This window comes from Triticum urartu, chromosome 2A, assembly GCF_056163025.1.
Source record: "Triticum urartu cultivar PI428250 chromosome 2A, HENAU_Tu73, whole genome shotgun sequence".
In the NCBI taxonomy this organism is placed as follows: domain Eukaryota; kingdom Viridiplantae; phylum Streptophyta; class Magnoliopsida; order Poales; family Poaceae; genus Triticum; species Triticum urartu.
In genome coordinates this window covers 440,196,905-440,268,993 of record NC_141874.1, presented here as the reverse complement: position 1 = coordinate 440,268,993, position 72,089 = coordinate 440,196,905, and the positions used below count along the sequence as shown (strand labels likewise).

General features: G+C 48.0%; 1 protein-coding gene across 1 annotated transcript; it reads right to left on the bottom strand.

Annotated features, from left to right (window-relative positions):
• Nucleotides 1–30,303: 30,303 nt before the first annotated feature.
• On the bottom strand, nt 30,304–34,024 carry LOC125537819 (uncharacterized). Its single transcript, XM_048701126.2, has 5 exons — nt 33,472–34,024; nt 33,296–33,375; nt 32,087–32,231; nt 31,125–31,901; nt 30,304–30,676 (listed from the first exon to the last, which is right to left on the bottom strand). Exons 1-5 carry the CDS (start codon nt 33,745–33,747, stop codon nt 30,590–30,592), a joined length of 1,365 nt encoding a protein of 454 aa, XP_048557083.2. The 5' UTR covers nt 33,748–34,024; the 3' UTR covers nt 30,304–30,589.
• Between the last annotated feature and the right edge of the window lie 38,065 nt (nt 34,025–72,089).

Sequence of the window (72,089 nt, the reverse complement as noted above, 5' to 3'; positions counted from 1 at the left end):
GTCCAGAGACCGGTATATTACCTGAGCGAAGTACTGTTGTCCTCCAAGCAGAACTACCCCCACTACCAGAAGATGTGCTATGGCATACACTTTACCGCCAAGAAATTGAAGCCCTACTTTCAAGAGCATCCAATCACTGTGGTATGCACAGCCCCACTTTCCGAGATCATCGGAAGCCGAGATGCTTCTGGCCGAGTGGCCAAGTGGGACATAGAGCTGGCTCCCTACACCATCCACTACCAGCCCCGCACTGCCATCAAGTCACAAGCACTGGCCGACTTTCTCGTCGACTGGGCCGAGACCCAGTACCTACCTCCAGCGCCCGACTCCACCCATTGGCGAATGCATTTCGACGGCTCCAAGATGCGCACCGGCTTGGGAGTCGGCGTCGTCCTCACTTCCCCTAAAGGCGACAAGCTCAAATACGCACTGCAAATTCATTTTGCCGCCTCCAACAACGTCGCCGAGTACGAGGCGCTCATTCACGGGCTCCGGCTTGCCAAAGAACTTGGCATTCGCTGGATCCTGTGTTATGGCGAGTCGGACTTAGTGGTCCAACAGTCATTTGGCGACTGGGACACCAAAGATGCAAACATGGCGAGTTACCGTTTCCTCGTGCAGCAACTCAGTGGATATTTCGAGGGGTGCGAGTTCCTCCATGTGCCAAGAAACGACAATGACCAAGTAGACGCCTTGGCATGAATCGGCTCTACCCGCCAAGCAATACCATCCAGCGTCGCCCTTCAGCGCCTCCTCAAGCCGTCTGTCAAGCCTTCACTAGAATCAGACTCCATCTTTGTGCCGGCTCCCCCCGAAGAAGTCGGATCCGACTCCAGAGCTCCAGCGGACGGTACGAGGATTTTGGCAGATGGCCCCAAAGGCGCCATAGTCGAAGCCGGCCCAGGGACTGCGGTACCCGGCCCGGGGACTACGGCGGCGGGCTCGAACACTCCAGAACTCGGCCCAAGAGCCGCGCCAGTCGGCCTGGGGACTTCATTAACCCAGCAAACGGTTGTTGACTCCAACCCGCCGCCTCCCAGCCTAGCCGCCCTCGTCCAAGTCGCAGTTCTGGCAGTCAAAGAAATAGAAGCACCCTCATGGGCCCAGCCCATCCTCAAATTCCTGGTGAGCAAAGAGCTGCCGACTGATGAGACCTCAGCTCGGCAAGTACAACACCGAGCGGCAGCCTACACCATAGTCAACAGAGAGCTGGTCAGACGCAGCGTCACTGGTGTCTACCAGCGCTGCGTAGAGCCAGAGCAAGGCCAAGCAATTCTCAAAGACATCCATCAAGGCGAGTGCGGCCACCATGCGGCTTCAAGAGCACTCGTCGCAAAAGCCTTTCGACATGGTTTCTTCTATCCGACTTCCTTAGAAGAGGCCAAGGAATTGGTCCAAAAATGCAAAGGGTGCCAGAAGTTCAGCTCCAAGCCGCACCAGCCGGCTTCTGCACTCAAGACCATCCCCATTGCCTGGGCTTTCGCAGTTTGGGGTCTAGACATGGTGGGACCATTCAAGACGGCACGAGGTGGCTTAACTCACTTACTTGTCGCAGTGGACAAGTTCACCAAGTGGATAGAAGCGAAGCCAATCAAGAAACTGAACGGTCCGACTGCCGTGACTTTCATCTCCGATATCACAACTCGGTACGGAATACCACACAGCATCATCACCGACAACGGCACAAATTTTGCCAAAGGCGCCTTGGCCCGTTTTTGCGCAACACAGGGCATCCGACTAGACCTAGCGTCCGTCGCCCATCCACAGTCAAACGGCCAGGTGGAGTGAGCAAACGGCCTCATCCTATCCGGCATCAAGCCCCGGCTGGTCGAGCCTCTGGAGCGCTTGGTTGGCTGCTGGCTCGATGAGTTGCCAGCCGTCCTCTGGAGTCTGCGCACGACTCCAAACAAGTCAACCGGCTTCACGCCTTTCTTCCTCGTCTACGGTGCCGAAGCTGTCATCCCAATGGACCTAGAGTTCGACTCCTCGCGAGTCACCATGTACACCGAGGAGGAAGCAGAAGAAGCACGTCAAGACGGCGTCGATCTGCTGGAAGAGGGCCGGCTGTTGGCACTCAGCCGGTCCAGCATCTACCAACAGAGCCTGCGCCGATACTACAACAAAAAGGTCAAGCCAAGATCTTTCCAAGAAGGCGACCTTGTGCTCCAGCTGATCCAGCGAACAGCCAGCAAGCACAAGCTGTCGGCACCTTGGGAAGGCCCTTTCATCATCAGCAAAGTGCTGGGCAACGACTCCTACTACCTGATTGACGCTCATAAGCCCCGAGCGCGCAAGAGGGACGACTTCGGCAAAGAGACAGAGCCATCATGGAATGCAAATCTCCTTCGAAGATTTTACAGTTGATGCAGTATGTACCACGCTACCTTTTGTTTTAAAGTACCAAGACTTCGGGCCCCCCGAGACGAACTCGGGGACTGCCCTCTTTTGTCTATATGATAAAAGTTATGCCTACGAGTATGTTACTCTTTGTTATGCCGCTTGGCACCGGGCTCGACAGGTCAGCCCGTGGACTTGCCGCCTTGCACTATGAAATGCTTCCTGCAGCCGGACAAGTAGTGTGTGGCGCCTAAGCCGTCTCCTGTCAGAAGCCGTAGCTCGCAGAGCGACTATACGGTGGGCAGGAGCAAGGTAGAATGGGCGTTCGCATGAAAAATGGCTAAGGACTCAAAGCATAAAACATAGCTTAAAGCCGGCTTCCAGCCTTCCTTTTTTTCTTTTCGCAAACCGACTATTAAGCAGTTGGCTCAGTGCCTTCTATTCAACTTGCTAAAAAACTCTAAAATGGCTAAGTACTTGCCTTCCCAAAGTAGCCAAGCATTTGATCCAACGGCAGTCCGCAGAGCGGCTGTCCGACTGGCAAGACAGGCAACTAAGGGAAAGCAGCAAAGGAAAAAAGCCAAAAGAGCAATGAGCAAGAAAGGATAGAATTCGGATAAATATTTACATAGCATAGGCCCTTGGCTGAATCTTCGAGCAGAAGTTCACAATACACCCTGCGGGTGGAATTGTGCAAATTAACAAGTTCTTCAAAGACTACTAAAGCAGATGAAATAAAGATAAGGCGGCAGCCTAAGATGCGGCAGATGGATTCGAAGGGTCGGAGGAGACGGCAGCATCAGGCGTTGGGGCGGCCGGCTGGGCAGCCTCGGCTCGATCGCCTCCGGCGGCAGTCGGCTCGGTCACACGCGGCTGGTTGCTGGAGGCACGGTCGAGCTGAGGCTGGCCGTCCGCTCCGTCTTCTGGTTCTTCCGTCTCGCCTCTGTCCTCCGCCTCGCCTTCCTCCTCGGTGCTGGAACCGATCACCTCCACCGAGTCCTCGCCGTAGTCTGGGTTCATCCCAAACCACTCCGGCGGTACCTCCTCGCCGTCTTCAGACCGCTCGGGGACGAAGATGCTGGTGTCGGTGTACTCGGCGATCGCCGCAGCACGCTTGACGAGGGCGTCTTCCGCAGCTGCCAGCTCCGGCTGGGCCTCTGACCGGAGTGTGGCCAGCCGGTCTAGGTCCAGCCCCGGATACCACACCTTGACAAACTCCAAGGCCCAGCGCACTCCAGCTCAGGCCGAGGAACCTTTCCAGGCTTCAAGACGACCAGCCGCGACCTCCAGCCAGTCGGCAGTCCGACCGGGGGTGCGCGGAGCCTGCATGTCCGGCCACAGGGCAGCAATCGCCTGGGCGCCGACACGTTGAAGCCGGCGCAGCATCCGGTGAGTCGGCCGAAGGCAAGCCTCGATGCTCAGGATATGCTCATCAAGGGTTCGGGGGCGTCGGTGGCGATCTCTGCACCTTCCGCCCTCCGACCTTCACGGTCAGCCTCGATGGATTGGATGGCGGCCTGCGAGTGCCCAGGGAAGAAGTCTGCCAAGACGGAAGAAACGAAGAAACAATTCAAAAACCGGGAGTCGGCATGATTTATAATCGGCAGCCCGAAGAAAGAAAGTAAAGAAACTCACCATTAACAATGTCTTCTATCTCATGGAAGCCGGAGGCCAGCATTGCCTCGCTGTCAGTCCAGGAGGAGCGCTCGCTCGCGAACTCGGCTAGGAGGGCGGTTTCCGCCTCTTCTGCCTCCTTCTGCGTCTTCGCAAGCAGCTCCCTCTGCTCTGCCAATTGAGTGGCCAGCAGATCGCGCTCTGCGGTGAGCTTGCTGCACTCCTCCCCCTTGGCGCGCAACGCGGAGTTGGCTTCGCTCAGCTGCTGTTGAAGAACAGCGTTGGCTTCTGAAGAGAAGGAAGAAAGAAGGCGTTGAGTCATCAGTAAAGAAGGTCGCCGGGGAGATCCGGCCCGACTGCTCAGCAGTTGGCCCGAATCTCGGGGACTACAGCCCGCGGGTGCGCCAGCGTGCCCCCGCAAAGAAGAAAAAGGACTCACTCCGGCTCTCTGACAAGTCGGCGGTCCGCTTGCCCAGCTCTTCAACATTGCGGTTGAAGGCAGTAACACAGAGGTTGTGGTAGTCCTGCGACAAAATATTTCAGACAAAAGTAAGTACCCAGAACTCACCAATTGGAGTTCCGGGCCACCTGCTCAGCAGCCGGCCCAAAACTTGGGGACTACACCCAGTGGGTGCGCTGGCGCGCCCCCACAGAGAGGATCAAAACAAGAAAAAAAAGAGGACCAAAAAGAAAGTATACCCGGACGGCTGCTCGCGACGCCAGGTAGGCCTTGGTGCAATTCTGGATCGCATCGCCCTCAGCTCGCAGCTTCGTCTGGACGTCCAGAAGCGCCTGGTTCAGCGGCCCCGTACCGCCTCCTCGCACCCACCCAATGGGTGCGGCGCTCGTCGCTTCGGCGTCTGGGATCGCCGAGCTGGCGGTGCCGGCCTCCAGGGGGCGTCGCGCCGAAGTCGCCTTCTCAAGACGGCGGCGCGTTGGCGAGCCGACTTGAAGGAGTAGCCTCGCCACAGCCTCGTCCTCAGTCGGCGGCACCGGCGGGTCCGCCGGCTGTTCGCCTTGAGCGCTCCCAGACGGAGGCGGAGGTGGTGGCGGAACAATCACATCCGGCGTGGAGGAGTCGCCGCCTTCCCTCTCAAGGATGGGGTTCTCGCCGCCGGCTTCCCCAGTCTACCCCGTGAACACCGGAGGCGGTGGCGCAGAGTTCAGCGGGGTGATGAACACTGCCGATTGGCGGTGCGCGGCCTCCTCAGCCTGCCGTTTCGTCGTGGCGACGGCTTCGGCCTCGGCCAGTTTCTTCTTGGCGGAGGCCCCCGCCTTATCGGCCTCCACCTTCTCCAGGCGGGCGGCCTCCTCCTCGTTGCGCTTCTCCTGCGCATTCCGCTCCATCGCCTCCCGGAGGTCGGCTGCGGGATCAATCCGCTGAGTGGTGGAGGACGTCTCCGCTGACCCCATGACGGAGGCGGCGACGACCCTCTCAAGAGTGAGGGGAGCCCTGAAGCAAGGGAAGCAAGTAAAAGACTCAGACAAAGCCACAAAGAAAGAATAAAGCGTTGAGACGGAATACTCACGCGGAGACCAGTGGCGGCTTCTTCACTTCCTTACGGAAGCGGATGGCCTTCGCAGCCGCCTCGTCCCGCCGGGTCGCCGCCACCGAACTCTTGGGCTTCTTCGGCCGACTGCCGAACAAGGTCAGCACGGCCCTATGCTTCTTCCCGCCGCTTGGAGCACCCGGCGTGGCAGAAGAGCCCGCGCCGGGGTGGCTGGCTCCTGGCCGATGGCGGGGGGCGACCTCCTCATCATCATCAGGCCAGTCCTCTAGGCTGGCCCCGAGCCGTGGGCCGCCTCCTCCCTCCGCGTCGTCTTCCAAAGCCGCCGCCCCCAGATCAGGGTCGCCGACGTCGCTCTCTGCCCGATCGGCAAGGAACTCGCGGGCCGGCCCCGTGGTGCCGGCTGGTGGATGGAGGAGGGGATTCTGACTAAAGCCGACTGGTTAGGCCGCACAAAACAAACTCGGCAAGAAAGAAGACAATCCAAAGAAAGAAAGAAAAGGCAACTCACTGTGGGTGGGGGGTTGGCGCGGGAGTATGACTCCTTGCCAAACTGCCAGTCCTCCAAGAGCTTGCTGTCCGAGAGGTAGTTCACCATGTAGGCCACCTCCTCGTGAGGCATGTCCTTGGTGCACATCCGACTCGGGTCACGGCGCCCGCTCATTTGGCATATCATGTGGGGGCGACCTTGGAGCGGGAGAACTCGGCGCGCCATGAAGGCGGCCAGCAGGTCTGGACCAGTCAAGCCCTCCGACTGCGTCAGCACTCGGAGTCGCGCGACGGCGCCGGCTCCCGTAGGCGTCAGCGACCTGGCCCGGTACGACCAGTTGGGCAGCCTCCCAGCCGGCGGGCCGGCTTCGAAAGCCGGTAGGTTGACCCAATCACCCCTCGCAAAGACGCTCTTGACGTAGAAGTATGATCGCTGCCACATCTTCACTGAATTTATCAGCTTGATGGTGGGGAAGGGGTTGTCGGCCCCAATCTCCGCACGGCGATGAAAGCGCCACATTGAGCCGGCACGCTTGCAGCCTGGGTGCCGAGCTTGGAGAAGAAGAACTCCCCCCAGAGCTCGAGGGTGGGGAGGACTCCGAGGAAGCCTTCACACAAGGCCACGAAGGCGGACAGCAGCACCACCATGTTGGGCATGAGATGGTGCGGCTGGAGGCCATAAAACTCCAGAAAAGAGCGGAAGAAGCTGCTCGCCGGAAGCCCCAATCCACGCAGGCAGTGCGAGCGGAAGATGACCCGCTCGCCCTCCTCTGGCACTGGGGAAATCTCCCCCTCGGCGCAAGACGCACCCGCACGTAATCTTCGTTGGGGAGCCGGCGAGTCTTGCGGAGGAACTCGATGTGGTCGTCATGAACTTCTGAGCCGTCCCAGGTGCCAGAATGCACCGAGGGAGGCGCGGTGGCAGAAGAAGAACTCATCGCGAGCTGATCGCCGCGGCGTTCGGCAAAGCTTGGGCGCGCGGCGGAGCGAGGAAGAAGAAGAAGGAGAAGAGCAAGGAGTAGTGGGAAGGAGGGGCACGCGTGCTCTGCCGCGCCCCCCACCTCCCCCTACTTATAGCCTCATGGGCTGCGAAGCCGAGGGGGCGGTCGTGGGATTTACTGCGCCCACGACCCCACGACCCCCACGTTTCCACGACAAAGTTACTGTGCGCAGTAATTTCACAAGAATCCCAACCGTCCGCTCGAGCCACAGCGGATCCGCTCGGGCGCCGAGGCACGGTAATGGCGGGCCCCTCCTACGGGCCCGTCCCGTCACGCACGTAGGCTGGCAGACTGGCCCGGCCGCGCCTTGCCACGTGACAGGCCCAGAACGGGCAGAGGCCTAGAAGCTTAGCCAGCACGCTACTTGGATCCTGCCATGACGTTCGAAATACTGTGCAAGTCAGAGTTGGGCGGGTCCGACTCCTTCTAGTCGGCTCGGCGGAAATCAAGCAAGAACCATTGGACGAGCACCCGGAAAGAGAAGCTGCTGAGGCTTCTCGGCCGATCGTCCGCGGCGCCTCACCAGCTTCAGGGACTACTATCGGAGTAATGGGCCACGGGTAGGCTAACCCAAGCCCCAGAACCTTTCAAGACATCGGGGCAGGCTGCGCCCCTCAAGACCCCAGGGCGAAGAGCCGCCTTCTGAGAAGTCGACGGCAAGGCGACCGACTGCCCACACGCGGCCGAGTCCCGGGGACGACTTCAGGATAAGCCGACTCCTGACTGGCGACTTCCAGAGAAGCTGGCTTTGGGGAGTCGGCCCGCGACTCCAACAAACCCCATGCCCTCATCAAGAGGGACGGGACGGGGAGTGGCTACAGTCAAGCCCGCTCCCGCCGCTTACCAGGGGCAGGCATGGCCACAGCACGCCGTACCCGGGGAGATCTCCGTGCGGCGTGGCACTGTTGCCATGCCAGCCCTGACATCAGCACCAAAGGACTGAATCCTGCGCCACGACGGCTTGTTTGTACGACCCTGGGGCGGCGGGTCCCACTAGCCAGTGGGACCCCAGGAGACGGCAAGTGCGCCCCCAGTCGAACCCGTTGGGAGTCGGCCCCCGAGAGTCGGCCAGATCCTCCCCCGGGGCCCACGCGCCATTAATCAGATGTGACGGAGAGTGGCAATAGTGATCGCCCGCTAGGCGGCGGGGCTGTTGCCATGACTCCATGACCAAGCCGCGTCATCAGAAGCACGGCTACAGTAATCAGCAGCCGGCAAGACCCGCCCGCGGCGGACGCGGCCTGTCGGCTCCGTACCTAGCCAGTCGGCGGGGCCCACCAGTCGGCGGGCCCCAACAGTCGGCGGAGAAGACGGAGGCCGGAGGCACTGACGGCTGGGCCCGTGTCCAGCCAGATTACCATTGTACCCCTGGGGGTAGGCCTATATAAATCCCCCAGGGCACCCATGCAAAGGGTTGGAATCCATTAGCTCTAGACCAGATCATATAAGAGGGAGAGAGCTAGCCTTGCCCTCTCCTACCTCCAGAAAAACAGCTCAAGGAGCAATCGTGTAAACACTTTGCCATAGTGATCATGCGGAGACCCCGTAGAGCAGCAGTAGGGGTATTATCTCCCCGAAGAGCCCTGAAGCTGGGTAAGATTCGCCGGCGTGCATGTCTACGCCTCATCCCGTTTCCAGGCACCGGCGACGTTCTACTCGCCCCCACCATGATAAGCCATCCTTTGGCATATGTCGCTCCCAACCCCCGACAGTTGGGTACACCTTCTATCACAGATCCGAAGGCAAGATATTCGTTGCTAAGAATGTATCCTTTCGAGAGAAGCAGTTTCTCTCGAAAGAAGTGAGTGGGAGGAAAGTAGAACTTGATGAGGTAACTGTACCTTCTCCCTTATTGGAAAGTAGTTCATCACTGAAATCAGTTCCAGTGATTCCTACACTAGTAAGTGAGGAAGCTAATGATGATGATCACGAAACTTTTGCCGAACCTCGTAGGTCAACCAGAGTAAGATCCGCACCAGAGTGGTACAGTAATCCTGTTCTGGAAGTCATGTTACTTGACCATGATGAACCAATGAACTACGAGGAAGCGATGATGAGCCCGGATTCCACAAAATGGATTGAGGCCATGAAATCTGAGATGGGATCCATGTATGAGAACAAAGTATGGACTTTGGTTGACTTGCCCGATGATCGGCAGGCCATAGAGAATAAATGGATCTTCAAGAAAAAGACAGACGCTGACGATAATATTACTGTCTACAAAGCTCGACTTGTTGCAAAAGGTTTTCGACAAGTTCAAGGAGTTGACTACGATGAGACCTTCTCACCCGTGGCGATGCTTAAGTCTGTCCGAATCATGTTAGAAATTGCCGCATTTTATGATTATGAAATTTGACAATTGGATGTCAAAACTGCATTCCTTAATGAATATCTTAAAGAAGAGTTGTATATGATGCAACCAAAAGGTTTTGTTGATCCGAAAGGTGCTAACAAAGTGTGCAAGCTCCAGCGATCCATTTATGGACTGGTGCAAGCCTCTCGAAGTTGGAATATATGCTTGGATAGTATGATCAAAGCATATGGTTTTTATACAGACTTTTGGAGAAGCCTGTATTTACAAGAAAGTGAGTGAGAGCTCCGTAGCTGTAACATCCCAAAATTCTAAATTTTGGAATATTATATTAAATAGATAGATTTGATTGATTGTTTGATTGATTGACTGAAAGTGAGTGAATTCGAACTTTTTGAAAGTTAAATGAGAGGAAATAAAAGGACTTTCCCAAACTTTCATTTTTTCATTTATGATCTTTGTGAATTCAAATTCTTTTCAAATACAAAACCCTAGAGAGAAGAAGACATGACTTCTTCCATTTAAATAAATGAAAAGGGTGTTTGAAAAATATTTGTATTCCATTGGGAAATATTTTCCAATTCAGAAACTTTATGCAACTCAATGATTTTCACGAGAGAAGATAAAATGACTTGTTCAAATTATGAAATATGAGTTGAGAGTTTCAAAGATCACATTTAAAGTCTCTTTTGAAATTATTTTTCAATTTGGAGTTATTTGGATTTTATTCAAATAATTTTTCTCCAAAAAGAAAATACATGGAAAATAGGGTAACATGATTCCCTACAACAGTAAATTGGAGAGAAATAAATTTGATTTCATTTTGGTATTTTAAAATGATTTTTGTTGGATCTTATTAGAGCAGGAGCACTGTTAGAATTATTAGAATTTGTGTGTATTTTATTTAATTCCAGAAAAAAATGTTCATGCCGTAGAAAATCTTTTTCTGAAAATTTTGATATATAATATGCCTATATAAAAAAATTATTTTATTTTGTTATTCGGTTTTCCTTCTATTTCTATTTAAAAAAAACTGTACGTGCGGCCCATATTTATTTATCGCCTACATGCGCAGTATAGTAGCTTCTAGCGCCCCATTGTTTTTTTTCTCACTTAAATAGGCCAGGCCCAGCCAGCCTTTTCTTTTTTTTTCTTTTTTTCTCTTAGGCCGAATTTTGTAAAAAAAACTGCACAGCAGCGTGCGCGCGGCCGGCCGAAGGCCTTTAGGCCCATCCGCCTCTTTTCTTCTCTGTTTCGTATATTTTCGTCTACGTTTAGTCCCACATTGCCTAGCCTTTGACCCCTAAGCCTCTTTTCCACCAATAAATATAGACCCATAGAGCCTCCAAAAAAATCATCCGATTCGGGTTAAATCAATATTTGGGTTTGACTAGATTCATTTAAGAAAAATATATTTCTCCTCTCCGGCGCGACTTTTGGAAATTGTCTCCTTTCTCCAAAGTTGTCTTTTCTCTTCCTTATAAAGGTATATTTCTTTGTTTTTTTTCTTCTTATACCTCCGTAGTTTATTATTTTTAGACTAGTATGATAAAATAATTAGATTATCAATTAGTCTATGTATTTATACATTAGACCCTAGCCCGTAGCTATTTTTCCTTCCGTAAAACAGCTTGGCCCTGATTTTTCAAATAGCCATAACTTTTTACTCTTTGTCCAAATCCAACGAAACCAACGCCCACTTCTTCGTTATGATCTCCTCTATCCAGTAATCCAACTCAAAAACGTTTTTGAAAAGTTTAAAATTTAAATTAGATCAGATTTGAATTCAAACTTCGTTTGATCATAACTTGAGTATCGTAGCTCTGTTTGAGTTGATTCTTTTTGCAAATCGAAGCTCTTGACCTAAACATTCCGATAAGGCCAAATTCATATAATTTTGGTACTGTTAGAAATTTTTTTATGTTGCAAGAGTTATTTGCTTGATGTTTTCCGAATTGTCTTCTTCGATCTTTCTGATACTTTGAGTGATTGCTTATGTGTGGTTACTATTGCTTGCTTACGGTAGATTGACCGGAGTGTGACGAGTAGAACTATCAAGAGTTTTGAGTGCGAATCATCTTCATCAACATTGCAGGTAAGTTCACACTTTGATCATACATCTTTCATACCCAGTTTTTATTGCATTAGACCAAACCTCCAACATTGCATGATTAGGATCTAATTAAATTATGGGATGGGAAGTAGTTGAGGTAGTACCTATTACCTGTTTATTATCAAACCCTTGGGAGTTACTATTACGTTATGCTTACATTGCCATGCTATGCTCGTAGGCGTGGATTGGGTTTTGAGAGTATTCATGACAGATGTGAGAGTGTTAATTAATGGTTTACTTAAGGTGGCAACTTAAACACACATCTGGGTGGATTGAGGCACCTGGGTATTCCAGGATTGCCTGTCTAGGCACCTGGGTAGACCAGGATTGCCTGTTTTTTTTGGACCGCCACCCAAGCTCAAAGGGATCATGAGATTATTCATACTAGAAACTTCCGTGTGCAGCCACAAGCTATTATGGGCTCTAGCATAGTTAATTAAGTCGTGCGAACTCTTACAGGGTAGACTAGCAGATGTAGGGGAAAGTAGGTGTAACGGTCTATCCATCGTAAGGTGCTAGCGCTTCTGAAAGACTATGTCTCGGTCATCCGTCTTCTCAAACACCATGTAGTGCGAGAAACCCAAATGGAGTCGATCGAGTCTTGTGGGGAAAAGTGCGCAAACCTCTGCAGAGTGTATAAACTAATCATGATTATCCGTGTCCCCGGTTATGGACATCTTGAGTATCTACTACATGGATTATCATGTGAATCTCAACATGTTACTCTAAAATTTAATTTTGTTGGGTTTTGTTTAATGATGATGCTTAATTGGGATTGAGAATGCTGTCAACCATTCTCAATGTTTAACAACTACCATGATAGTTAAATAAAATGTATTCCTTTGCAGTAGGGAAAAATTGGCTTTACGCAAAACTATAACCGTAGAGCTTTTCCACCAGCCAAATGTGCATGTAGTGATAGCCTTTATTCATCATTCTCTATGGTGTGAATTTGCCAGTACATTCAATGTACTGACCCTTTATGGCTGCAATGTATCATGTTGCAGGATTATCTTACGACGAGTAAGTGATACGTTAGGGTTACGATTTCTACACTCAACTTTGCCGTTGATGTTGATGGGAATCCACAACCTTGTTACTTCCGCTATTTGGATTGAGGTAATAGTATTTACGTTACTTTATACATGTGATTTTCCTCTATTATAAATCCTCGAGTACTGTGTGTGTCAGCATACCGATCCAGGGATGACACGTAAGCACAGAGACTTGATCCATTCGGATCGGGTCGCTACAGTAGCATTTCTGATATTATATGTAGATGATATATTGTTGATCGGAAATGATACTGAATTTCTGAATAGCATAAAAGGATACTTGAATAAGAGTTTTTCAATGGAAGACCTCGGTGAAGCTGCTTATATCTTGGGCATCAAGATCTATAGAGATAGATCAAGACGCTTAATTGGACTTTCACAAAGCACATACCTTGATAAAGTTTTGAAGAAGTTCAAAACGGATCAGGAAAAGAAAGGGTTCTTGCTTGTATTACAAGGTGTGAAGTTGAGTCAGACTCAATGCCCGACCACTGTAGAAGATAGAGAGAAAATGAAAGGTGTTCCCTATGCTTCAGCCATAGGCTCTATCATGTATGCAATGTTGTGTACCAGACCTGATGTGCGTCTTGCTATCAGTTTAGCAGGGAGGTACCAAAGTAATCCAGGAGTGGATCACTGGACAGCGGTCAAGAATATCCTGAAATACCTGAAAAGGACTAAGGATATGTTTCTTGTATATGGAGGTGAAAAAGAGCTCATCATAAACGGTTACGTCGATGCAAGCTTTGACACTGATCCGGATGACTCTAAGTCACAAACCGGATACGTGTTTTTATTAAATGGTGGATCTGTCAGTTGGTGCAGTTCCAAGGAGAGCGTCGTGGCGGGATAGCGGAATACATAGCTGCTTCGGAAGCAGCAAATGAAGGAGTCTGGATGAAGGAGTTCATATCCGATCTAGGTGTCATACCTAGTGCATCGGGTCCAATGAAAATATTTTGTGACAATACTGGTGCAATTGCCTTGGCAAAAGAATCCAGATTTCACAAGAGAACCAAGCACATCAAGAGACGCTTCAATTCCATCTGCGATCAAGTCAAGGAGGGAGACATAGATATTTGCAAGATACATACAGATCTGAATGTTGCAGACCCGTTGAGTAAGCCTCTCTCACGAGCAAAACATGATCAGCACGAAGACTCCATGGGTGTTAGAATCATTACAATGTAATCTAGATTATTGGCTCTAGTGCAAGTGGGAGACTGAAGGAGATATGCCCTAGAGGCAATAATAAAGTTGTTATTTATATTTCCTTATATCATGATAACTGTTTATTATTCATGCTAGAATTGTATTAACCGGAAACTTAGTACATGTGTGAATACATAGACGAACAGAGTGTCACTAGTTTGCCTCTACTTGACTAGCTCGTTCAATCAATGATGGTTATGTTTCCTAACCATAGACATGAGTTGTCATTTGATTAACGGGATCACATCATTAGAGAATGATGTGATTGATTTGACCCATCCGTTAGCTTAGCACGATGATCGTTTAGTTTGTTGCTATTGCTTTCTCCATAACTTATACATGTTCCTATGACTATGAGATCATGCAACTCCTGAATACCGGAGGAACACTTTGTGTGCTACCAAACGTCACAACGTAACTGGGTGATTATAAAGGTGCTCTACATGTGTCTCCGGTGGTGTTTGTTGAGTTGGCATAGATCGAGATTAGGATTTGTCACTCCGATTGTCGGAGAGGTATCTCTCGACCCTCTCGATAATGTACATTACTATAAGCCTTGCAAGCAATGTAGCTAATGAGTTAGTTACGGGATGTAGCATTATGGAACGGGTAAAGAGACTTTCAGGTAACGAGATTGAACTAGGTATTGAGATACCGACGATCAAATCTCGGGCAAGTAACATACCGATGACAAAGGGAACAACATATATGGTTATGCGGTTTGACTGATAAAGATCTTCGTAGAATATGTCGGAACCAATATGAGCATCCAGGTTCCACTATTGGTTATTGACCGGAGACGTGTCTCGGTCATGTCTACATAGTTCTCGAACCCGTAGGGTCCGCACGCTTAACGTTCAGTGACAATCGTATTATGAGTTTATATGTTTTAATGTACCGAAGGTAGTTCGGAGTCCCGGATATGATCACAGACATGACAAGGAGTCTCGAAATGGTTGATACATAAAGATTGATATATTGGACGACTATATTTGGACATCGGAATGGTTCCGGGTGAGATCAGGCATTTACCGATGTACCAGGAGGTTACCGGAACCCCCCGGGAGGTATATGGGCCTTATTGGGCCATAGTGGGAGAGAGGAGAAGGGAGCAAAGGAGCCCCCCCCCCCAAGCCCAATCCAAATTGGGAGGGGGTCCGGCCCCCCTTTCCTTCCTCCTTCCTCCCCCTTCCTTCTCTCCTAATCCAACTAGGGAAGGGGGGAATCCTACTCCCAGTGGGAGTAGGACTCCCCTTGGGGCGCGCCTAGGAGGCCGGCCCCCTCCCCCTCCTCCACTCCTTTATATACGGGGAAGGGGGCACCCCATAAACACACAAGTTGATCATTGATCTCTTAGCCGTGGGCGGTGCCCCCCTCCACCATAATCCACCTCGGTCATATCGTAGCGGTGCTTAGGCAAAGCCTTGTTTCGGTAGCATCATCATCACCGTCATCACGCTGTCGTGCTGACAAAGCTCTCCCTCGACACTCTATTGGATCGTGAGTTCGTGGGACGTCACCGAGCCGAACGTGTGCAGATCGCAGAGGTGCCGTACGTTCGGTGCTAGGATCGGTCGATCGTGAAGACGTACGACTACATCAACCGCGTTGTCATAACGCTTCCGCTTACGGTCTATGAGGGTACGTGGACAACACTCTTCCCTCTCGTTGCTATGCATCACCATGATCTTGCGTGTGCGTAGGAATATTTTTGAAATTATTGTGTTCCCCTACAGTTATGGTTTGCGGGGCGTGGGGAGGGATAGATGTAGGCAGGGCGGGCCGGTTGTGTGGGCTGGCCTGGCCGACCGGCTGAATGGCTAGCTGGGCCACGAGGCTCACTGGGAAAGGGGGGTTTACTTTTATTTATTATATTTCTTTTCTGCTTTTATTTATTTTAGAGCATCTAACCATTCCCTAAAATTTTGGTTTCTCCGCCAATATTACCAAAAGATTATTTGTAACAACTTGAATATTTTAGTTTGCATGTTTAATAAATTTGAATCTTGATATTAATTTGGATTGATATTTGAAAGATGTTTGAAATCTAGTGAGGATTAGCAACAGTAAGAGCGATGACATGGCATCATTAGCATGGGCTTACTGTAGCATAATTATCCGAGCGTTACACCAAGCGAAACGGTTTAGTACTCCGTCCTGAAGTAAATTTGGGTTCAGTAGTCGAGCAATTGCTCCACTGAAGAACGTACCAATGTTTGGTGACACTGGCAATCTATCATCATTTGTCCCATGAACTCGCGTCGCCGCCGCCAAGTGCGGCTACGGCGGCAGATCCCAGTCGATTCAAGAGGCCGGCCGCAGCACCCAGCACACCCTAGTGATTCCCTTGCTCCCCTCCTCCATTTCCTCCTATCAGATCTCACTCCTCTTTCGTCCTCCAGGGCGACACCGGGGCGGAAACCCTAGCGCCGCCAAGGACACATCCTAGTGGCTCCCCTGCTGTAACGCCTGGATAATTGTGCTACAGTAATCCAACGCTAATCATGCCATGTCACCACGGTTACTGTTGATAATCTACCGTTAGTTCAAAACCGAGTCAAATTCAAATTTAAAATAAAGTTAAATAATAAAAGTTTTCAAAAGTTAAATCAAAAATGTTCGGGCAGTGCCATAAATTGCATATTTAATTATGGTGTAATAAACACATTTTTATAAAGTGCCTAAGAATTTTAAAATGGATTAAAACAGAAAAGAAAAATAAATAAAAAGAAAAGGAAAACACAAAAACAAAACTAACAAAAGAAAAAAAGAGAAACCCCCTGCCCCCGGGCTTCGGCCTGGCAGGCCGCAAGCCCCCCCCCCTCCTTGGGCCTCAGCCCGCCAGGCCCAACCGGCCACCCCCTCCCCTTATCCCCCCAGTACCGTAACCTAACTCCCACCGACACCCACTCTTTCCCCCCACTCCCTCGACTGGATCTGGATCGGGGCAAACCCCCGATCCCATCGCCCGTCGCCGCGACGACCTCGCCGCCCGGAGCACGCGCCACCTCGTCGGCCTGCCTCCTCTTCCTCGCCGGCCTGCATCCCGTCTCTGCCACGCTTGGCGTCACCATCGTCCTCCCCAACAACCGTTGCCCCGTGCCCTACCTTCCCCTTGTGAGCCCCGACCTCTCCTCTCTCCCCCGCCGCGCTCACCGTGTCGCGTCGCGCCCCTTTGCTTGCTATGCCGCTCGGAACCGTGCCCCGTGCACTCGCCCGCCGTCTCGCGCGTGGCCTCGCCCCGGTTCGCCAGCCCCGCTCCGCGCCCTCCCCTGCATGTCCCCGCGCGCGCTCACGCTCGTCGCGCGGCAACCGCGCCCCGCCTTTACTTGCGGCCACCACGGCCACGGCCGCGCCCGCTCGGCCGCGCGTGTGCCTGCGCCTCCCCTCGTCCGCCCGCTTGCCGCTGCCCTACTCTGCACTGCCGCGACCTATGCCGCGCGCCCCCACCGCCGTCCGCTAGCTGGCATGCTTCCCTGCTGCGCTGCTAGCTCCACCAGTGGTTGTTGCCGCTCCTACTTCTGCCTATGCCCATCGCTGGCCACCGCCCCGCATGCCTCCGTTTGCCGACCGCGCCGCGTGTCCACTCCCCCTCCCCGTCCGGCGCTGCTCACCGGAGATCCCCGCCGCTTGCCCCCGCGGCCTTCTCCTCGCACCCGCGTCGCCACCCGACGCCGCGGCCAACAGGCGTCGTGGCCGTCGTCCCCGCCACTGGCCTTCCACTCCCGGTGCTGGCGCCCACCACCGTTGGCCTGGGCAAGCGCCCAATTGGGCTGGCGCCCGCGCGCCCGAGACCCGTGCCCATTTGCCCGCTATGGCCCTTGGCCAATGACGAATGGGCCCACGCCCAGAACGAAAATTTTAAAAAAAGAGGTTTATAAAAAAATAAAAATAATAATAAATAGATAATAAATAAAATTAATAATTAATTAATTAACTTAATTAATTAACTTAATTAATTAACTTAATTAATTAAATAAATAATTATTTAACTTAATTAATCCTGCTATGATTAACCTAATCACTAATTAAACTAATTAAACATTAATTAATTTGTTTAATTAAAATGCGTCACTCACCAGTGGGACCCACTGGTCAGGTTGACCAGTCAACCCCTGTTGACTGCTGATGTCAGCATGACATCATGCTGATGTCATAAATCTAAATTTCGAATTAAATTAAATAATTAATTAAATTCCAGAAATTAATAAAATCTTTAGAAAATCATATATTTTAATCCGTAACTCGGATTAAATTATTTTCAACATGAAAGTTGCTCAGAACGACGAGACGAATCCGGATACGCATCCCGTTCGTCCGCCACGCATCCCTAGCATAGCGAACACGCAACTTTCCCCCCTCCGGTTCGTATGTCCGAAAACGCGAAACATCGGGGATACTTTCCTGGATGTTTTCCCCCTTCGCCGGTACCCCCTCGTACCGCGTTAGGGCACACCTAGCATCAGCTTTGTCATGTCATGCATCATCATGCATTTGTTTGCATTATATTTATTGTTTCTTCCCCCTCTTCTCTCGCTAGACATCGAGACCGACGCCGCTGCTACCCAGTACGACTACGGTGTTGACGACCCCTCTCTCTTGCCAGAGCAACCAGGCAAGCCCCCCCCCCCCCTTGATCACCAGATATCGCCTACTCTTCTCTATACTGCTTGCATTAGAGTAGTGTAACATGTTACTGCTTTCCGTTAATCCTATCCTGATGCATAGCATGTCCTTGCTACTACTGTTGTTACCTTTACCTGCAATCCTAATGCTTAGTATAGGATGCTAGTTTATCATCCGTGGCCCTACATTCTTGTCCGTCTGCCATGCTATACTATCGGGCCGTGATCACTCGGGAAGTGATCACGGGTATATACTTATACATATATACATGCTATACATGTGGTGATTAAAGTCGGGTCGGCTCGTAGGAGTACCCGTGAGTGATTCCGATGTTGGGGGCTGAAGGGGCAGGTGGCTCCATCCCGGTAGAGGTGGGCCTGAGTTCCCAAAGGCCCCCGACTGTTACTTTGTGGCAGAGCGACAGGGCAGGTTGAGACCACCTAGGAGAGAGGTGGGCCTGGCCCTGGTCGGCGTCCGTGGTTATTTCAAAATAACACGCTTAACGAGATCTTGGTATTTGATCTGAGTCTGGCTACTGGCCTATACACACTAACCATCTACGCGGGGACAGTTATGGGCACTCGACGTCGTGGTATCAGCCGAAGCCTTCATGACGTCAGCGACTGAGCGGCGCGCGTCGGGTTGGACCGCGTAACGCAACTTCCTTTGTAATGGAGGTTGCTAGGTCTGCTCTCCGGCCGCGTACGCAACGTGCAGGTGTGTAATGGGCGATGGGCCTAGACCCCTGCGCCATAGGATTTAGACCGGCGTGCTGACCTCTCTGTTGTGCCTAGGTAGGGCTGTGATGTGTTGATCTTCTTTGGCCGGGCATGACCCAGAAAAGTGTGTCCGGACAAAGGGGATCGAGCGTGTTGGGAAATGTGGTGCACCCCTGCAGGGAAGTTGATCTATTCGAATAGCCATGTCCCTCGGTAAAAGGACGACCCGGAGTTGTACCTTGACCTTATGACAACTAGAACCGGATACTTAATAAAATACACCCTTCCAAGTGCCAGATACAATCGGTGATCGCTCTCTCACAGGGCGACGAGGGGAGGATCATCGGTTAGGATTATGCTATGCGATGATACTGGGTGAACTTTCCATCTACTCTCTTCTTCTGCTTCAAGATGGAGGTTACCAGAAGCGTAGTCTTCGAAAGGACTAGCTATCCCCCTCTTATTCCGGCATTCTGCAGTTCAGTCCACATATGATACCCTTATTCCATTTGATACCAATGCATACATATGTAGTGTAGCTCCTTGCTTGCGAGTACTTTGGACGAGTACTCACGGTTGCTTTGCTCCCTCTTTCCCCCCTCTCTATACCCGATTGCTGCGACCAGACGTTTGAGCCCAGGAGCCAGACGCCACCGTCGACGACTACTACTACTCGGGAGGTGCCTACTACTACGTGCAGCCTGCTGACGACGACCAGGAGTAGTTTAGGAGGATCCCAGGCAGGAGGCCTGCGCCTCTTTCAATCTGTATCCCAGTTTGTGCTAGCCTTCTTAAGGCAACTTGTTTAACTTATGTCTGTACTCAGATATTGTTGCTTCCGCTGACTCGTCTATGGTCGAGCTCTTGTATTTGAGCCTACGAGGCCCCTGGCTTGTAATATGATGCTTGTATGACTTATTTTATTTGTAGAGTTGTGTTGTGATATCTTCCCGTGAGTCCCTGATCTTGATCGTACAAGTTTGCATGTATGATTAGTGTACGGTCAAATCGGGGGCGTCACACCTGCCGCCGCTGCCATTGGCGTGGCCACAGTGGTACGGGCCCCGGTGCCGAAGGTGCTGGGATCGAAAGGTTGCGACCGTGACTCCCCGGGGCAGCTGGGGTGGCGTCAGTGGAGTTGGCCGGGCGCGGTGGCCGAGGCGGCATCCCTGGTCATGGGACGCATGTGGCCTCCACCCTGTCCATCTTCCCGTGAGGGGGCTGATTGTGGCGGGTGGAGAAGGCGGGCTGGCGGATTCCGGGGCAGTGGCCCAAGGTAGCAGATTTAGCGACGGCCTGCTTATCCGCACGACGGCAGGTCGGGCATGGCTGCCTTGGGGCGGCGTGCGAGGGATTCGGGACCTAGTGCCCGGATCTGACAGCCGCAACGGCGGTTGCCATTGTATGGGCAACGACATCAGCTAGCGCGGCGCTGGGTGCTCCATGTAGCACCCGGAATTGGGGCGGCGACCCTTCTTCTTCGATGGAGGCGGACTCCGGGGTCGTGAGAGCGACTCGAAGGATGGATCTCGAGGTGGAGGCGGCCTTTCTGAGGCTTGTCGCGGTATGTGTGACGCCCCGAGACCGATGTGCCAGCTGTCCCCCAGTTATTCGCCGTCGTTGCCATGTCATTTGCTTGCGTGTTGCATCTTGTCATGTCATCATGTGCATTGCATCATCATGTTTTCGAAACTTGCATCCGTCCCGGTCTCCTCGTTCTCTCTGCTGTCCGTTCTGAGCCCAGACACACTTGCACGCGCCCGCGGCATGTCCGAAATAGTATTTTATAAGTGGCCGAAAAATGTTCTCGGAATGGGATGAGAGTTGGCATGCGGTGTTGTTATAGTGTTAGTAGGTCGCTTGCCAAGTTTCATCGCATTCGGAGTTCGTTTGATAGCCCAACCGTTAAACTATAGCGGCAATATAGCCGGTCTAACGTCGGACGTTTTCGGTCTCCGGAAACAGACACCGGGCCTCCCTCTCTCTTCTCTCGTCTCAGTCCGAGGCCTTCTGCATAGCCCAACACCTCTCCAAAGTGGCCCAAAACCCACCTAAACCTCCTCCATCCTCTTGGTCGTTCGATCACGATCGTGTGGCCGAAAACCGTGCTCAATTTGGAGCCTCCTACCTCCCTCTACCTATAAATATGTGCTCTCCTCCAAAAATTCCGCGCAGATCAAACCCTAACTTTTCCCCTCGTGCCGCCGGACACTTCTTCCACCGACGGACATGTCCAGCCGCCACCTCACTTCATCCAATCAGAAGCTGCCACGTCACCGCCTCCGCCGCCTCAGGCAACCGTGAATCGCCACCTGTCCACCGCCGACGTCCCCGCGCCGCCGGGCCCGCGGAGCCCATCTCCGGCCCGCCCCGGGCCGCGCCGGGCCCGAGGAGACCCGCAGCCTCGCCGCTCGCCGGATCTTCGCCGGACTTCGCCGCGCCTCGCCGGAGTGCCCCGCCTCCACCTCGCCGTACCGCACCTTCGCCCGCTGCGAGCTTGCACGCAGCCCGAGCGCCCCGCTCCTCCCTGGTCGCGCCGCTGGACCTCCTCCTTGCTCCGCCGCCGCCATGGAAGCACCTCGCCGGAGCTCCTTCACCGCCTGCCATCACGCGACGCCGCCGGATCCGGCCGGAACGGGTCCGGAGTGACCGGATCGGGTCGTTCCCGAGCGCCCAACGCCTCCCCGCCTTGCTTCTAACCTCACCGGAGGTCTCTGCCGTCAGCGCCGCCGCCATGACCTCCTGCCTCGAGCGGTCGTAGGAGGGAGACGGCCGGCCAGCCTCCCGGGCCGGCCTCATCCACTCATGGGCCGCGCCAAGCCGTCGGCCCAGCCACGCCGGCCTCACCCCTCCACGTCCTAGGCCGAAGCCCATGGTGAGCCTGCCTTATCCAGCGCCCTGTGCATCATTTAGCTATCCAACGCTCACCTCTCAGTCCTGTTTTTTCTTTAAGTCCCAGATCTTGTTAATTATTTTGCCATTTTCATCATGTCGTAACTCTGCATCCGTAGCTTCGATTTGAGCGTGTAGCATATCAAAATGTTTGTCTCAACGAGTACATCATTTCATCTCATTGAATCATTTTCATTTGAGCTCATATTGATGCCTGAAATGTTGTTGGAAGAGGGCTATGTGAGTATTTTGTCAGATCTCTTTCAGCAAATGGCATTTTGTCATTTTTGCCATGATTAATGCGTGCATGCTATGACCCTGAGCTCTACATGTGTTTTGTTATATGCCATGCCATCTTTACAGTGGTACTTGCCATGTATTTTTGGGATATTTGTGGTGACTAGCACAAGCTTGCAAAGTAGCGTAATCGGTAATGCTGATTTCAGGGACTTAGAATTTCACCAAGTCCTTGTCCTGTTGTTGTCGTTATGCCATATGTTCATGTTGTTTCCTAGTGATCCGTGTCTCTTTTGAGGATAATCAGTAAGGATGTTTTGTTAATATTGTGGTGCTCTATCCATCCATGTCTTTGTTTGCATTTACCGAGGATTTACAACTGATCGACTTATCACGTGCGGCGGCTTACAAGAGGTATATGTAATACAAGTGATCTAAGTCAATACTGATCCGTACCGCGGGGGGGCTTCGCCCTCCCACCTCCCGCACCCCACAGGCGTCCCTGTCGATGGGCGGCGGCCCACATGGGCTAACTTCAGACTCGCTACGCTCCGCTTCGGCCCAAGCCCACCGACGACGGGCCTCAGTACGCACGCTCGTCAGAAGTTAACCTTCCTCTTTATATTTGAATTTGGAGCATAATATAACAGACTCCACCTTTGAGACAAATTCCATCTTGTAGCATGAATGAGAATCTCCTCCCTGAACAACAAAGAAAACACTTTCAACGCCAAACAACCACTAGGGCTAATAAGTTATACCAACTAAGACTGAGCAAAGCTCAAACTTAGCAACATGTAGCTTTGTCAACATATCAGCGGGATTATCATGAGAATAATCTTGCATACCTTCAGTTTACCATTTTCGACTGACCAAACTCATTGCAAATGACAAATCAGGCCTAGAACACACCATTAAAGAATCAACGGCACTGGAATATGAAACTCTTGACATATACTCAAATTCTTCATTATTACTAGGGGCCCAAGCCTACCGGCGACGGGCCTCGCTCCGCTCGCTCGTCAGAAGTTAGCCTTCCTCTTTATACTTGAATTTGGAGCATAACATAACACAGAGAATGCGTGGGGCCAAACATTCTAGAATTCACGCGTGGGGTCAAACATTATAGGATTCGCGCCTAGAGCCCAACATGACTGAGGGTGTTCGCCCAAAAATGCTAAAATCTTAGGTCAGTTTTTAACATTCACGTTATCAATAGGAATTTTCTTAGGGGAGAAAGCACTATGTATATTTACTTGGCATAAGTTAAATAAGTTTTAATACTTACTAAAAGGAGATTCAAACGCCTGCCTTTGCATCATTGTGATGGACACAATTATCTTTAGTAGTTGATGCAAAGCAGTGAGGTCAAAGACAATTTTGTATGCAGTCAAACCTCATGGTACACCGTTTTTCCCGTGGCGTGCCAAAAGGGCTTGATGATACAGCCTCTAGTTTCTGAATACTATAGGATTCAGGAGTGCATGACATTCGAACCTTGCATCTTTCACATTCCCGTGTTTCTGAAATGCCGTGAACAAATGAGCCCATAATATTTCTTTGATCCAAATAATTTTCATACAAGCCATGAAAAAGCTCGAGTCTTGAAAGTTGAAACTAGTAGCGCAACCTCCAACATGACGCTGCCTCTGTGAATACTGTTATTATTGTGTTGAATTTTGTGATTTGTTTTAACTGAGTCCCGAAGAACACAAGCTAATATGCAGAGAGCCAAAGACAAATGTATCCAAGTAACCGACTAAACCAAAAAATCATATATACTGCTAAATGGTATCATAATTTACACCTTCACTGTTATCCCAAAGAAAGAGGGAAAAAGGACAATATAATCAAAGAAGCAATGAATAGATCAGCATGAATCAAACACTGGTGGTCTGTATCATGCTCTCCAAAATGATGAATGAACGAACGAAGTCGTCAGAGTTGCTAGCTTAGCCGCTATGGAATGAATGCATGGTGAAACTAGCAGCAGTGCGTCGGGGGGCTAGACCCTGACTGCTTGATGCCGCCGAGCATCCGTGTCACCGTCCCGATCCCGCCCTCCCTCCATCCTTCACCCTCCAACAGCCTCGCAGCCGAAGCGAGGTGGACGCTGAAGATCAGCATCAAGAACATGAGCAGCAACATCACCTCCGCAATCCTCGCCATCGTCATCGCTGTGTATCCCAGAGAGAGACGGAGAGAGACTTGTCTCGTAGTATTTCAAATGTCAGCAGTTCTGGCGCTAAACCAGATGGGCTTCGGTTGATTTGGAGAAATCATGCCATGGGTGAGCTTGCTTATATAGGCATCGCTGGGGTTCAGAGTCGCACGCACTGTTTCGGCAGTGTTCATGCCGTTTGCAAGGTTTCAAGGCCTGTGTTCTCGCTTGGAGGAGCATGCATGACCTTTGGCGCCAAGTTTCTGACCTGTTCTGCAGGATTCAAACGCGAGGAAGGAAGAATTTCCTGGTGGTAATATTTGTTTTTTCTCCCCTACGCGGGGGATTTTGGTCTGAATCGGTGGCCTGCTCAATACGTGCACTTCAGTTACTTGAATCGTTCTTCCTAGCTTGTTGGACCTTGGAACTTTCAGTTAAGGTAATAGAATGCGCGTTTGAATTCCATTCTCTATTCTTTCAGAGGTCAAAATAATAAATGTCAACTCATCATTCGTCCAAAGTCAAGTGGTCAGCACTGAGCAGTACACATGTAAGCTCTCTTCGCAAATGCATGACGGTTACCTCATCAACCATCTCATGCAAGATGTAACCACGATGGGGGACCGAGTCGCATATCATGGGACTTATTTTTTGAGGTGTCATATCATGGGACTATACCTAGCCATCCGTCGGGCCGGGCCGGGCTTCAGGCCAGGCCTAACAAAGCCCAAGGCAGAAAACCTAGACTCGGTTTCGGCCCGACAATGAAAAAGCCCGCCGAGCCTCGGGCCTCTTCCCTAAAACGCAAAAAAGCCAAGCCCAGGCCTGGCCCGTGTGCTTCACGCTCAAAACTCAGGTCCAGCCCTGGCCCGCATGCAAGACCGGGCCGGCTAGGCCAGGTATACATGGGACATGAGCAAAATATCCATCTATGAGAAACTATTAAGAAAAATTGTTTAAAAATCTTTGTAAAGTTTGAGATTTTTTTAAATAATATGATCATTTAAAATACTAGATAAATATAACATAAAAAATATAATTCATGATAGATCTAGTGATACTTAGTATTGTAAATATGGCGTTGTATCTAGTGCATCCGGGATGGTTTGTGAATCCCTGTATCTATCGACTCCTCGACCGCATGCTGCAAGAGACTTGTGTGGGAAACGAGCACAGCCCGTTGCAAAGTAAACAAGGACCACGTCTATGGATTTTATTGTTCCTGTTTAACGTTTCTAGTACTTGCAAATTGTCGCTTGTGAGCTTATCCATTGCAGATTGTAGCTTGTGAGTTCAGAGACTAGTGAATGTAGCTTGTTGTGAATGAACAATTCAGAAATAAACAAATTTCTTTGATTTGTGGTGTTCCGTGATACATGATGCAATATAACTCAACCAGGGCATACTATAACTTGTGCTTATGCATTCCTTGTGATTCTGAATTCCTACTTTTTTTTACATATATTCACAAACAAGAAAATGCTGTTGAAAATTCCACCCCCCCCCCCCCCCCTTGAACTGAGCAGGTGTTATCTTTGCCTCTACTTGTTGTTGCTGCTGCTATGACACCTAACTTCTCTACCAACTATTAGTTTTCTCTTAGGAAAGGCTACAGCTTTATAACCATTGAACTTGCTCTATCTACATTAATGAAAACAGCCAGTGTCGGAGCTAGCCGAAATCACGGGAGGCGAAACATAAATCATCAATGTTTGGGGGGCCAAATGCTAAAAAAATATCTACTCTAAGCCCTCCTTAAAAAATCTCCAGGAATTGATCTAAGGTTGGGGGGGGGGGGGGCACTGGCCCCCTGGCCTCAACATAGCTCCGCCACTGAAAACAGCCCAATGTTGCTCTTTTGTCAAAACAAGAAAAAAGAAAAGATGATGTTGTTGTTGCAACCTTCCAAACCACTGCTAAAATGTTGAACACCCACCACTGTTTAATATCTTTTGACGGATGCTATTGTGGAGGTTGACGTGGATTTGGCAATTGATTTGTTCATTGCTTGATTCATATGCTACTGTCAAACTTTCACATCTGATGCATACTACTGCCGGTACATACACCTTGTAATAATTGACGACTCGATGAACTCGGTGCTTTTACTGTTATACAATTGAATAAGGGGATGAATGCTCATAGGCCGACAAAGTTTCTTGTACATGTATTTCTCCTGGGTGATAGTTGCTGATTGTTTGCATAAAAACAGAGCATGTTTCAGGTTTAAACATAATGTAAGATGGTGCTCTTGCTACTTGCTACACTCAATTCAATACGCATCAAGTCAGGAAAAATAAAAGGACGACAGTTTGACAAAACACATAATTCCATCAATTACAAGAATTCAGTGCATCAAGAATCAACAATAACTCATATAAATTCATGTTTTCTAACAGACTAGGGCCATTTACCTTACTATTCTTAGCTTCATTGTGCCAAGTTCGATACTCCCTCAGTTAGGCCTTCTTTGTTCGTAGGATTTTTGTAGGAATTCTATAGGATAGAATTTTCAAAGAAAAAAAATCTTTCGGAGCCCTCCAGTTTGTAGGAATGGGTTCATATTCCTATGTAGGATAGAAATCAATCCTTCATATTTCAAAGAAAATATAAAATAACTTAGACTCAATGAAAAAATTCCTATCCTATACATTACCGGTATGCTATTATTGTTGTTTAATATTGTGTGCATCGCTTGATGCAGAGGCCAGGGATGATAGTTTTGATTTATGCAACAACATAAGCGTAGTTTACATCATAGGGAATCCAGTTTGCAACGTCAACACAAACCATACTGAGATCGACATTTGTTTTGTATTAGATTGAATGTCCTTGGGACCTAAAAAAATGTGCGTGTAATTATTCAAATTGTTGTATAAGTAAGTAATATTTAGGAATCACATTTTAAAATATGTGTATTATTCTAAGTAATTAAAAAAACTTTATATTCTAGAAACACTATTTTAATTATATGAACATTTTAAAAAAATTACTTGAATATTTTCTATATAAGTTATTTTATCTGTATGTATTATATATATTTATAACACGCAAACATATGAACTTTCTTTTTATTACTATCATTATAATTTGGGTACTTAGTATAGTTTCTCAAAAATAAAAATAAAAACAATCATGTGCAAACGGGGTAGACCGTAGACCATTTAAACCCCACTTCGTCTACAACAAATTAAGCCTTTTATGGTCAAAAAAAATCTAAGCCTTGTAATCTTACTAGACATCAAAATGCTATCTTGAGGTTGCCTGTTCGAGGTGAGACCCATCGGTCATAGAGACGTATACTACACAAGCTATCATGTTTTATTGTTGCATGTGGGTCCTATGCCATGCTGGCACGTCAATCGAAATATGATGTCATGTCATTGCATTTTGCGTGTACGGACCAGATTAACACCATATTTAGACGTGTGTGCTAAGTTATAAAACCAGTTATCTGTATTTCGCGATAGCGGGCACCAAAGTGAATATTTGTGTCAAGTTCAAGCATCAAGTGATGTAATTAGCTCTATCAAGTGCTATATTCACACTTCTGGTTTTAATATTACAAAAGGGATAACTTAACTATACATTCCACAAATCACGATAGAAATACAAGAAGAGCAGAAGCTCGATCATGTTTCCATTTTCAAGGTTTGATCCATCCTTTTCTTTTGACCTGTGATCCACCTATATATATTGAACCAAAGAACAGTTTTACAGGAGTAACTTGTGCATGCACGTCAGCAGCAGTGCGTGCGGGTGCTGGACCGTGACTTAGCGGCGCTGAGCATCTCCGTCACCATTTCGATCCCGTTCCCGGTCCACCCGTGATCTCCCTCCAATGGCCTCGCTGCGCCGACGACGACGCCGAGGACATGGATGACCAACAGGAGCAGCACTGCCACGTTCGCCGTCGCGGCCGCCATTGTCGTCCCGACGTGGTATCTCGCGCACGGCAGAGGCGGACAGCTTCAGCTGAGAAGAGAAAGAGCTCGGGCTGCCTCCGGAGCTTCAAGTGCGCTTCTTGTGCTTTAGGCCGCGGCTAAGTTGGATTTGGAGCTTGAGCTCGTTTATATAGATGCATCAAGCAAACATGCAAACTCAAGTATAGTCTGTGAGACTGTTCTCTTGGCGTGTTGCAAACGTGAAGGAGGGAGAAATCGTGCAAGACTCGTTCGTGTTCTCTGCGCTTAAATTTCCACCACGCCGCGCTGCCGGTCTCACACGCGGGGGGGTCAGTTGGAGTTGATGGCCTGTTGATCCCATACTTACGACACTTGAACCGTTCATGTTTGCTCAACTAGCAGGCTGCAGCGTCAGGCATGGGTACGCGGCAGCTGATGAGAAGTGTCGCGGAAACCTGCACTAACGTGAAGGAAGACATGCTTTTCAATCCGCGGTTCGTGCTTTCAGGTCAAACCGAAGAATATGAATATTATTATGTTCAACACAAGAAGTCAATAATGCGAAGTTGTGCATCGGTGCATGATCGGTCTCCCACCCACCATGGCAGCATTTGGAGGAGGTGGTCTCCAGTGATAAAGGACGACATTGACTATGGTTATCCCAGACAGTGGTCGCCAAAGGGTTATGAACGCCATATGCTTTTCTTTAGCCTTCTCAAGACATTTGTTCAAATTACATGTCCAAGGTACATTTCTGCTTCCGTTGTGTGAACTGCAACTTGGTCATGAGACTTAATTTCTTAAACTTTACTTGTTTAAAGTTGTTGTATATATATATGTATATGTTGCTGTTCTATCGGAGTTTTGTTTTGTTATCTGTTCTCATCACTGAATGAGCGACTCATGTACTAAGTATATATTGAATTCATGCTACAGTCAACTTATCCAAAAGTCAAACTGATAGAGGGAGGTGGGCAATATATTTTAAGAAATTTATCACTCTATGCCAAGCGATGACGCTCCGGCTCAGTTGCATCGTGTGAGGCCTTTTGTATGATTTTCTACAGCTAGATTTGCATAATCTTGATTCCACCGCTACGGACAATACTCGAGTGTTCAGGTAAACTCAGAATTAGGGACGACCATATTTTTAAAAATTGGGACAACATATATTTTAAAAATGATTTTTTTTGGGACAAATCTACAGAAACAAAAGACCTTTTCACTTCAAATCGAGTCAAACTGCTTCAATTACCTTATGTGGGGTGGGTCTAACAGGTTTTCTGTTACTCTTTTTTTTGTGGGGTTTCTGTTACTCAATTTGTGTAGATGATGGAATCCCAGAAAGATAAATAAGCATCAGGACCATACCTCTAAAATTGTCGCTAAACATGCAGAGCGTGTCTAACAGATCAGGAGATGCAGATTGGTTTGAAACAAATACCATCACAAGCGCCCCTTCTTCCTAGTTACACTACTACATGCAAGAGTTGTACTTAGCCTACATACATACGATCTGGACCGTTCATCTATACTACTCCCTCTGTAAACTAATATAAGAACGTTTAGATAACTAAAGTAGTAATCTAAACGCTCTTATATTAATTTACGGAGGGAGTACTATCTAAAACACGAGGTCGTGGGATCCATACGATCTGGACCGTTCATCTTTAACTCAAATCGAATATGTATCTCTAAAGTGGTTCAGGAATTTGTGGCACTAATCATGGTTGGCAGTACAGCTTTTCTTTTGACGAACAATGTCTGCTAAGACGAGGAGAACACAATTTGTACCTAGATGGATTTGTGGACAAGCAAGCAACTGGTACTGTGTGATTAGCCAAGCATGCTGTCCTCCCATATAAGGTTATTATCTTAGTTTTTTTTCTCAGTTTCCATCTATTTGGTATGGTACTAATCATCATCAGAAGTTGTATAACCAAGTTTTAGATGGCTTGAGCTTGAACTTTTAAGACGGATTACATTTATTCAACAAACAAACTATCGTTATTTGGCTACTGCAGTTTCGCAATCACTATGTTTACATAGTACCAGGGCAGTGGATACAACTTTTTCGGTTTAGAGTACAAAAAGATCGATGCCCACTTATCTGGACTGAAGCATGATTTTTTAACGACATTCATTACCTGGGACAACAAAATATGATGTGCATACAGGGAGTTAAAGAGGTTTTGCAACACTTAATGTTTTTACCATACAAAAGCATTAACACTCAACTATGACATTGTTTTAAGACTTGCTTTCTAAAATTCGGAGGTGGCTTCACTTTCGTGCTATATATATTGTGTAAAGCATGCATTGCGCGTCGATGATTGCTAATAACTAGTAGCAAGCCTTTGTGATGTCACTGCCACCAAGTAATAGCTGAGAGATAAAAAGTTGATGAAATTAATGCAAATTATTTAAGTAACCTTTACGACCCGAATCATGTGATTGAAGCTTATCCAAAGCAGTGATTTGAGCAACTGAGCCACCCTACATAGTTACAAGTTTACACAATTTAGCAAAGGTACATACAAAGTAAAAGATCTTGAACAACACATGATTGCTAGAGAACATCAAAGAAAGAAGGGGCATAATTACACGACTATCACTATCAAATCATCATATGATAGTTAGAGGTTATTAGTAAAAATGTTAAGAGTTCTACAGCTGGCATGCCACTCAACTATAGTGTGGCAGCATTGTAATCATCAGGAGCAAAGGTGAAATATGACAGAACATTTCATATCTAGAAACAATGTATGGTTACTGTAACATGATATGATTAGAATGCTACATGATGGTTTGTTTAGAAGAGAATTAATCCCAGAATGTAGCATGTATCATGTGGTCAAAACTGGAACCCTGTCGTAATTGATTTTCATTATTAAGTTAACTGTTTCTCATTGTGTTTTCTTCCAAGGTGCGAAATTCAACCTACCTTTTTGTGACAAGTCGGACCGGCAGGGGGTGTTGTCTCTTCAGTTGGTATCACCTTCATACACAATGTTTCGTGCTGCATTGTCTTCCTCTTGGAGTACCGCCTCTTCAATGACGCACCATTAGACATTCCGTACACTTTGCCGCTCCGTAGTCTTCTTGAACACTGAACACTTCCATTCTCTGGACTCGCCCCTTGGTTTAGTGCTTCTAACACATGTTCTGTTCCGGGACACACTGAGCTGTTGCCCAACTTGGAAGATCCATGTTCTTCTTCTATTTTATATATATCATTATTAACTAAAGTAGAGTCCATGGAGTGAGTAACAATCCTCTGCCCACTTGCATCTGTCTCTATATCTTCATGTGAATTATCTGCTCTAGATGCTTGACCATTACATGTTTCTCCAGGTCCAGGATCTTCAAAAGATTCATCAGGCATACCCATCCTATCATTACATAATCCCTCAGATGCAGCCATGTTGCTCACTGAGATATCATAACCACCACTATTGCCAGAAGGTTCCTGAATTCTTGGTTTTACATAGTTTGGAAGCCCAGGTCCATCTGTATTACCAGTAGACTCTTTGGATGTTCTGAAATCAAACTCTGTCAAAGTATGTTCCATTGAATTGGCAAAGCTGCTGCGCAAGAACTTCTCTACACAATATTCAGTTGATTTTGCTGGAGATAGTGTGTGTTCATTCGCCTGTTTCATGTTAGAATTAGCATATTTCTCCCATTGAATAGGAAAACCAAGCCTGAACTGTTCTGAAACCTGCATAAATTTAATGTGGTTAGATGATAAAAGCTTGACCATATGTTAAGGTACCATCCAAAAATGAAATTCACAGGGATAAACAAGACGGACAAGGGGAACTATTTAAGTATGAAAAACTACGAACAATCATTTTGGTAACAAAAAATCTAGAACAAACTGATGTATGAAGAAAGAAAGCAAACCTCACGAGAAAATCCATTCCAATGCATCTGTTCGATATTTAATGGACCCCTAGTTAATACAATTTTGTTATCTGCAGTCTCAAGAGTACCATCAGCATGCCGCACCGTAATGGAACCAGAACTGAATACTCGACCTGCTCGATTCCTGTTAGCAAAATGAGTATGTTAATGTTATGAGGTGTCGAGAAAAACTGCTCATTAACAAGCTAACAGATGGTGTAACACTGTAGAAATTTTGAATGCTACCAGTTCTGGTGCATACAACAAATAATACAACGAGGCAAAATTTCCTATTCATGGAGATACAGTCACATAAACCAGCATATGAGTTAAAGTGATGTTTTGACACACGATCAGAAATACAATCAAGGTTTATGGTTTTGTCTGCACTAGAAAATGATTTTTTAACACAAAACAATGAGAAGCGATGTTCTAAAAAAAACATAATCATGTTCACAGTTTATCCTCCCATTGATGTAACACTATGTAACATATCATCAGCACAACTTAATGGAGTTACATCAGTGGTAAGGTGTTTATTTTCAAAATAAGCAAATGAGCTGCTTAAACCAGGTACTTGAGAATCTTATGTTTCCCATCAACTATTTTCCACCATGTACTCCCGTATTTTTTTACATATGTCGGTTTCAGAAAACCTTTAAGAACTACTTATGGTAAAGATCAAGTTGGAGATGGCGCCAACAAGGTTTATGATGTATATACCTTTTCTTCAGTCTACTCATGGTGGAACCAGTTTCCAGTACCAGTACGAATTTATGTCCACTAAGATCATAGAGAAATTTAAAAATTACACATAGTGCTGATGATATTGTTCATAATTTATGTGCATAATGATGTATTGTTCCTACTTAAACTTTGTTAGTTTTTTTTTTTTGAAGTCTATTTCCTTTAGCAAAAGCATAGCTGTTGACTGAATGTAAACTGTACACTCACGCCCAGATTTGCAGGATTGCAGGATGCAGCAATAGATTTTGGGTCAAGATAACAATGTTAATATTACTGAAACCTGAGCGCAGCAACAAACTTGAGGCATAGGAAATCCAAGCAGACTGAGATGTAAGTACAATTTTTGGGTAAACATCCATCTACATGCCTAGCACCGCAATAGCAAACAAATTACAGCGAGGGAAGCAACCTCCGAAAAATCCGGCGGGGGGAGGGGGGAAAGATAGGGGGGAAATGCCTCACTTCTCGACGTTGTCGATGTACCCGGCAACACGGATCTTGCCGCCTTGACCCCTCACCAGCCACCAGTCAAGGAGCGCAACCTAACCGAAAGAGGAAAAGAAGCAGGGGAAGACGTCAGGCCCAGTGCTTAGCAGGACGGAAGCGAAGTGAAAGGAAGAGGGGAAGTGCGAGCGTACGCATCTCTGCACGGTGGCACAGTAGGTGGGAGCACGCACGGAGGCCGGCGCTGGGGCACGAACCGCCGTCCCGTGGGTGGAGGCACTCACGGAGGCCGGCGCTGGGGCACGAGCCACCGTCCCGTGGGTGGAGGCACTCACGGAGGCCGGCGCTGGGGCACGAGCCGCCGTCCCGTGGGTGGAGGCACTCACGGAGGCCCGCGCTGGGGCACGAGCCGCCGTCCCGTGGGTGGAGGGGACTGGTTCGGGTTTGGACGCCATGCTCCGTGTCCTCATTTGAGAGATTTTTGGCAAGGGAAATGCTTATCGGTAGTGGAGGGCAAGTGGAGAGGACCAAGACTGGAAGGTCGACGGCGGCGGCGGCGGCGGCGCTTGGCGGCGGGGGGAGACTCGAGACGCCGGAGAAACCAAGAGGTGGCGGAGAGAAGGGCATGAGGAGCTTATTTCGGTGCCCTTTGCTTCAGTCTAAAAGCATTTGCACGCGACTCTCCTCACCGGGAATGCACTGGGCTACAGTACAGCTGGGCGTGTCCACCAGAGACGGGCAGCGCTAGGCATCAGACTACTGATGCCCAGCCTCCCATCAGACCACTCACGAGCCCTACGATTAATCTAATCTGATGCGTTGGCTGCCCCGCTTGGGCAGTAATTTCTCGTGCGTACATAATCCAGCCTATATAAACTGCTTCCACAAATCATGCACTTTATTGGGCCAGCCGTTAAGTGAGCCTCTAATTACATGTAATTATTTGGCGATAATCAACCTTGGATTTAGTAGGATGCAACTTACAGATTTTAGGTAGGTTGCTCGTTAGGAAGCGAAACTTTTAACCAACACCAAATTTGCATCAGATGCACGTGCTTCCACCTCTGTTTGTAATTCGATTATGTTTGCATTAATTGGAGAATTTGCTTATGCGGTGAATGTCTGCTTCGATTTATTTGAAAAAATTTGTCCTATCTAACATTATATTATGTTTCAAAAACATGACAATCTTGCTCTCATAGACTATCTTTCCCTAATAATAAAGTACGGATTGACTCACTGGGTTTACCGTCATAATACGATTTTTTTCTCATGTCATAATACACTTTTACGATTTGTATAGATAAAATCGTAATATAAACGAGGTGGTACTAATTTGCCTGACCTCTCTGGCCCCAATACCCCTCCCCGCTCCTCCCACCACGATCTCCGGCGGCGTTCCTGCGCCCCCCACCTCCCACCCGACCGCCAGCGGTGCTCTTGCACCCCAACCTCCCACCCTCCTCCCGCCTCCCACCCCAACCTCCGACGGGCCCCTGCGCTCTGCTCTGCGGTCAAGCCCCTGTCCTAGCTGGTCTCCTCCCTGCGCATCACCTCGCCAGCAGCGCTAGGTCGGAGGCGTACCCCGTTTAGCATGGTCGTGGCCGATATGTGCAGCTTCTCGGAAGAGGTCGTGGGGGAGTGGAGGCCACGCCAGCGAGGCGTTCCCACCTACTAACCCGGCCTTCGGCGGCGCTCCTCCCGCCCCGACGTCCAGCGGCGCTGCGAAAATGGAGCCCAAACTATTGCTTCTCTCCTGCCCCTTCCTGCCTTCGTTCTCCTCCTGAAACTCGGAGCAGAAGTCAACTCGGGTCAGAAAGTCTCTGTTGTGTCTTGCTCGAGCATGCTATCAAGCGGTGCTGGACACGGACTCTATATGAACCGCCATGCTTTGCTGCATAAAAAGGCCTCACACCTATACGGAAGCATCTAATCTGACTATTGTACAATATCATCGTTCTACGAACTCCGTCGGAAAGCCGATCGCCCAATCTCGTCGTTGTACCAACTTCGTTAAACGATGGCTGCCACTGTTCCACCTGAGGTATGCCGTACAATCAACAGTTTCTGATTAAGCAAACAAATGATCACTTTTAATTTTGTTATTCCTGCTGGTTTTCTATGAAGTATGAAGCATCCAAACAACAATTTGATGATGATGCAGAATTTAAAGATAGGGTTCAACAAGCTTGATCTTCTTAGATGCAGAGCCTAGAAAGATCGTGGTCTTCTCATTCTCTTATAAGCGATATAAACACTACAGGGAGGGGAGCAGAAGACGGCAGGGATGAATTTGACCACGTTTACAAGCTCTTAGATTACATCTTGAAGAAAAGGTATTCTTAGTTTCTAGGGCATAAAATTGATAGAGGCTACAACCAAATTGCCACTTTTCCCATTTGAAAAGCATACAAAAAATCTAATTACGCCATGTTTCAGTCTGTTAATTTACTATTCAGCCAATGCAATATGTCACTGTTACTTCCATGGCCTCTTTTCTGCAAGGAACAAGGGGTATTTAGAATTCTATATCTATTTCTGAAGTGCCTTGTGATGGTTGGTGCTTCATTAGGGAGGAGGCGGAAGCTGGAGCGACAACCGTGGTGCAGGAAGTGGGGTGTCATGGAGGCGGAGTTGGTCAGTGCGAAGTTGTGCGAAGCGAAGCCAGGCTACGCAGACAAGTAGACAAAGGGCGAAGGTGGCTGGGTGCGACAGATGGAGGCCCTAGGACAAGGTGGTGAGGTGAAGAGGACGGGGTCGAGAGCAGCTGCAGTGCGTGCATCTGCCCCCCTTCATTGTTTTTTCACCAAGCCTACATAAAATCTATCAAATTGTTCAGGATAAGATAGCTGAATACATCTACCTCTGGTTAATTTTATTTTTTAACATGCAAGTACTTTATTCAGCTGATCAGGTCTTCTTTTGCGTCCATTCCTCAATTGTATTCATTGGTTGATCGCCATGCATCGAGAACATGTCGTCTTGATGCATCTATCAACATGGGTTATAGAACGAATTATCAACAAGTATGGTGTTAGCCAGTGTTACCGTGCTTTAAAACTATGCAATAGTGATCTAAAAAACCATAAATATCCAACATAGTGGTGGACTTTGGCATTTTGTGTTTTTGTTATGACTTGCCTTTGAATATTTTGTTAATTTTCTAATTAATCTTTCCTTACCAGCACTGTCAGGGTATGATTCACTATAGAAATTTTGATTTAAGATCTCAATGATGCCAATTCTTTACATACGTATAGTTGGTCAGCACCTACTTTCTGACAACTATATAGGAAATTTGATTGAAGATCTGATTGATGGCGAATCTAGGTATATTCAGCTCCTGCTTTCTAACCCATCAAATATTTTGGTATGCATTTATTTTCCCCTCATTAGTCAGATGCTTGCTGCCATTGGATATACAGTGACATCATTCTTTATTTCAGAAAAGTGATTGCTCCATCAGATTCACATAAAAAGAAATTGCACAACTGCTCCGGTTCTGATATCTGATGCAAAAGTGGAGTAATGGACTGACTTTTTTTTCACTCACTGCATAGGCAGCGTTACAGTAGAGATATGTTGTACTTCTCAGCATTATGTTCTTCCCTCAGTCTAAATAGTTACTGTTACTAATTATTATGTTCTTCCCTCAGTCTAATTAGTTAGTGTTAGTTGCCTAAATTAGAAGGGCAGTGGTAGCGAATTTTTACTTACAAAGCAAGTGTATTCTTTGGGTTTTTGGTCATAAAGGTGTCTTTACTTCTTAAAATTGCTAATTATTCTTTTTTGCTCACTCAATTTTGGCGGTTTCTCTAACCCGTTGCAACGCACGGGCTTTTTTGCTAGTAGTAATAGAGAATTGCTTCGAATATGCTTCCGTCAAAAATGAAAAATTATTTCCCATGTTTCATAAGCATCACGATTTTGCTTCCATCGACTAGAGAATTGCTTCGAACCTTCTTCTGTTAAAAAGGAAAAATAATCCATATGTTTCAGAAGGATCACGATCTTGCTTCCATCGACAAGACGACTACTTCGAACCTTCTTCTGTCCAAAAAGAAAAATATTCCACATGTTTCGGAAGGATCACGATCTTGCTTCCATCGACAAGACGACTGCTTTGAACCTTCTTCTGTCAAAAAAAGAAAAATATTCCACATGTTTCGGAAGCATCACGATCTTGCTTCCGTCGGCTAGAGAATTGCTTCGAACCTTCTTCTCTTAAAAGGGAAAAAACAATCCACATATTGCGGAAGCATCACGATCTTGCTTCCATCGACAAGGCGACTGTTTCAAACCTTCTTCTGTCAGAAAAGAAAAATATTCCACATGTTTCGAAGCATCACGATCTTGTCTCCATGGACTAGAGAATTGCTTGCAACAAAATGTTGTTTTGCTTCCATTAAAGAGAAACATATTTTGTCTCCATGGACTAGAGGATTACACATGGTTCATACAAATTCTTGGTTAGTTTACAAAGAGAGAGAAAGTTCTACTGCCAAGTAAAGTCAATTTGCTTCCATACATAGAATTTCGCTAATTCAAATGTGACCTAGGCATCGTGATTGAAGGCGGGATCCACGGCGCGGGCGGGTAGAAGCTGGGGTGCCCCTGCCCAAGCCCCTCGATCTTATTTGCCATGTCGTCCTTGATGTTGTATTCCCTGACAGTCTGAAGCATCTGAGTCGTGGAGGAAGTAAGACGGTGACAAATCTGCATCCAGGTAAGAGTATCAATTGTTTGCATCGTACAATTTTGAACTGTGAAATTGACAAGAATAAGATAAATCAATAGATAGTGCAGCAGGATTGTTGGCCTTTCTGAGACATGCATTGTGGCCATGAGATATGGGAATGGGGCACGAGGAAGGTCACCGACGTGCAGCCTCGTTGAACCGGTGGTGGAGGCAACGGTGGAGGAGCGCATATAGCAATTTATCAGATTGGATCTGCCGCTTGCCGGAGTGGTCACAGCGGCTGCCTTTGTGGAGGATGCGAGCTGCTACAACCACCTCTTGCTGATGTGAACGCTGAATCACTGCTTAATCCCTGAGTAGTGCATGTCGTGGAAGTATGGAGATGGACATGGGCATGGCCAGAATGACAGGGAAGCGAACAATTGGGGATCTGTTTTGATTTCCCCACTAATCGTGGGTGCATGATTAACGGGTTAGTTGGCACCTTCCTTCCGTGATTAATGGGTGTGTGGGAGTGGGAAGCGAGGGAGAGCTTCTCGGCCATGCAATGGAAACCGAATTGAGGGTATAGGATTGGTCTGAGGATGGGAAACAATTAGACGTATGAGGAGAAGTGTTTCCCATAGAAAAATACCAGGCCCAGATAACACCTCCCCAAGTGAAAATATCTATGTATCCTTCCAGTAGAAGTAATCTATTTCCCTTCCGTCAGCTCCCCTCGCGGCTCGTTTCCTCTCCCACGCATCCCCTTTCCTTTCCAACGCGTCCAACCAGTCTTGCATCTCCGCCGCCCACCTCTAGCAAGATATCATCCTCCCCATCCTTTTTCTCGAATACGCATGAGAGTGCGTATTATGTATTAAAGGATGAGTGGGGTAAAGAGCCCCTCCACATTGGTGTTACATGATCAATTTACATGAACCCAACTCCACGCAAGTTACAGATAAGCCTATCCTCTCCCTGGAGCCCACATTGTCAACTAACCTAGGAAAGAGGCTATGTGTCCTTTAAGCAGCCCAGCTTGTTTCCACGTCCGTCCCTCGTCATCTATCCTACCAATTACATGGCTTATCGATGGTGTTGCTCCGTCAAAGACAATTGCGTTGCGGTTGAAAGGATCGATATAGTTGACTAGAGGGGGGGGGTTGAATAGCCAACTAACAACTTTTTAATTTTCTTTACCAATTTAAACTTTGCATCAAAGTAGGTTGTCTAGATAAGCAACTAGGTGAACAACCTATATGATGCAACAACAACAAGCACACAAGCAAGCAAGGGATATAACATAAATAAGCTTGCACAAGTAAAGGCACGAGATAACCAAGAGTGGAGCCGGTGAAGACGAGGATGTGTTACCGAAGTTCCTTCCTTTTGAGAGGAAGTACGTCTCCGTTAGAGCGGTGTGGAGGCACAATGCTCCCCAAGAAGCCACTAGGGCCATCGTATTCTCCTCACTCCCTCACACAATGCGAGATGCCGTGATTCCACTATTGGTGCCATTGGAGGCGGCGACCAGACCTTTACAAACAAGGTTGGGGCAATCTCCACAACTTAATTGGAGTCTCCCAACGACACCATGAAGTTTCACCACAATGGAATATGGCTCCATGGTGACCTCAACCGTCTAGGGTGCTCAAACACCCAAGAGTAACAAGATCCGCAAGGGATTAGTGGGGGAATCAAATTTCTCTTGGTGGAAGTGTAGATCGGGGCCTTGTCAACTAATCCCTAAAGAATCAACAAGTTTGATTGGCTAGGGAGACAGATCGGGCGAAAATGGAGCTTGGAGCAACAATGGAGCTTGGGGATAGAAGAGGTAATCAACTTGGAGAAGAAGACTCCCCTTATATAGTGGAAGAACAAATCCAACCGTTATCCACCAACTCAGCCTGCGAAGCACGGTACTACCGCACCGAAGGCGCGGTACTACCGCTAGGGCACACGGTACTACCGCAAGTCATTGCGGTACTACCGCCCATGCAACAGAATCCAAAGCAGCCCTGATGCGATGAAGCAGAGGGCGATAGAACCGCTGGCGCGGTACTACCGCTCCCCCTTGCGGTACTACTGCAAGGCAAGGATAGTCCAGATCTGGGAAGTCATGGACATATCAAAATACATCCATGGCAACTTCCGCTGAGTTGGAATTTGTGCAAAAATCCGACATGGTAGTACCGCATGCCTGGAGCGGTACTACCGCGTAGGGCGCGGATGTAAAAAATTACATCTGCCTCTACTTCCGCTCATGTTGCTGTGCCAGGCCAGGGCTCACGGTACTACCGTACCCGTGGGGCGGTACTATCGTGTAGGGCGCGGATGTAAAAAATAACATCCGCCCCTACAACCGCTCGAGCGGTTGAGCCTGGCCAGAGGCCACAGTACTACCGCTCCCAAGGAGCGGTACTATCGTGCCAATGGCCGGTACTACCGCAAGGCCCCGCGGTACTACCGCTCTGAAGAGCAGTACTACCGCGTGCCCCAGAACAGCAACACTAGGAGTCCTTCATTTTGCAAAGACACGGAGAGATGGAGGATGCTCCAAAGAGCCAAAGGAAAGGTGGTGCAAAAAGGAGCAGACGTGTACGTGTTGATTCCACCCAAACCTTTCCAACGCGGACCCCCTCTTAATAGTATGGCTTTCCTACGACTCAAGACCACCGAAAAGAAACGTAGAGAAACGCCGTCTTCGATAAGCTCCGAGGGGTACCAAATCATCTTGTGCTTAGACACGGTATATCTGAAATGCTCATTGCACACTATTAGTCCGCAAAAGCACTGTCATCAATCACCAAAACTACTAAGGGATAAATATGCTCTTACAATCTCCCCCTTTTTGGTGGATTGATGACAATACGGGATTTGCACAAAGGGATATAAAGAGAAACAACGGCAATCCCACCATCTATAAATATAGACGGGCTCCCCCTAGATGTGTGCATATTTGAGAAGTGCTTTGGACTGCATGATACACATGCTAGGATCAACACTCCCCCTATATTTTATAGACAAGGCATATCCAACAAAAATGAACCTATCACTAAGCAAGATACAAACTATGAGTATAAAGTAAAGGACACAAGATAGCATAGGCTCAATAAGGTATGCAAGAGTGCATATGTCTTACACCATATGATTGAGGGGACTCACAAGCACAAACCAAACCAAAACAAACGAGGTTCAAACGGAACGAAACGAGAGCAAAGCAAAAAGACGAAACACGACACATGACGCACACACAAATCCTACTCTCTCCCCCTTTGGCACCGGGACACCAAAAAGGCAGAGAGGATGCCTACGACACAGGTGGTAGCTCACGCTGAGACGATCACTCGTCGCGCTCCTCATCGCTCTCGGCAATGGGAATGGTCTCCTCCTTCTCCTCCTCAGAATCAGTCCACTTGTAGCCCTGCTTTGCCATCCAAGCTGCCTCTGGGGTGATGAGATTCCCAGACCCGCTGGAAACGTCCTCGCCAAACATCCTCAAGATCCTATTGTCGCACCGGTGACTCTCCTTCTGAGCAACATAAGACTGGTACTTCCCCTTAGCCTTCATGCAGAACAGAGCCTTCATCTTGTTCTTCAGCTTCTTAGCCCAAGAAGGCTCAGAAGATGAAGGCGAGTAGCCAGCATAGCTGTCCTCATCAGCGTCCTCCTCCTCAATCTCATCCGCATCCACAACCATCTAAGCAGCTGTTGCCTCAGCACGGGTAGTAGTGTTGGCCCACTGAGGCTTGACACGGAGCTTGATGGGCTCATGACGAGTCCAGTCAGGGGCAAGAAACTCATCATCGGGATAGAGCTTCTCCCAAGTCTTCGAGATCAGCAGAAACAGGCAAAGTCCATATATGGGTACCTTACGGTTAAACACCGCAAACCGAAGCTCGCACCACATGATATGTGAGACATCAAGTGGTTGTGTCTGAGTATGACACGCCTCTTCACAAATGAGCATCATATCCACAAGATAGGCATGCACCTTGTCCTTGTCACCAATGCGTGGAAAGAGGGAGTTGCGGAAGATGCGATACATGATTTCAAGGAATGGGTTCAGCCCCACGCCTTCTTGCCACTAGGAAGCAACTTCTCAACATAGTAGGACTGAAGGTTGTTCTTGTTGGCTGACTCGGTATTGGCATGAGGGCATACACCAACGGGCGTGTTGAGCCCCTCATCAGGAACCTGAAGCAAATCCATGAAGTCCTTCCATGTAGCAGTCAGCTGCTATCCATTGGTCATCCAGGTCATGGTCCGTTCCTCAACAGGATGGAAGTGGACCGAAGCAAAGAACTGGGCCACAATCTCAGGGTCATAGTCTAGGTGGAAAGAGATCACATCCTCAATGCCAAACTGCTCCACCAGATCCAAGGCCTCACCAAAATAGGCACGATGCTTATCCTGCCTCATATGATTCATGTCAATCTAGTGCACGTCCACATAGATGTTCTGCTTGGCCTTGATCACATCCAGATAGATAAGATTCTGCTGCTTAGTCCAAAACACGTCATTCCCTCTGAAGTTTGCACGGGGATTCACATAGGGGTTGATCTTCCCGCGAGTGACAAACTCAACAAGTGGTATATCATCCATGCCCATGGCGGGCTCCTTGTTCTTGGTGGTGGTGGTCTTGGTCCTGCGTTGGGGGGTATTGGAGCCCTCTGGAGCTTCATCTTAGTTGCGCAAATGCTTGGAGCCCGTGTCACGGCTGGGATTGGAACGGCATGCAGGAGCACCGGAGCCACCACCTATGACACAAAAACACAGAGAACACGCAAGAGAAGCGAGAAGGATCAATGCAACGACCACAACAAAACAGGAGAAACAAGTAGAACTAGCAGTGTGTAATTGACACTTGAGAGATTTGACACCAACGGTAGTATCGCATGTATGCGCAGAACTAAAATTTTAGTACTGCTCCTAGTCACGGTAGTACTGCGCCAGGATGGCACGGTAGTACCGCGCCTAGGAGCGAAAGTAAAATTTAAGTGCCGTGCCTCGCGCGGTAGTACTGCTCCTGAGGAGCGGTAGTACCATATGAGTGGTAGTACCGCAAGGGTGGTGTGGTAGTATCGCACGGGGCCAGATCCGAACAACAAACGGATCTGAGCACAACCATGACAGCGGAGCGGTACTACAGTTGATCAACTCTACCAAGGGGCAACATATCAAGTACCAATTCTGCACATTACTACTCTCCTACATCCTACTCTTGCAAAGATTTGGCCTAAAATCTCAAGAACACCATGCATCTCCCCCAAAAACCTAGAAACGAAAGAACAAACCAAAGAGAGAGGTATTTGGGGATAAATCTTGTTCCATGGCAAGAGGAAGTGGTGGGGAACGATCCCACCGGTCGGAATGCGAGGAGAGCGGCCGGAGACGGAGATCCAGTGAGGTTCTCCAGCGCCGTTCTTGGGAAGGAGAGAGAGAGAGACGGCGTGGGAAAAAAGAGTTGAATGGGTATGGAGGAGTTGGAACTCCCCCTGCCCGCTCTTAACCCCCACGTGTTCGCGACTGCTCGGTAGTACCGCATGTCATCGCGGTAGTACCGCCCGAGCAGAAGTACCGCTCCTCCAGCGGCAGTAAAAAATTAATGCCGTGCTGGGTGCGGTAGTACCGTGCGCAGCTCCTATGGTAGTACCGTGGCAAGCCACGGTAGTACCGTGGGCCCAAGAAAATGCAAGTTTCAAAACAGAGAAGAAAAGGGCCTTTGCAATGCAATCTTCAACCAAACGGACACACCAAAGAGGTAACACACGAGGCAACTCAGACACAAGCTCGGCACGAAGAAGGGAGGACAAAAGACAACAAGCACCAACCGTGAGACACAACCTCTCCAAGGAGAGAGAGGTGGCCGGAGCCACCTATGTTTGAGTCAATTGGTATGGCACCGCGATGAATTATCCTTGGGCCCATGACCAAAACTCGTCTTTGAAGCACAAGAACCGTCACAAAAGGCTAATGTGAAGGAGTTGATCAATTTATGCATAATGGGGGGAGGGAGAGTTCATTGAGAGAACAACACTCCCCCTATGTCCATGCCTACACCTAAATAAGAAACAAGTTGAGTATGGTGGGATGTGCAAGGGTTCAAGCAACATTGCTCGAATCAATGATATTTAGCTCATGCCTTAACTCGCGAAATCTTGCTTCATCCAAAGGCTTAGTGAAGATATCTGCAAGGTTATCATGAGTGTTGACATAGTTGAGCTCGATCTTCCCTCGCCTAATATGATCCCGTATGAAGTGATACCGGATCTCAATATGCTTCGTCTTGAAGTGTTGCATCGGGTTGAGAGAAATCTTGATGGCACTTCCATTGTCACACCAAAGAGGCACTTTGTCACAAATGACACTGCAATCCTTTAAAGTTTGCCTCATCCAAATAAGTTGTGCACAACAACTACCGGCAGCCACATACTCCTCTTCGGTGGATGAGAGAGACACACAACTTTGCTTCTTGGAAGACCAACTCACCAAAGAGCAACCAAGAAATTGGCACCCTCCGGAAGTGGACTTCCTATCCACTTTGTCTCCCGCCCAACCGGAGTCCGAATATCCCACAAGGTTGAAGTTAGACCCTCTTGGATACCATAAGCCAAAGTTTGGGGTATGAGACAAATATCGAAAGATTCGCTTGACCGCCACATAGTGGCTTTCCTTAGGTGCGGCTTGAAACCATGCACAAATTCCCACACTCGACATGATATCTAGTCTAGATGCACAAAGGTAAAGCAAGGAGCCAATCATGGAGCGATATATATACCTTTTGATCCACCGCTTTACCATTGGGATCTATGTCAAGTTGGCATTTGACGGTCATTGGAGTGGAAGCCGGCTCGACATCACTTAGCTTGAATCTCTTGAGCATGTCTTGAGTGTATTTGGCTTGGTTGATGAAGGTTCCTTCTCTTCGTTGCTTGACTTTGAACCCGAGAAAGAACTTCAACTCTCCCATCATGGACATCTTGAACTTGGAGGTCATGAGTGCGGCAAATTCCTCATTGAAAGCTTTGTTAGGGGAACCAAAGATAATATCATCAACATATAGTTGGCACACAAACAACTCCCCTTTGACCTTCTTAGTAAAAAGAGTGGGGTCGATTTTCCCAATTTCAAAACCGCGATCTTGCAACAACTCGGTAAGGTGGTCATACCACGCACGTGGTGCTTGCTTAAGGCCATAGAGTGCCTTATCGAGTTGGTACACATGCATGATCGGGAAAATAGGGATCCTCGAACCCGGGGGGTTGCTTGACATATACCAACTCATTAATAGGACCACTAAGAAAAGCACTCTTCACATCCATTTGTTGCAACTTAAAGTTATGATGAGAAGCATAGGCAATCAACATGCGAATGGATTCAAGGCGAGAAACAGGAGCAAAGGTTTACCGTGGTCAATACCCTCGACTTGGGAGTAGCCTTGTGCTACCAAACGAGCCTTGTTGTGAATGATAATTCCATGAGCATCTTGATTGTTCTTGAATACCCGCTTGGTTCCAATGACATTATGGTTCCCGTTGGCCTTGGCACCAATATCCACACCTTGTTGTGCTCGAAGTTGTTGAGTTCTTCATGCATGGCATTAAGCCAATCCGGATCTTCGAGTGCCTCATATACCTTTTGGGGTTCAACACAAGAGACAAACGCGTGATGTTCACAATAGTTTGCCAATTGTCTACGAGTGCTTACCCCCTTTCGTATGCTTCCAAGCACATTTGTCATGAGATGACCCTTGGTAGATAGCCTGGATGCAATCTTGGTGGTGCGATGCTCCAATTCCTCCTCAGGAGAGAGATGAGGAGCGGTTACTTGATCATCTTGAGCGTCATCTTGAGCGTCATCTTGAGCTTGTTCTTGATCTTGAACTTGCTCGGAGGGAAGAACTTGACCTTGGGCATCACTTGGTGGTTCAACGCCATCTTGAGGTTGATCTTGCCCTTGGTCTTGTTCATGAGGTTGAGGGCCTTCAAATTGTTCTTCGGAAGCGTGTGGGTCTTGGGTTGGTGATGGTTCCACTTGAGTAGAACATTGTCCTTCTCCTTCGGCTACAAGGGGTTCCTCAATGGGTAGGATAAAACCAACACCCATTCTTCTTATAGCTTGGGGAGGAATTTCATCACCTACATCACAAGTACCACTTTGCTCCACTTGGGAGCTGTTATTATCATCAAACTCCATGTTACACATCTCCTCAATAAGTCCCGTGGACTTATTGAGGACATGGTAAGCATGAGAGTTTGTAGCATAACCAACAAATATGCCCTCATGAGCTCTAGCCTCAAATTTAGACAAACGAACACCTTTCTTGAGAATGAAACACTTACACCCGAACACCTGGAAGTACTTGAGGTTGGGCTTGTTACCGGTGAGTATCTCATAAGGAGTCTTGTCGTGGGTTTGTCATGGCAGATGTCCTTGTGAAAGGACTTAGTCGTGGAGCCATCGCAATGGGTTAGCTTAAAGGGGTTAAACCGGACAAGGGGACATGGGGATTTTATACTAGTTCGGCCCCTTCGGTGAAGGTAAAAGCCTACGTCTAGTTGTGATTGGTATTGCTGGGGTTTCGAAGGCCAGGGGGCGAATCCGCTTTGTCTGGCTCTCGAGTTGTTCTCTATCTTCTAAACCGCTGCCGGGTCGTCCCTTTATATACATAGGTTGACGCTCGTCGGTTTATGGAGTCCCGAAGCCGGATCATAAACGTGTCCGGTTCGGTCTCTACACTTCCTATCTTACAATGCAAGTTACATAATTAGGTCAGTTTACATCTACAGGCCTTAACTCACCTCTGGGCCTTGGGCCTTCATAAAGTGTCATCATTCTTACATCTTCATGGGCTTCTAATCTTCGTAAAGCTAACCCAGCTATTCCTGGCTGGTTTACATCCAGTAGTAATATCCCCAACATTAGGCCCCAGATTGGTTTCAACTTGTTCATGTCAATCTTCAATACTTAGAAAAATTCCTCCCTTGCATCTTCACCTTGATCTTGTAAACCGCCGTGACGTCATACTTCAGGATCATGATAGACCGCCCTGACATCATCTATCCGTTGAAGCTGAAGATTACCTTCATTAATGCATATCCAGTCATCGAAGCAACACCATTATTAACTATCTGTTTTTGAGCTCCTCGATTCCCGCACTTGTCGCCTTATCGCTTCACCTTATAAATAGGGCCAGGGTCCTTATCATTTTTCCCCTTGTCTCGTTTGCTTCTTCTTCCTCCTCGCGACACCTCCGCACCTGAGCGCCGCCGCCATCGTCAAGCCTCGCCTCTGCCTCACCATTGGCCGTTGCATCAACCTGTTTGTACCAGAGTTCCGCAGCACACCTCCGCTGCTTTCGCGGCCGCAGTAAGTCCTTTCCTCCTTCCTTAGATTCATTAGGGTTTCCCTGTTCTTCACAGTTCTTTGAAGTTCATTAATGCTTCAGTGATGTTCTTCCCTGTTCCTCCTTAGTCTATAGATGGACACTTCACGCTTGACGTATCCCTTGCCGTGGCTAATCTTTTGTTACCACCACAAACCCTTATGCGCAAAAAACTGATCTAGTCCTTCATAAACTGTTTCGGGTCCTACCCTTTTTAGGTCAAAATATTTTTGCCTTTCTGTCTTCGGTAGATCCAAAATTCCCATGTGATCCTGTGAAACTTGTTTTTCCTTACTTAGCCCTTTTCTCTTTAGATCTATATCTTCTGTACTACGTAGGCGGCTTACCTTTGTAAAAACAATCTATCTCATACCATTAGTCCCCTAGTAAACCAGCAAACCTTCTTTATGTTGATTGTAATAGTCCGATTTAACAACACATGTATGCCCTCGATATGACCTTGTCATTCACTATTGTCTTCGTCTCCGGTTTACGCAATTTCACATACCTGTATATCTTTATTCCACTGCATCTTGTATACCATCGTGAATGATTTGTAAACCGGCATTTCTTTTCCAGCTTTTGTTTCACAATGGCCAAACAGTTTGCCGCTTGAAATTGGGCTCGTTCCCGGGTCACCGAGGAACAGTTGAACGGGATGGTCAACATTGGCACCTTGCCTAAGAAAACTGAAATTCGATGGCGAGTTCCAGGAACAGAAAATCCTCCAACCCCGAGGCAGGGTGAGGTTGTGGTCTTTGTCGACCACATAGGCCGTGGTTTCAAACCGCCAGGGTCAAAGTTCTACCGAGATGTGCTTGCCAGTTTCCAACTCCATCCTCAAGATATCGGACCCAACTCGGTATCCAATCTATGCAACTTCCAGGTCTTCTGTGAAGTGTATTTACAAGAAGAACTGACTGCTGAACTGTTCCGGGACTTCTTTCATCTGAACCGGCGCACATAATTTGTAAATGGTCCCAATACTGAACTTGGTGGTGTTTCTATTCAAAAGCGGAAGGAAGTTGAATTCCCTCATGCCAAACTGCACAGCCATCCTAAGGAATGGAACCAGACTTGGTTTTACTACAGAGATACTTCTCCTGATGATGAGAATCCCCTCCCAGGCTATCGTGATCACCGTCTTTCCAACAGCCATCCAATGCCGCAATGCTTAAGTTCTGCAGAACGGGCCAAATATGCCCCTCAACTCGCCAAGCTCTGGGCTTTTATGGCCAACGGTTTAACAGGCGTTGATTTCGTGCGCTGTTGGATATCTTGGAGCGTCTTGCCGCTAAGCCGCCACCCCGGTTTGATCTGTGAGTACACCAGTGATGTTGAAGACCCTCAACGCCATATCAACATTTAGGTGACCGATGAAGAAGTCACTAAAAGTGTAAAGAAAATTTTGAATGAATCGGAATCAGTCTGTAGTCAAACCAGCTTGAACCCCTTCTATACTAAGAACAAACCGCCTGCTGTAAGCACTATACTTCCTTTTCATCTTTGATATCCGTAACTTGTTCAACTTGTAATCATTCTTCTATGTATGTATGAATAGGGTGATGTTCCCTTCTGGAAGCGGAAATCCGTAGATAAAGTGGTAAAGCCAACCGGGGATAAAGCAGTCAAACCATCTCCTCCCAAAACCAAAGCCGTCAAGAGGACCTCAAAGCGGAAAACGGCTGACCGGATCAACATGGAACTTGATGAAGATGCTGAGGATCCAGAAGTTGAGGTAGAAATTGACTCACTTGGCTCCCTTTTCATGCACCTCATTAACAATGATCTTTATTAGGAGGACGTAGAAGGCAGTCAAGCTAATGATGTAGAGGTAATTACCCTTTCCTACGGTTCAGACTCTATGCCAACACAAAAAACCCGTCAAGCAGTCTGGAAAGTAAGCTTTTCTCATCCTCTTGTTTACTTGGACCCAACATTTATTTTGAAGACACAGCAGCATGAAGCTCGCCGGACAACCCGACACAGTGGCCAACAGGTCACTTCGGCCGGTTTACCTGATACCCCGGTTCGGAAGCGCCGGTCTGAGGTCTCTTCCACTTCTGACCATTCTTATCCCAAGGTAGGTTATTTCAGACAACCTCTTAATCCGTCCGATTCAAATTATCAGGTGACACCTCCCTCATCCTCTGGCGAGTCGACAGCAACCCAACTCCCTCCTCTAAAACTGTGGCTGGGTAAATTTTCAAACTCCTTCTTCCAATGTGTTACAAATCTTGAATAAGATGCTAACCCTCTTTTAATTTATTTGCAGAGCCAAAGCCAGACCTAGCAAGAAATCTCAGGTCAACAATCTGTTAGAGGACCAGGCAGTTTTTGGAGAAGAGCAGAGAGGTGAACCGGACCAAACTCGTGAACCGGAGGGTCCTCATCCTGAAGCTGCCTCTGATGAACCGCCCCTTCAAGATCGGAATACTGATGAACCACCAGAAGCTGACCCTGCCGTGCCTGACACTGAACTGGCAGCTCCAAACCGGGCTAGTCCGATGAGAGATACTGAAACTCCGTCCTCACCCGCAAAAACCACTGAAGGCCAAGGAGATGATGTTATCATTTCTGGCATGGGCCACAGCTCTCCTGGCCATCCTGTAATCTTGGCCCAACATAGTGCCAAAGAAGAGCGTGCTGCTAGGGAAAAAGGCAAATGGAGTATTGACTTATCAAGTTATGCCCATCTCAACGCTGAAGAGCTTCACTCCGGTTTCTTAAACCGTCTGCACTCAAACCGCGACTATGAAGCCGGTTTGGTGAATTTGATGAAGGAACGCTATGAGGTACTTTCATCTCCCTTTACTTCTTGATTCTAAAGTTGAAATGCTAGCCCAAGTAGCCCCCAAGGGCCGTTTTATGATGTTAATCGTGAACCAGTTCTTTGTAATACTTTAAGTCTCTCCCACTGACCCTCAAAATGTTAGGTCCTTAGTGAAAACCAAGACTGATACTTTACCAATGTGATGATATAGCTTTCCTCAGCGTAGCCCCCAAAGGCCGGTTTAGCTTTGCAAGGTAATCCGGGTTTTAATCCATGCGTCTGTTTTGAACAGATGTACATTAGCCCCCAAGTGTCAAGGATAATGCTTGCATTGTTCTGGAGACTTCATAAAAGATGTAGTGAATCAGAGGTACGAAGTGCATAACTTGTTATACGCTTTGTACTTTAGCTAAATATATATCCTGTTGTTTGACATTTCTTCATTGTTGTAGGCCAAACTAAGCAATAGAGATGCCCGGACCGCTGATTTGCAAGAGAATGTGAAGTCCCAACAAGCAGAAGCTGCGAAAGCTAAAGAGGAGCTGACCAAAGCCCTGGCAACGATGGAGAAGCTGAAAGAATCTTTTAACAAAGATCGTGCTGACTGGGAAACCGAGAAAGCCAGTTTAACCAAAAAAGCTGAAGATGCCGAAGCAGCCATGAAACCAGTTGTAGATGAACTAGCTGGTTTGAAACGGCAAATCAACACCATGACTTCCATTGTCTTTGGTAAGTATCTCCTTGTGCATTTTATCCAATTCATTGAACCTTATCATTCATCAGAACACTGATTTTAAACCATCACGGGCACTCGTATTGCTCATCTGGGCACAAATATGCGGATGAAGCTTAAAGCGGCGTATACTTTGATTGAACAGTTGTACTCTGGATCCCAGCGGGCTATTTGCACCGCGGCTTACAATAAACCGACACCATCATTGATAAAGGAAACTCTTGAGAAGCTGGCCATGTTAGCAGCCCGGATTACCAAACTGAAGAAGGCAGCTGCAAGAGCAGGCGCATTAACCGCACTAATCCGAGCCAAGGCATGGATTCCAGACCTTGAAGCGGAGGACATCATTAAAGGATACCCAGGTGTAAAGGAGGACGGTTCAAACTTCGACAATGATGACCTCTGAAGGTTGACCAAAGAAATGCGGCCAATAGCTAGCAAATTGGCAGAGGACACAGACTTGTCTCATTTCCAGCCGGCTTATGACGTTGAAGGGAAGAGACAGCCTGCCGAAATCCATGAAGTCAAAGAACTTGTGCCTCCAATCCGTAAGCATACCTTTGCTCCTGATATTAACCCCTCCAGCCTTATCCATGAAGAGGTCGTGTTTCAAGCTTTAACTGGAGTCGATTAGTCGACGGTTGATTTCCAGCGTCTAGGGAGGGATGAAGAAGAAGTGATCGCACCAACTGATCCTCAACCTTCAAACCGTCCAGACGAAGCGTCTTAAACCGGCAGCCGGTTTACCAGATATTTGTATGCCAATGCCAAAAAACAATTATGCACTTGTGTCTGCTTTGAAGCTTCTTGTAACAGAATAGAAAAAACTCCTTTATCTGTCATGCCATCGAGCATGTTTTGTGACACTTCGTGAAAATTTGTTCCACTTTTTGGGATCTATTTATGCATTGCCCATGATGAGATGTGTTCCTGGATACAAGAACTTGAAAGTATCCTAGCGGTTTACCACTGGACGGGTTATGATGCTCAACAAATATACAATTCTTAGATGAATGATCAAAGTTTTTGTATAAAAAGTAATATGTGCAACATACCTCGTTTGTTGACCAACTGCTTGTATGGTAAAGGTGTCAACACCAATCCCGAGTGTTGATAACTTCATCCTTATTTTGCCGGATTATGATAATAAACCGTACCGGGATATAATAATCACAGGGTTTTCTTTATAGCACTGGCGATTTAGTCAAACCAGACCGGGGTAAGGAATGCCGGCTTGTAACTGATCATGTATTGACAACGTGTAGTTGAAAGTCAAGCCGGGCCAGAGACACCGGTTTATCAGAATATATTATGAACCTCAATAAAGGCAGAAAACTTAGCAAATAGGATTCCAAAAAAGAAATATGCAAGGCTTTTTACGAGCTGCCAGGCTCCAAATCGAGGCTTTTCATGGGCTGCCAGGCCTCTGAGTTAAACCGTTTAACAAAGCCTTTTAAGATGGGCCTCCAATTAACCAATCGTCGTTTTAACTTTGACAAGTTCAGGGTCTGTAGAAGATTGACTTGTCAAACGTTCGGCGGGTCATACCAGGATTACCTGGACAGGAGTGGCTTACTTGATGAAGGCAGGTTAACCTGGGGTTTTAGGTGAATACACCAGGCTTCCAAGCCATGGCTTGATAGCCAATTACAAGGGTCCTTTCAAACTCTTTGCTGCTTTGCACAAAGAGCCCCCAAGTAACTTTGTGAGTTGTGCTCAGTGGGTGCCCATGTTTGAGTTTGTGCTGTGTGCAACACTCTCTTTGGCCCCACATAACTTCCTTTGCAGCTTAACGCCTATCAAAGGTGTAGCTATGGTGTGATAACAACCAAGCCCCCTAGTGAAATCTCTTTGTATCTGTGCGGCTGCAGAGACCGGTTTAACAAAATTTTGCTTTGTTAGTAGAAACCCTTATAGGCACACACATGATGTAAAAAGAATAGAGACCCCGCTTTATTCGAGGCTCCAGTTTATTATATAATATATACATTGTCATAAATATGTACATATGAAGAGCCTATGGCTCAAGTATAGTAAGGCCAAAGAAGAGCTATATTCCACGGCCGCTTGGTCTCTTCCTCCGATTTACGTGAGTCTTTGTGCTCTCGAACATCAATGAGGTAGTATGACCCGTTGTGCAGATTCTTGCTGACCACAAATGGTTCTTCCCAAGGTGGGGATAACTTGTGCATATCAGTCTGATCCTGGATGAGCCGGAGCACCAAATCACCCTCTTGAAAGGTTCTAGTCTTAACCGGCCGGCGGCTGTGATAACGTCGGAGATCTTGCTGATAAATCGCCAAACGAGCTACTGCAAGATCACGCTCTTCATCTAATAGGTCCAGGGAATCTTGACATGCCTTCTCATTGTCAGCTTCAATGTAAGCTGTCACACGAGGCGAGTCGTGACGGATGTCACTAGGAAGAACTGCCTCTGCTCCATAAACCATGAAAAAAGGTGTGTAACCCGTAGACCTGTTGGGTGTGGTATTGATGCTCCATAACACAGAGGGTAACTCCTCAACCCAACAACCCGGTGTCCGTTTCAAAGGAACAATAAGCCGGGGTTTGATACCTCGTAAAATTTCTTGATTTGCCCTCTCCGCTTGACCATTAGACTGGGGGTGAGCCACCGATGCTATATCAAGCCGGATGTGCTCACTTGGCAAAATTCCTCCATCTCTCCTTTTGACAGATTAGTACCATTATCAGTTATAATGTTGTGTGGAAAACCAAACCAGAATATTGAACCGCCGTGGCCGCATCACACTTACTGACTGGCTCTGCTTCCACCCATTTGGTGAATTTATCAACTGCCACTAACAAGTGGGTCCTTTTGTCCTTGGATCGCTTGAAGGGTCCAACCATATCAAGCCCCCAAGTCACAAACGGCCAAGTTATTGGAATCATCCTCAACTCCTGAGCCGGAATGTGAGCACGGCGTGCGAATTTTTGACAACCGTCACATCTCATGACTAAATCCTCCGCATCAGCCTGAGTTGTTAACCAGTAAAAACCATGGCGAAAAGCTTTAGCCACCAAGGACTTTGAACCGGCATGGTGACCACAATCCCCTTCATGGATTTCTCGCAAAATCTCACAACCCTCCTAAGGAGAAACACAATGTTGAATTGCCCCTGAAACGCTGTAACGATGCAATTCCCCGTTGAGTATAGTCATTGATTTGGAACGCTGTATTATCTGCCGAGCCGAGGTTTCATCCTCTAGTAACTCGCCTCGGTTCATGTAAGCCAGGTATGGGATTGTCCAATCCGGTATAACATGCAAAGCTGCCACCAATTGAGTCTCCGGGTCAGGAATAGCCAACTCCTCCTCTGTTGGTACTTTGACCGACGGATTATGCAGCACGTCAAGAAAGACATTTGGTGGGACCGGTTTACGCTGAGAACCAAGGCGGCTTAAAGCGTCCATCGCTTCATTCTTTCGCTGGTCTATATGGTCCACCTGATAACCCTTGAAGTGACCAGCCACTGTGTCCACCTCTCGTCGATATGCAACCATGAGTGGGTCTTTAGAATCCCAAGTACCAGACACCTGTTGGGCCACCAGATCTGAATGCCCAAAGCACTTAACCTAGCTTAAGTTCATCTCCTTAGCCATTCGAAGACCATGGAGCAACGACTCATATTCAGCTGCGTTATTAGTACAAGGGAACATTAAACGGAGGACATAACAAAACTTGTCACCTCGTGGGGAAGTTAGTATGACCCCAGCCCCCGAGCCCTCCAACTGTCTGGATCCATCAAAGTGAATAGTCCAATACGTTTTATTTGGCTTCTCCTCTGGTGCCTGTAACTCCGTCCAATCATTGATGAAGTCCACGAGTTCTTGGGATTTGATCGCTGTGCGAGGTATGTATTTGAGCCCGTGAGGTCCAAGCTCAATAGCCCATTTGGCAATCCGGCCCGGTGCTTCTCTGTTTTGAATGATATCTCCCAGAGGGGCCGAACTGACCACTGTGATAGGATGGCCCTTAAAATAGTGTTTAAGCTTCCGGCTTTCCATAAACACTCCATACACCAGCTTCTGCCAATGTGGATACCTCTGCTTTGACTCGATGAGCACCTCACTGATATAATAAACCGGCCGTTGAACCGGATATTCCTTGCCAGCTTCCTTGCGCTCCACCACAATAGCCACGCTAACAACTTAGGCATTAGTAGCCACATATAGCAATAACGGCTCCTTATCGATTGGTGCTGCAGGCACAGGCGGTTCAGCTAACTGCCTCTTTAGATCCTCAAACGCTTTATCAACTGCCTCGCTCCAGACAAAATCATCCGTTTTCTTGAGCATCTGATATAAAGGGATAGCCTTCTCCCCAAGACGACTAATAAACCGGCTCAAAGCCGCAATCCGGCCGGCCAGACGTTGAACGTCATTGATACACGCCGGTTTAGCAAAAGATGTAATTTCTGAATTTTTTTCCGGATTAGGCTCAATGCCTCTATTTGACACCAGAAAACCCAAGAGTTTGCCTGCTGGAACACCAAAGACACACTTTTCCGGATTGAGCATCATCTTGTAAACCCGGAGGTTGTCAAAGGTTTCTCTCAAGTCATCTATCAATGTTTCTTCCTTTCTGGATTTTATCACAATATCATCCACATATGCATGAACATTGGCCCAGTTTGCTTATGAAGACAATTCTAAACACAACGTTGATAAGTCGCCTGGGCACTCTTAAGCCCGAAGGGCATGGAGACATAACAGAAGGCTCCAAAGGGAATGATGAAAGCTGTCTTCTCCTGGTCCTTAACTGCCATTTTGATCTGATGATAACCGGAGTAAGCATCCAGAAAGCACAAATGGTCACAACCCGCCGTAGCATTGATGATCTGATCAATACGAGGGAGGGCAAAGGGGTCTGCAGGACAAGCTTTGTTCAAGTCTGTGTAATCTACACACATACGCCAAGTGCCATTTTTCTTAAGAACCAGCACCGGATTAGCCAACCATTCTGGGTGAAAGACCTCCATGATAAACCCTGCGGCCAACAACCGAGCTACCTCTTCACCCATAGCCTTACGCCTTTCTTCACTGAAGCGGCGGAGAAACTGCTGGACCGATTTAAACTTAGGATCAATGTTAAGTGTGTGCTCAGCGAGTCCCCTCGGTACACCTAGCATGTCAGAAGGTTTCCATGCAAAGATGTCCCGGTTCTCACAGATGAACTCGATGAGCGCGCTTTCCTATTTGGGATCCAGGTTAGCGCTGATGCTGAACTGCTTGGATGAATCACCAGGAACAAAATCAACCATCTTAGTATCTGTGGCCGATTTAAATTTCAACGCCGGATCGTGTTCTGTAGTTGGCTTTTTCAAAGAAGTCATATCTCCCGGATCAACTTGGTCCTTATAAAACTTCAATTCCTCCGTGTCACAAACCGACTCAGCATAAGCCGCATCACCTTCCTCACATTCCAAAGCAATCTTGCTGCTCCCGTGTACTGCGATGGTCCCCTTATGACCGGGCATTTTAAGCTGTAGATAAACATAACATGGCCTCGCCATGAACTTAGCATAAGCTGGTCGCCCAAACAAAGCGTGATACAGACTTTTGATTTTCACCACCTCAAAAGTCAATGTTTCTGACCTTGAATCATAGTCATCTCCAAAAGCCACCTCTAAGGCTATCTTGCCTACTGGATATGCAGACTTGCCAGGCACCACACCGTGAAAAACAGTGTTTGACGGTTTAAGACTCTTATCTGTCAACCCCATACGACGGAAGGTATCATAATATAGAATGTTGATACTACTTCCCCCATCCATGAGTACCTTTGTGAACTTATATCCCCCAACTTGAGGTGCCACCACTAGGGCCAAGTGACCCGGATTGTCAACCCGGGGTGGATGATCCTCTCTACTCCACAAAATGGGTTGCTCAGACCAGCACAAATACCGAGGCACCGCCGGTTCAACAGAGTTTACTGCCCTCTTGTGAAGCTTCTGATCACGCTTACACAAGCTAGTGGTGAAGACATGATATTGCCCACTATTTAGCTGCTTAGGATTGCTCTGATAACCCGACTGCTGCTGTTTGTTGTTGGTTCCCCTGATAGTTGTAACCTCCCTGGTTGCCTTGGTGCCCTTGATTGATGTGTTCGGTTTGATTACCCTAAAATCCTGAACCGGAACTGCCACCTCCATAACCCGGCCCATGGAAACCACCTCTTGAACCGTCGGGCGGGCCATTATTGTACTGAACATATTGGAGTTCTTGAAATCTCGCATGATATAACAATCCTTCCAAAGATGCGATGCTGGCTTCTCCTTTGATCCATGCTTTGGACAAGGTTGATTTAACAGGCGCTCCAAATTGGGGCCTGAACCTCCGCCCCTCTGGGGCTGCTTTCCCTTACGGCGCTGGCCATTCTCCTGAGCATTGGTGTTAGCGACAAAGTCCAAGCTGTTGTTGGCTTTGCGCTTACTACTGTTCCCATGGCCTGCCGGATTATGCTGCTGACTCTTGGTGTTGCCGTTCTTTTTCCCTTTCCCTGGTTTGTCCTCCTCTGAGTTAGGGTCTTTGGTATTATCTGAATCGGCGTACTTAACCAAAGCGGCCATAAGCGTTGACATATCATTGCAGTGACGTTTGAGCCTCCCTAACTTCTGTTTGAGCGGCAGAAAATGGCAATTGCCCTCCAACGTTAGCACTGCGGTATCTGCATTGATATGATCCGATGAATGCAAAATCGCTGAGACCCGCTTGACCCAATGGGTCGTGGACTCCCCCTCCTCTTGGATACAAGCGGCTAGATCCACAATTGACATGGGCTGCTTACAAGTATCTTTGAAGTTCTGGATAAACCGGTGCTTCAATTCGGCCCATGATCCGACAGAGTTAGTTGGTAAGCTCTTCAACCAAGTACGAGCTATTCCTTCCAACATCATGGTGAAGTATTTAGCACATACCGCTTCATCCACATCTAGCATCTCCATTGCCATCTCGTAGCTTTCAACCCATGCTTCTGGTTGTAGATCAGCGGTATAATTGGGTACCATACGAGGTCCTTTGAAATCCTTGGGCAGTCTCACATTACGCAAAGCGGGGGTAAGACACGGCACCCCTAAGGAACTGAACACCACACCTGGCTCTACTGAAGCGGTAGGGTCAACCGGAGTAGGTTGACGGGCTCCGTGCAGAGCTGCTGACTCGGCCTCTCGACGCGCGCGACCATGGTCTACCACATCTTGCGCATTAGCACCTCCCCCTGCCTGGTTGTGCCCTCACGACGGATTACGGTGACGTGCGCTGCTTGATACGGCCGGTTCATCCTCAACGTGCCTGCTGTAGCTCCTTCTTGGACGGGGGGTGGAATGAATCCTCTCGCGGCTGTGTGAATATGCCTGCTGCTGGTTTAGAGCTGTTTGAAGGAGATCTCTGGCCCGTCGTGCCTCAATTGCAAATGGTGATTCACCGTCGGTCGGGAGGGCTGCCAATCGTGAAGCGGCGGCCACAATGTTGTCCAACGGGTTGGAGTAATGCCCGGGAGGTGTTGGAACATACTATGGCACAATGTTGTTCTGACGAGGCGGGTCCATCGTGCGCGGCTGAACCGACGCTCCTGTTCCTGGCGCCTCCGTCCGGTTTAATACTGGATGGTTACTAGTTCCTGCTCCTGGCGTATTGAAGAGATTTCGTGGCTCATAACCCGACGGGAGATGCAATCGGTACCTTCTTCTCATGACTTCTTCAGAAGCGTTCTGATCCAGCCTAATCCGGTAGGCCTGGGCTTCCAACTCGGCCCGTTCTGTAGCCATCCTAGTGTTCTCTGCCGCTAGGTCCGCTTTGTCCTGAGCTATCTGATCCTTCACCTTTGCAATCTCCGTGTTGTGCTGATCCCGGGCTGCTGCATCCACCTCTGCGGCCATCAATGTTGCCAAAGCGTCGAACAAGTCAGACATGACTTGAGCCGGAGGCGGCGTATAGCTTCATGCCCCTGCCGGCGTGGCCGTTGCTGAACCAGAGAGTATTGCTGCGGCAGCTGACGAATGAGGCGCCGACTATGTACTGGCCATGAAGATAGCGGCCCAGTTTGGTAGATCAGGGGAGTCCGGAATTCTATTGCCCTCGGATCCTCCACCAATCCGGCCATCCTGCAACTGATAGAGCGACTCGGTCTCTCCAGAAGACTCATCATCGGAACAGATGACGGTTTCCCCATCGGACGCCGGTCCGTCCTCGTATTCTGCTCCATGGATGACGCCTACGAAAACATGCTTCGCCATGGGCTGAACCGGTGAAGGGCTTGCGCGCTGAGCCGTCTCGATGATGTCGGTGCAGATGTCCGGCTCAGGGGCCGGTTCGCCAATCTTGCCGATGAAGACGTGAATCCCACCAAAGGGGACCCGGTACCCGTATTCGATTGAATCGGCCTCGGACCCCATCCTGCGTTGTCGATGTAGAGCTTGCCGCGACGACTTTTCGTCATCCGGCCCACAGCGTACCCCTTGAGTCCATCAAAGCTGCCCTTCAAGAACTCGAAACCATCCTGCGATAGCCCCACGGTGGGCGCCAACTGTCGTGGGTTTGTCACGGTAGATGTCCTTGTGAAAGGACTTAGTCGTGGAGCCATCGCAACGGGTTAGCTTAAAGGGGTTAAACCGGACAAGGGGACACGGGGAGTTTATACTAGTTCGGCCCCTTTGGTGAAGGTAAAAGCCTACGTCTAGTTGTGATTGGTATTGCTGGGGTTTCGAAGGCCAGGGAGCGAATCCGCTTTGTCTGGCTCTCGAGTTGTTGTCTGTCTTCTAAACCGCTGCCGGGTCGTCCCTTTATATACATAGGTTGACGCTCGCCGGTTTACGGAGTCCCGAAGCCGGATCATAAATGTGCCCAGTTCGGTCTCTACACTTCCTATCTTACAATGCAAGTTACATAATTAGGTCGGTTTACATCTACAGGCCTTAACTCGCCTCTGGGCCTTGGGCCTTCATAAAGCGCCATCATTCTTACATCTTCATGGGCTTCTAATCTTCGTAAAGCTAACCCGGCTATTCCTGGCCGGTTTACATCCAGTAGTAATATCCCCAACAAGTCTTGTTCAAGCCTTTGTGGAGGTAGAGTTGATTGGATGCATGACACGCAGTGTTGATGGCTTCGGCCCAAAAGTTGTATGGAGACTTGAACTCCACCATCATGGTTCTTGCCGCATCCATCAACGTCCGGTTCTTCCTCTCCGCTACACCATTTTGTTGAGGGGTGTAAGGTGCGGAACATTGATGTTTGATCCCATCATCACTAAGAAACTCATCGAATGTGTAGTTCTTGAACTCGGTGCCGTTGTCACTTCTTATTGTCAAGATCTTTGCATTGTGTTCACGTTGAGCTTCATTTGCAAAGTCAATGACGGTTTGTTGGGTCTCACTCTTCCTCTTGAAGAAGTACACCCAAGTGTATCTTGAATAGTCTTCCACAATCACTAAGCAATACTTTCTACCCCCAAGACTATCAAAGGATGGAGGCCCAAAGAGATCCAAGTGAAGGAGCTCCAAAGGCCTCTTTGAGTAAATGATAGTCGTGGGAGGGTGGGCCTTCTCATGTAGCTTTCCTTCAATGCAAGCACTGCCAGCACGATCTTTGGCAAAACTAAAATTTGTTAGTCCACGGACATGGCCCCACTTGAGAAGACTTTGCAAAGATCTCATATTGACATGGGCTAAACGGTGATGCCAAAGCCATCTATCAGTGTCAAAACCGGCGGATCTCGGGTAGGGGGTCCTGAACTGTGCGTCTAAGGTCGATGGTAACAGGAGACAGGGGACACAATGTTTTACCCAGGTTCGGGCCCTCTCTATGGAGGTAATACCCTACGTCCTGCTTGATTGATCTTGATGAATATGAGTATTACAAGAGTTGATCTACCACGAGATCGTAATAGCTAAACCCTAGAGGTCTAGCTTGTATGGTTATGATAGTGTCGCCCTCTCCGAACTAAGTCCTCCGGTTTATATAGACACCGGGAGGATCTAGGGTTACACAAGGTCGGTTACAAAGAAAGGAATCTACATATTTAGTCGCCAAGCTTGCCTTCCACGCCAAGGAGAGTCCCATCCAGATACGGGTGCGGTCTCCGGTCTTCGTATCTTCACAGCCCATCAGTCCGGCCCATGGCTAACAGGCCGGACGCCCGAGGACCCCTTAGTCCAGGACTCCCTCACCATCCCACGCAACCTTTAGCCATTAGGCATGTCGTGGTCTTAGTGGGTCGCTCCGAAAAGTAATCATATAGAGACCATTCTCCACATGCCCAACAAAGGCTACTTTAAGAGTCTTGCTCCACAAGAGGGCCACGGTATCAATATCATAGAAAGTGGCAAAGCCCATGATTGCAAGTTGATGAACGGAAAGTAAATTGTATGCAAGGGACTGAACAAGCATGACCTTATCGATCGTGAGATCATGATAAATGACAACCTTGCCAAGCCCCAATACCTTAGAGGACGAGGCATCACCCCACTCGACGTTGGTGGGCATAGATGGAATCTTTTGTACGTCCACCATCAAGTCCTTGCTTCCAGTCATATGATTAGTGGCTCCACTATCGAGCAACCATGATCCACCACCAACACCTACAAGAGATCAATGCTTGGTTTTATGTACCCATTTTGTAATGGGTCCTTTGATGTTAGTGACAAGGGTCTTAGGAACCCCAATAGACCATTCAATGTACTCATAAGAAGAACCAACAAATTTAGCATAAACATGCCCATCACTAGCATGGCATAACACATAGGAAGGGTTAAAGTCGCCGGCGTTGTTGGAAGGGGTGGCATTGCCCTTCTTGACACCACCACCCTTCACATTGTTCTTCTTCTTCTTAGAGGCACCCTCTCCCTATTTGAAAAAAGTTTGCATGAGAGGAGGATGTCGTTTGGCCTTGTCATTCTTGTGCTTGGACTTGGGTGCAAACCCTATCCCTTCCTTTGCCACAACTCCATTTTGATTGCTCAAAAGATCATTGAGGTTCTTCTCACCTTGTATGCATGACACAAGGCCTTTCTCAAGTTGCTCCTTCAACTTTGCATTCTCCTCAATAAGATGCACATGCTCACAACAAGGGTTAGTAGCATTTGCATTATCAATTAAAACCATATGAGGAAAAATGGCTTTCTCCTTGGTTAGCCTCACTTGGAGTTGATCATGAGACTCTTTAAGATTAGCATGAGTACTCTTCAAGGCCTCGTGAGCCTTGTCAAAGATATCAAACTCCTCCTTGAGTCTAGCAAGATCAACACCAAGTTTGGCTGAGGGAGTCCTGGATTAGGGGGTCTCCGGACAGCCGGACTTTATCCTTTTGCCGGACTGTTGGACTATGAAGATACGAGATTGAAGACTTCGTCCCGTGTCTGTATGGGACTCTACTTGCCGTGGAAGGCAAGCTAGGCAATACGGATATGTGTATCTCCTCCTTTGTAACCGACCTTGTGTAACCCTAGCCCCCTCCGGTGTCTATATAAACCGGAGGGTTTTAGTCCGTAGGACAACGTACAATCATATCATAGGTTAGCTTCTAGGGTTTAGCCTCTTTGATCTCGTGGTAGATCAACTCTTGCAATACTCATATCATCAAGAACAATCAAGCAGGACGTAGGGTATTACCTCCATCAAGAGGGCCCGAACCTGGGTAAACATCGTGTCCCCTGCCTCCTGTTACCATCCGCCTTAGACGCACAGTTCGGGACCCCCTACCCGAGATCCACCGGTTTTGACACCGACATTGGTGCTTTCATTGAGAGTTCCACTGTGTTGTCACCATAAGGCTTGATGGCTCCTTCGATCATCGCTAGCAATGCGGTCTAGGGTGAGGCTTTCCTCCCCAGACAGATCTTCGTATTCGGCGGTTTCGCACTGCGGGCCAATTCGCTTGGCCATCTGGAGCAGATCGAGAGCTACGCCCCTGGCCATCAGGTTAGGTTCGGAAGCTTAAACTACACCGCCGACATCCGCGGAGACTTGATCTTCGACGGATTCGAGCCCATGTCGGATACGCCGCACAGTCATGACGAGCATGACATAACTCTGCCATCGGACAGTGTTCAGGAGATCGCATCCGCAACTACTCCGGCCGTTAATCCAGAGCAAATCGCGCCATCCGAGAGCGGAGGGATAGACCCCGCCATGGAGGCCGCCCTCTCAGTGGCGATAGAGCCAGATACTGACTTCACCCCTTACGAGAGCCGTATTGCCGAACCACTGGGTTCATCTCCGGTCATGGACTCCGAGCCGCTCACATCCGTGCCCGTCGAATCCGACTGGGCACCGATCATGGAGTTCACCTCCGCGGATATTTTTCAGCACTCGCCCTTCGGCGACGTGCTAAATTCATTAAGGTCTCTCTACCTGTCAGGAGAACCTTGGCCGAACTATGTCCGGGTAGAATGGGATGCGAACGACGAAGAAATTCGCTGCCCACCCACCACCCACTTAGTAGCCACTGTCGACGACTTAACCGACATGCTCGACTTCGACTCCGAAGACTTCGACGGTATGGACGACGAAGCCGGAGACGAACCAGAACCACCGCCCTCAGGGCGCTGGACCGCTACCTCATCATATGATATATATGGTGGACACCCCCAAACAAGGCAATGGCGACGAGACAGCGGAGGATGACCCCTCCAAGAAGCAACCCAAGCGCCAACGTCAGCGGCGCCGCTCTAAGTCCTGCCACAGCAAGAGAAGTGATACTGGCACAGGAGATAACAACAATCCCCTCCAACACGATGTAGAGCTGGAGGACGAACAAGCTAGCCTTCCAGAGCAGGCAGCAGATGGAGAACCGGAGGAGGACAATTACATGCCTCTCTCCAAAGACAAGGCGAGCCTCAGCGACGACGAATTTATCGTGCCTAAGGACCCCGTCGAGCAAGAGCGCTTCAAGCGCCGGCTTATGGCCACGGCAAATAGCCTGAAGAAAAAGCAGCAACAGCTTCAAGCTGATCAAGACTTGCTAGCAGACAGGTGGACCGAAGTCCTTGCAGCCGAGGAGCATGAACTCGAGCGCTCGTCCAAGAGTTACCCAAAACGCAGGTTGCTACCTCACCTCGAGGGGGAAGCATTGAAACCTCATTCACTAGTGTATGATGCGGCTGACCGGCCACTACGCGGCCGAGCCAGAGAGGCGTTTCAGCCTGAAGTTCAGCCCGCACCCCGTCGCCACTCAATCAAAAATACTAAGTCCCAGGGTAACACAAAGGACCTGCGAGACATATTGGACAGTAAGGCAAAAATCGCAAGGTCAATATACGGGACACGGGTACGCGCGCCAACACGGGACGATGATCGTCGCGTCGGATACACCAAGAGTAAATATGGTCGGGCCGGATACAGCAGAGAAGACTCATACGAACTGCGTCGGGATATAGCCTGGCACAGAGGCGCCGCACACCCCCTATGCTTCACTGATGAAGTTATGAATCATGAATTCCCGGATGGTTTCAAACCCGTAAATATCGAATCATACGATGGCACAACAGATCCCGCTGTATGGATTGAGGATTTCCTCCTTCACATCCACATGGCTCGCGATGATGATCTACATGCCATCAAGTACCTCCCACTAAAACTCAAAGGACCAGCTCGGCATTGGCTGAACAGCTTGCCAGCGGATTCCGTCGGCAGTTGGGAGGATCTGGAAGACGCATTTCTTGAAAACTTCCAGGGCACTTATGTGCGGCCATCGGATGCTGATGACTTGAGCCACATAACCCAGCAGCCAGGGGAATCGGCCAGACAATTCTGGACACGGTTCCTGACTAAGAAAAACCAAATTGTAGACTGTCCGGATGCAGAGGCCCTAGCGACATTCAAGCATAACATCCGCGATGAGTGGCTCGCCCGCCACCTCGACTAGGAGAAGCCGAAATCTATGGCAGCCCTCACAACACTCATGACCCGCTTTTGCGTGGGCGAGGACAGCTGGCTGGCTCGCAGCAACAACACATCGAGGAATCCAGATACCTCGATACCAAAGATGTTAACGGTAGGCAGCGTCGTAATAGACCAAAGCGCCGCAATAACGGCGATAACACCGAAGATACGACAGTCAATGCCGGATTCAGAGGCTCCAGATCCGGTCAGCGGAAACAGCCATTTAAAAGAAATACTCCGGCTCCGTCCAGTCTGGATCGCATACTGGATCGCTCGTGTCAAATCCACGGCACCCTCGACAAGCCAGCCAATCACACCAATAGAGAATGCTGGGTGTTCAAGCAGGCCGTCAAGTTAAATGCCGAAAACAAGGACAAGGGGCTGCATAGCGATAACGAGGAGGAGCCCCGGCCGCCGAACACAGGAGGACAGAAGGGGTTTCCCCCACAAGTGAAGACGGTGAACATGATATACGCAACCCACATTCCCAAGAGGGAGAGGAAGCATGCACTAAGGGACGTCTATGCGATGGAGCCCGTCGCCCCAAAGTTCAACCCATGGTTTGCTTGCCCGATCACCTTCGATCGCTGGGACCACCCCACTAGCATCCGTCATGGCGGATCCGCCGCACTAGTCCTAGACCCCATCATTGACGGATTTCACCTCACTCAAGTCCTTATGGACGGCGGCGGCAGCCTGAACCTGCTTTATCAGGATACAGTGCCAAAAATGGGTATCGATCCCTCGCGGATCAAACCCAGCAAAACCACCTTTAAAGGCATCATCCCAGGTGTAGAGGCCCATTGCATAGGCTCAATTACACTGGAAGTGGTCTTCAGATCACCGGACAACTTCCGAAGCGAAGAGTTAATCTTCGACATCGCCCTGTTTCGCAGTGGCTATCATGCACTGCTCAGACGGACAGCATTTGCAAAATTCAATGCAGTGCCGCATTACGCATACCTCAAGCTCAAAATGCCAGGACCTCGCGGGGTCATAACAGTAAATGGAAACACAGAAAGCTCGCTTCGTACGGAAGAGCACACTGCAGCCCTTGCAACAGAAGCACAAAGCGGCCTGTTCAGGCAGACCACTCATTCGGCGTCACAGCCCCCGGACACCTTCAAGCGAGTCCGGAACAAGCTGCAACAGGATCGCCTGGCACGATCAGAGCTCGCCTAGCAATTTGGCCCCCATCCTAGTCCCAGTGAAGCCACGAAATCCGTGCCGCGCGTACATAACTACGTATGGAAAATACCATGGACATAGGCGGGGGCACGATCAGGACACGCCCCGCATTGTGGCTTAACCGCACTAGGGGCTGTATACCTTTGTCATTCCTTTTCTCTTTCAGGGCCTAACTCTCTGGAAGCCCTTTTCGGCAGTACGATTCCCAAACACATTCCGGAAGCAACAACCAAGGCGGCAAGAAGCTAAGATGAACACGGGAACCGCCAGGTGGTCTCTAGTAATAATTGATATACTTGCTTTTCACTATTTATGCGTAGCTTGCCCTGGGATAGGACATTTCGAATTGTCCTACTTTATGCTTATTGCACTACTTGTACCAAGTACGCTTCGACGTATTATTTAAATAACAATGCATATCATTAATCTGTCATTGCATTATTTAAGTTTTTCTCTTTCTCTTATATGTCCACTTACGACAATCCGCACCAGCACGTTCGGGTACGGTCAGTTCGCCAGGGGTTCGCGTTTACCCCATAATATGGCGCAAGAAGTCCGAACACTTTCGACAGTGCGGCATCCCGAACTTATGCAACAGCTCCGAATCATGTCTTTGGTCAAATGTTGGATTGCCCGGCTCCCATGCTTTGGTACCTTACGTTCCGCTATGTCGGCTAAGGTAGCGGTGGGAGAACTACTGCAATTGTGTCCCGGTTCTTCCGGACGAGCACCTCAGTAGAGAAAGCCAAAAACAGACTGTCATGATAAGGCGAGAGACTGGTCGCTGTTCGAGAGGTCTCAAGTTGTAACATCCCAAATTTCCAATTTGGAATGTTATACACTAGATCATCAATGCATATCATATTTATTGCATTTTGGTTGATCCTAGAAATTTCACGCAACTCAAGGACCCTCGGAGAGAGTTGGGGATTTCGTTATTTTCAAATTTGAGTTTTCTCAAATTTTGAAAAAATGGGATCATTTGATTTTATTTATTTATTATTCAATTATTTCTATTACAAAAAAATATGAGAGAGGGAACAAAATGACTTTCCCAAAATAAAGAAATATTGATGATTTAATAATAAAATCAAATAAGTTTTATTTCGGAGTTTTTCGTTGTTTTTTTAATTTAGGAAAAATTGCACGTTTTCAAGTATTGCATTTAGGGCCAAGAAAATGTTCATCCTGTTCTAAATATTTTATTTAGACGGTGAAAATTTGTTTTGGCATTTTTAGATTTTTATTTATTTTTCTAGAATTTTTTTAGTCCGGCGAAATTATTATTTTTTAAATAAAAAAACCCGCGCTCGACTGGGCCAAAGGCCCAGCCGAGCCAGGCCGGCCCACCAGGAGCCGCCGCCTCCTGCGCCGTGCTGCCGCCAGACTCAGAGTCCGAGCCGGAGCTGCCCACTTCGCCCGACCCCCTCCCCAAGCCAGGCCGCCACCCCCCTTCCCCCTTTAAATAGCCACCCGCCCCCCTAGAGCCCCTAGTCGAGCCGCGCCGCCCCGCCCACACAGCCCCACCGCCGCCGCCGCCCGCGCCGCCTACCGCCGCCTTGCCCGCGCCGCCGCCGCCTTGCGCCCCGCCGCCGCCAGGAGCCACCGCCCCGCCCACGCAGCCCCGCCGCCCACCTCGCTGGAGTCCGAGCCAAGGTAGCCGCCGCCGCCCGGTTTTCTGAGGAAAACCGATTCGTTTTTTTAGAAAACCCTAGTTTTCGGTTTTTAAAATAGATCGGTTTTTTTGGTTTATTTATTTAGCGAGCATTCTCTCGTTCGTTTGTTTTAACGAACGCGTTCATCATTAAGTTCCAGAAAATGAACGTTCGTTCATTATTCTGTTCGTCGTTTCTCCTTTTCTCGGATTTTCCGCGATTATTTCTGATCGCGATTTCTGATCCGATTTTCGTTCTAGTATAACTTTTTGCTCGTTTATCGGAATCAGGCAATTCAAGCACCTGGAGTTTTGTCTCGAAACCCTCTTTCCGTTTAACCAACTCAAACAAGTTTTTGCCTCAGTAAAATTTGACCTAGATTCAGATTAGTAAATGGAGTTTGTTTCTTTTGCCGTTTGTCGTTCGTTCTTTGTTCGATTTGATTCTTTTGCCAACCGGAGTTCTTAAGTTGAACTATCTGGTTAGATCTCTTATTTGAGTTTTACCTGTGCATTAGATGAGTACTTATTGTATGCTTGTTTGTTTGCGATAGAGTACCCGGATTGCGCCGCTTGCTACTTCGAATCCCTAGGTTTCACGGATCATCAGCAAGGCAAGTAACACTTTGATCATACTTCCTATTACCCAGTTTTTATCGCATTAGATCAATCCTCACACATTGCATGTTTAGGATCTAATTAAATTGTGGGTTTTGGAAAGTAGATGAGGTAGTACCTATTACCTGTTTTATTTTCAAACCTTTGGGAGTTACTTCTATGTTGCTTATCGCTATGCTATGCTAGTAGACGTGGATTGGTTGAGTGTATCCATGACAGATGTGAGATTGTTAAATTAATGGTTTATCTAAGGTGGCAACTTAAACAAACATCTGGGTGGATTGAGGCACCTGGGTATTCCAGCGATTTCCTGTTTTTCTTTTGGACCGCCACCCAGGCTCAAAGGGATCATGAGACTATTGATACTAGAAACTTCCGTGTGCAGCCACAAGCTACTATGGGCTCTATCATAGTTGACTAAGTCGTGTGAACTCTTACAGTGGTAGACTAGCAGATGTAGGTTGGTACGGTCTACCTGATCGTAAGGTGCTAGCGCTTCTGACAGACTATGTCTCGGTCATCCGTTTCTCAAACACCATGTAGTGCGAGAATCCCAACGGAGGAGATCGAGCCTTGTGGGGAAAAGTGCGCAAACCTCTGCAGAGTGTATGAACTAATCATGGTTAGGCGTGTCCCCGGTTATGGACATCTTGAGTATCTAGTACTTGGATTATCATGTGAATCTCATCATGTTACTCTAATTCATTTTGTTGGGTTAATGCTGATGCTTAATTGGGATTGAGAGGGTGTCTACACTCTCAATGTTTAACAACTACCATGATAGTTAAATAAAATTTATTCCTTTGCAGTAGGGAAAAATTGGCTTTACGCAAAACTGTAACCATAGAGCTTTCCACCAACCAAATATGCATGTAGTATAGCTTTATTCTTCCATTATTCTCTATGTGTTACTTTGCCAGCATATTCCATGTGCTGACCCGTTTTCGGGTTGCAACGTTCATGTTGCAGACTTTTTAGACAATGAGTAAGGAGACTTTTAGGTCATGGTTCTATACTCAGTGATGCCGTTGGAGTTGATGGACTCACTTATCTTCTAAGCCTTCCGCTGTTATCGTTATTAGATGGCCTTAAGCCATATTTATTGTAATAAGTTCTCTTTTGAGACACTCGATGTAATAAGTGTGTGATTGCTACTCTGTTATAAACCCTTCACGTACTATGTGGTGTCAGCATTACTGATCCAGGGATGACACCGGAGCACAGAGATCAGACTGGTTGAGGTCTGGTCGCTACAAGATGGTATCAGAGCACACGCTGACTGTAGGACACGACCACTAAGCTAAAAGCCCTAGATCACTACTCACTCTTCTCATTCTGACTCCTCATATTTTCCTACTCTTTTAGGATGGCGGATGCAAGGAACAAGTTCACGCAACCAGATGAAGATACACCCTTTGGACGTCACCTGAAGGAAGCCACTAGATATCTGAACATCGGAGTACCAAGCTTCACCGGAACCTACAACGCCACTTTACCTGAAGAGGAGCGCTGGATGATTCAAGTTCAAGTTCCAGGAAGGATGTTCATGCCAGTCACCGAACCCATAGAGTTTTCCTTTGATGCACCAACCTGGAGTCTAGGAAAGAGCATGGCAGCTCACATCACCATGAGACGTATTGGAGAAGTTTACCGCAATGATCTCAAGGATACTATTTACCAGATTTGTGGGTGCCGAGATGAGCACTGGGAGATGATCAACACCAAGAAGGATAGATCCATTGCAGCTTTTATCCAGGAGTTGAACCAGCGCATTCGACGTCAGGAGAACCAGATGTGCGCAGACATGATAGATCTGAAGAAGGCAAGAACAAGAATCAAGGAATTGGAGGAAGAACTCAAGGCTACACGTGAAGATTATGAAGAGGAAATCAAAGTACTAGTGGAGAAGAATGACGACCTGATCAAGAAGATCGGAATATTCATGGGAGGCCCTACACTAGTAGAAGAAGACGAAGAACCCAAGGAGATTCACCCGGAAGACTACATCATCATCGACGACACCGACTCAGATCCAGATGATAGCGATGATGACTATGTTGATGAAGCTGGAGCTGATATCATGGAGTCTACAACCGAAGAATATTTCTAGTAGACCACCCAACAGTAGTAGTAGTCCACCATGTAAATATAGTAGTTCGAGCACTTTTGTGATAGTTAGATCGATTGTGTGCCCTTGTTTGATTGAATGAAGTGAATTGTTTGCTTTTGCGTCATGTGCATAAGGGTAGTGTTTCTCTTTAAACCCCTCTCTATTCTTAAATCTCATCTTTTCTAAACCCATCAGATGCCTCCGAGACGTGACCCCAGATTTACCTTCCCACCGGAGCTCACTCAGTTGATCCAGTAGCAAAATACGTTGATGCAGTTGCTAGTCCAGAATCAGAATCAGGGGAACAACAACAACAACCCACCACCACCGCCACCACCTATTGACCACTTAGCCCGTTTTCTTAGGCTGAACCCGCCAGTGTTTTCCAGTAGCACCGAGCCTATAGTAGCAGATGATTGGCTCCGCAAGACAGCCAGGGAGTTGACCACGGCAGGATGCACAGATGCGGAAAAGGTGAAGTTTGCCGCACATCAGCTTGACGGACCCGCAGCATCATGGTGGGAGAATTTCACAGCCACTTTCCCTATCAACACTGTCACATGGGACCAGTTCCAGCAGGCTTTCCGTACTGCCCATGTTTCAGCAGGAGCTATGGCCATGAAGAAGCGTGAGTTTCGCAACTTGCACCAAGGAGGGCGGACATTTGGCCAGTATGTGGAGGACTTTAGTAAGCTAGCATGTTATGCCCCAGATGACGTTGCTACGGATGCAGCTAAGCAGGAGAAGTTTCTGGAAGGACTGAATGATGAGTTGAGCATGAAGTTGATGGTAGCAACCTTCAACAACTACCAGGAGTTGGTAGATCATGCTCTTATGATTGAAGGGAAGCAACAGCAAATTGAGAACTGCAAGGAAGTATGGACAAGGGAAGTACAATTCTGGAGCTCAGCAGAAGCCGCGCTTTACCCCTAGACCAGGAGGACCTTTTCAGCATACCCATGGGGGAGGAAGCTCGCACAATCATAATGGCCCCAAGAATGGTAATGGTAATGGAGGAAGCAACGGCCATAACCGTACCAACCCATCAACCCCAGCCAAGAGAGACCTGAGTCAAGTCACTTGCTTTAAGTGCCAGAAGACCGGACATTATGCCAATGAATGTCCTGAAGCTCAGAATGGAAATGGAAATGGAAGCTCTGGGAAGAAGCCGAACCCTTTCAACAGGGGACAGGTGAACCACGTTAACGTGGAGGAGGTTGAAGCCCAGCCCGATGCAGTAATAGGTAAGTTTTTGGTTAAGTCATTTACTGCACTCGTTCTTTTTGATACTGGTGCATCACATTCATACATCTCAAGGGGATTTGTGGATAAGTACAAACTGCCAACCCAAGCCCTTAGGTCACCCATGTTAGTAACCTCACCTGGAGCAGAGTATATGGCTAGTCTATGGTGTGATCGGTTACCATTAAGGATTGGTAACTATATATTTCCCTCGGACCTAATAGTATTGGAATCTCAAGGATTGGATGTGATATTAGGCATGGATTGGTTATCGAAGTATGAAGGGAACATTGAATGCGCCAGTAAGTCAATTTTGCTTACAACGCCAGAAGGAAGAAGGATCAAGTATGTATCCCGGCATGTGCCGAAGAGGACTCAAGTAAATTGCTTAACATGAGTTGTGCAGGAGGAAGTACCCGTAGTGAAGGATTTCCCTAATGTGTTTCCAGAGGAATTGTCAGGCATGCCACCGGATAGATATATTGAGTTCTTGATTGAGCTTTTGCCAGGCACAGGGCCATATAGG

Excerpts from the sequence above, each read along its gene's own strand:
- LOC125537819 (XM_048701126.2), bottom strand. The coding sequence starts at position 33,747 with ATGAGGACACGGAGCATGGCGTCCAAACCCGAACCAGTCCCCTCCACC. Across the intron at positions 33,376-33,471 it reads GTGCCACCGTGCAGAGATGC|GTTGCGCTCCTTGACTGGTG; the intron begins GTACGCTCGCAC and ends TCTTTCGGTTAG. Across the intron at positions 31,902-32,086 it reads GGAATGGATTTTCTCGTGAG|GTTTCAGAACAGTTCAGGCT; the intron begins GTTTGCTTTCTT and ends AAATTTATGCAG.